General features: G+C 46.0%; 5 long non-coding RNA genes across 5 annotated transcripts; 2 read left to right on the top strand and 3 right to left on the bottom strand.

Annotated features, from left to right (window-relative positions):
* Positions 1-23,935: 23,935 nt before the first annotated feature.
* On the top strand, positions 23,936-24,839 carry LOC131901401 (uncharacterized). Its single transcript, XR_009376519.1, has 2 exons — positions 23,936-24,134; positions 24,562-24,839. It is a non-coding gene; the product is annotated as an uncharacterized LOC131901401 (long non-coding RNA).
* Positions 24,067-37,112, bottom strand: LOC131901400 (uncharacterized). The gene is made up of 3 exons (XR_009376518.1): positions 37,032-37,112; positions 36,444-36,710; positions 24,067-24,146 (listed from the first exon to the last, which is right to left on the bottom strand). It is a non-coding gene; the product is annotated as an uncharacterized LOC131901400 (long non-coding RNA).
* Positions 29,343-69,919, top strand: LOC131901399 (uncharacterized). The gene is made up of 3 exons (XR_009376517.1): positions 29,343-29,685; positions 69,236-69,314; positions 69,636-69,919. It is a non-coding gene; the product is annotated as an uncharacterized LOC131901399 (long non-coding RNA).
* LOC131901397 (uncharacterized) lies at positions 40,164-43,810 on the bottom strand. Its single transcript, XR_009376516.1, has 3 exons — positions 43,740-43,810; positions 40,678-40,756; positions 40,164-40,356 (listed from the first exon to the last, which is right to left on the bottom strand). It is a non-coding gene; the product is annotated as an uncharacterized LOC131901397 (long non-coding RNA).
* LOC131901396 (uncharacterized) lies at positions 43,815-47,721 on the bottom strand. The gene is made up of 3 exons (XR_009376515.1): positions 47,381-47,721; positions 44,328-44,406; positions 43,815-44,006 (listed from the first exon to the last, which is right to left on the bottom strand). It is a non-coding gene; the product is annotated as an uncharacterized LOC131901396 (long non-coding RNA).
* Positions 69,920-72,089: the final 2,170 nt, after the last annotated feature.

Below are 72,089 nucleotides of genomic sequence, written 5' to 3'. Positions count from 1 at the left end.
CTTGAGCTCCACATCTCTGGGTTTCATCATCAGGCTTGGTTGAGTCCTTGTTCAGCTAGATCCAGGTCTGCTGTTTCCAGGGAGCAGTTCCAGGGCTGCAAAAGATCAGGCCAGGTGACACTCCATGAACACCTCCTTCAGTTCCACAGATATTTGAGATAGGCAAGAAAAGAGCAGTGTCGGTGCACAAGGCCTGTGAGCTTTTGCAGCCCTGCATTCCTACTTCCCTGGGCCAAGTCCACAAATCACCTACTAAACACACCATCTCCCTGAGACAAACTCTAACAGAAATTCCTCCGGTTCTCTCCTCGCAAGCACTGCAATCTCCAGATGCATCCCCCAGGCAAGTCCCTCACAGACATACCCACAGAACATGCTCACAGGCATTCCTCCTCCCCGGAAATAACCTTCTAGACACTTTCTATTTTTAGCCGGACTCAGAGGATATGGGAATCCTGTAGTGACCTCAGTTTTTGGGAAAGTAGCAGAATGGGGAGTACTTGGCAGCTAAAGTGGAGAGCTTCCCTAAGATCAATGCCAGAGGAGACAGCAGAGCAGCCCATCCACTACAACCACAGGGCTCTGGAAGAGGATACCTACTCTAGACCTGCATTCATACAGGAGCTGGGAACCCAAAGCCACAGCTGACAAAGTACACAGATGCTGAGCCCTGCAAGAAGATCTCATGTGGAAGAGAAAACAAGGCCAGTAGACATAGTAACATAGAAGGTTTAAAGGGATCTAATGAACTCTCTCCCTAGACCAAGTACTAGGGGAAACTAATGACTATTGAGAGGGAGAATTGTGTTTGCCATGGATGAGACTCCTAGTTGGTTATCCAAAACAAAGTGGTTGTACTGAAATCATATAAATAGAAAAAATGAAAAATAGCCTCAGCAGCTCATATTTATTTATGTTCATAGACATATAAATACATATGCAATAGTAATATCTAAAGAGAAAACCAGTTTGAGAAAGAATGAGTGGGAGAATGGAGCATGCTTTCATTTAGCACACCAACCAGCTCCCAAATCATGACACAAAGACTTCTTATTAGTTATGGATGCTTTCTGGTCAAATGGATTATGGCACAAGATGTACATTCTGCCTTATCCACCCTAAAAACACCATGCACACCTGAGAATTTTCTGCAGATCAGAAACTGCCTTTATCCCCAGAAATAAACTTCACAAAATCATACCAATTGTAGCTGGTTGTAGCAAAGTTAGAAGCATTCTAATCATGTATTGCTGAAAGACAATCCATATCACCATCTTTCTATCAGTTTCTAAAATATTTGTAATATTTATAAGACCAACCTGAAAGTGGAGTGCAATGTTCAGAACTTATAGACACTAGACTTTCAGTTTTGCAATCTGTCTTTCCACTACACACAAAAACTGGGCCGTGTGCACACTGGACAGTCATATTACCAGCATCATATCTTCCCATGCCAGATCCTCAGAGTCTCCACATATCCAGGGAATCCATACACAAGAAGGCACAGAGGACAATGACTAGTGCCCATGTCACCACATGGACCAACAAAACCACAGTCTGGATCATGGTTCATCCAAGTCCCAGCAGAAAAGACTCCTCAACAGACCTGCTCTGAACATGCTACACTCACCATGGCATGGCTTGTGGACTTCCTTACAGCAGAACAAGAGGATAATCCTGGAAAGAAACTGGAAGCTACCTCCTGCTGCTGTTCCTGATTGCTAACACTTCCAGAGTCCCTCATCAGCTAGTACCACCAAGCTGGGCTTCAGGACATTAGCAGTTTCCCTACTGGGTGAGCAGAGTTCAAAGGACTCAGAGAGAAAAAACCCTCCCAGGTGGGTCCTTCCACACTATGATTGGATAGGACACTAACCAGGGGATTTGGTAGTTTATTAAAATTCTCTAATATCCTAGAGCACTTCCTGTTTTTCTTACAAGGCACATGGTTCTATAGGTGCACAGTTCATTACATACTCATTGTCCATTGCAACCAACCTGTTGCTTCATAGCTAGGAAATCCTGCAACCAAACACAGGACACTTTCAAACAGTAACCGTTCTGAAACAAAAGGAAGTCATGAATTAGAACACAATGAAGGGTCTGTGGGAGGGTATGAATGTAGGGAAGACATAGTGATAATATTGTAAATATAATCCCAAATAATTTAGTTAAAATGTTGAAACATGCTTTATGGCTATGTGTTCCAGAGACCAGGGATTTGTATTAGAGGACACCAAGTACTGCTCACACCATTTCTCCTGGGGTATACATCTTAAACCTGGAAAACACAGTTAGGCAGTGACACACCATTCTATCCAGTTCTATTTCTTTGGTTTAAATGGTGTAACTACTCTAATTTGGTTTCACCAAATTTCAGTTTTTTTAATCCAGATTCTTGATTGCCTGGTCTGAGGACCCAAGAAATGGCCAGTCAGAACATTTATTGATCTTGTAACATTGATTATCTCACTACTCATTGCTAAGGTCAACTACTATCACAGCAGGAAAGTTTTCACTCTCTTTCTTGCTCATCCTTCACTCTGCTGTGACTACACCTGCTTTATAGTTGGTCAGTGAACTCAATTCTTACACAAGTTCCACATCATTTGTAAATTCATGATAAAATCTAGAGAAGTTGGAGAATACTCCTTCACTGGTCTATTTTTCCTTCCCACAGATCAGTCAAGGCCCAACCTGGAATTAGTTGCAGGATTCTCTTTCCAGCACTGGAAGGCAGAGGAAGGATTAGGTGTTCAAAGTAATTCTCAATTATATAGTGTGAGGCAAGCCTTGGTTACAAGAGACATTGACCTGAACCAATGGTTCACAACCTTCCTAATGCTGTGACTCTTTAATACAGTTTCTCATGATGTGGTCATACCCCAACTATAAAATTATTATCACTGCAACTTCATAACTGTAACTTTGTTCCTGCTATGAATTATACTATAAAATCTGCACTTTCTGACAGTCTTAGGCCAGTCCTGTGATAGGGTCATTTGATCCCCCAAAGGGAGCCATGATTTCTAAGGTAGAGTAGCGCTGCTATAAAATGACTTAAATGAATACACAAGCAAACACCAGTTAAGAAAAAAAAATGCAGTAAAATTCTTAAACTGGGAAACATAGAAAAAATTATCAGTAGTGCATTAAAAGAAAATGAATATTAAAAAGGAAACCAATAATTGATGTTTTAAAGTGACAAAATAATTGAAAGCATATGTAGCTATACTGACTTTGAATCAGATCAGGCACCTCCATGGTAGAGTGAATACCATTAATAAGAGACTGTATGACTTTGTCCCACATAAAATGATAGTCACTGAGTGTTGTAAGCAAACACATGGAGTTACAGCCAGTGGCCTGTATCTCAAACCTCTCATCTGACTTCACTGTATCAATAAGGATTGCAAATATCTCCATAGGAGAATTCACTATTTGGAAACTGAATACTTAGAAGTTCAAGCTATCCTCCATAAACTGTACATCACACAATAGTGTCAGTCTTCATTCACATGGGAGGAATTAATACATGCAGAGAAATTACAGAGAAAGTCTCTCACCATGCCCCATCAGCCCTTCTTTGTAATGGAGACCCCTGCAGCTTACTGCACTCAACTTCAGTCTGTGATCAAGCTATTGCCTAGTCTAGTGCCCCCTGCAGTGTACACAGTGGCCTGTGCCCCTGTCTGCAGGTCCCAGCCCTGTCTGCATGTCAATTCCACTCTTCCTCCCCTTCTGGTCTGAAAGAAGAAGCCATTTTCCACACACATTTCCTTTCCCTGTTGTGCAATGGACAGTCCACTATGTGACTCAAAGTGGTAATTTTAGAACTCTGTGGTGGTGCAGACATTTAATACAGAAATTAGGGTGATTAGTTGGAAATAATAAAGGCAAAGTTTTGTGGGAATACAGACAGAGTTCAAGTCCACCTCAACCAGTGTAGGAGACCTTGACTTAAAACTGCTTTTCAAAAAGACTGGAGACTCCCTGTTCAAGAATTAATAAACCTCCATGGCATACCAGGACTTAATGTTAGTTGTGACCCTGTAACGGTCTCTTGAGCAGCATGTTATAGAGGCCAGGATTTTAGTGAAAGATTGGGCATTTCCACTGGTTGTAAATTAAGGTTGTCTCAATTGTTACAGAATGTAGCTGGTTAATCCTGGGGAAAAAACTTTTACATCTTATCATAGTAATTTCTAACCAGAATGGTTATCATACTACTTATCTTTTGGGAATTTGGGATGCAGCCCTCTCTTACCTAAATTCTACTTTGTGAACTAATTTCTCCTAGAACTGGAAAGACCATGGACCATTAATTCTATTACCATGAATTCTACTCTTCTAAATCACAGTTTAGCATTAGAGTGCAACTTTACAGAGGAAACACTCTTTACAAGCTCCTAAAATTAATTCCAGTTAGATTTTAAATCTTAATGTTAAATGTTCAAAGTGTAGGACTTCTGCAAGATAAGGGAGGGACCAGGCCTTTTTAAGTTTGGAACTCTGTGTTTCATAGAAACAACACAAACATAGTGCTGGCATTTCACAGTGATGTCAACAAGGACATTTCAAAGCACAGTCGTGCTCCCTAAGAGGGACACATAGATAGCCCAACAAAGGAAAAATAGATGAGCTCTACATGAGCAAACTGGGAGTAAGGGTCATGGGTACAGTGCTGATTGGCCAGTAGCCAGGCAGGAAGTATACACAGGACAAAAAGAGACAAGAATTCTGGGAACAGGAAGGGTGAGTCAGGAGACACCACCAGCTGCCGCCATGAAAAGCAAAATGTAAAGATACCGATAAGCTACAAGCCACGTGACAAGGTATAGCTTTAAAGAAATGGGTTAATTTAAGATGTAAGATCTAGGTAGCAAGAAGCCTGAGCCATTAGGCCATACAGTTTTAATTAATATAAGCCTCTGTGTTTATTTGGTTCTGAGCAACTGTGGGCCTGGAGAAAAATCCAGTTACAAGCTTCTACTCCTCTTACAATGCCTTCTGCTGCCAAGCACACACCTAGAGTCTCATGAGGTATTCCTTATGATTGGCTGAATTAAGAGAAGACTAGGGTCAGTTGATGGTCCTGTACATCATGCAGGCACCACCCAGAAGTAGACAGCTGCAGCATTTCAATCCCATTTGGGCACAAGCCTGAAAGATATTGGTGAAATGTGTAAGAGCCCAAAACAGCTTGACCACAAAGCTGTCATGACAGGCTTTGGGACCCAGGTACATCTGTCATAATAGGCTTACTGGTAGGCAACATCTGGATCCTTATGCTGACACCACCCAGGGATTCATCCAAGGATGGGCCAGCATCTAAGGGAAAGTACCTGACATTCCAAACATTCCAACTCTTACATAAGAATAGATAAGATCAAGATTGACAGATGTCTGTGTGAAGGTGTCAGATCCCCTAGATCTGGAGCTACAAACTCCTGATCCTGGAATTACAGATAGTAGTGAGCTTCTGTATGTACTAGGAATGGAAGCTGGATGTGCTGAAAGAATCATCAGTTTTCTTATCTGGTAACATATTTTCTACCTGAAGTTTTCAGTGAATCAGTGCACTCCAGGTCTTCCACTCTTTCCTGTTTTTGACAAACACATGTAGGTGTAAGAGACAAATTCCTGCAGGCCCACACTCTGTGATTCACACTTGGGGTTTAAAGCGCCTCAGTCCCCACCCTCTCAATCCTACACTCCTGGTAGGAATAAGGATGTTCTAAAGAGACACTTGTATCTCTCCTTTTGTCAACAAGTGAAACAGTGAAATTTTACTACATGAAATTTTAATTTCACTGAGTGTGTCTTTCAGGGAAAAGACTTGAATTCTCCAAATGAGCATATGGGAGGGTTTTATAGATGGGAAAAATTCATTATATGGCTTTATTTACATATCTATTGCCATCTAAGAACTCAAGGGTAGGTTAGTTATCTTGTATTTTCTTTATTGTTCAAAATTAGTCAATTTTTAATAAATATCATGTTTTTAATTTTCATTAATAATTTGCTTTATTCCATTTTCTATTTCTGTTTTCTTTTTTTGTACAGAATATTATTACTTTGACTCTTTGGCTGGTCTGGAACTCACACTATAGACTAGCCTGTCCTAGGACATCAGAGAGATCTCATCACCTTGTCACCACAGTGCTTGCATTGTAGCTGGGCATGTCACTCACTGGATAATGTGGTTCATTTGATTGGCTTACTGGGGATGAATGACTGAGCCTGCTTAGATAGAGTAACCAGGACACAGGTTCTGATCCTATCTCCAGTAACAGAAAAAGGTTCCCATCAAATGTAGCCTTCCTGCCTTAATGTCTACTGTCTTCAAACTATGAGAAATTTTATTTTTCTTTATTATTGAGTCTGTTATAATTGAAGAATGACCTGGTAAGAGTTCTGTCCTTATTCTGCAGATGGTGAAAGCCAGGCTCACAGAGATAAGTATTTTTTGAATATAGTTAAGTATAAATGTTCATGTAACTCATCCCATCATTCTAATGCCTCACTAAATGCATTTGAAGGAAACTAAGCCAGACATGGTGGCTCAGGCCGGTAATCATGGTACTTAGAATGTGGAGGTAGGAATTTCAAGTTTACAAAGTCATCCAAAATGAGAATGGTCAATGGGATCTGGTGGGAAGACCAGAGAACTTAAGAAGACTGTAATTGGCTTAGGAGGGTGTCCATAGTCTTCCCTGCAGCTCCAAAACTTCAGGGTCATGGCATCAGCAATTGTTAGCTGAGGTATTTACTGTTGGTTAGACTGGTGCTGCTCCTCGTGGTTGGCTGTTGTCCGCAGTGGCCATGCATGGAGGAGAATCACAAGCCATAGTTACCTTTTTAGAGCCTTATTAGCATAGGAGGGGAAAGGGAGGGTGATGGAAGGGAGGAGCAGAGAGGAAAGAGATGGAAGAGGAAGGGTGCACAGAGGGCCCAAGCACTTTTTAGCCTGGGATGCCTTTGAAAGCTGATGACATAATTAAGAACCAATACCTTATATTTACCAACTCAAGTTTACTATTCTGGATAATATTTTTTATTCTTTATAATGTTTTCTGTCCAAAGAACCTAGATCACTTGGGGATAAGACTCTTGTTGTTCATTAAATAGTGGAATAATCCTTCAGGTGGGAGAATTAGCCTCAGGCAAGGATGAGATCCCCAACTGCATACCTAATACAATGTATTCATCCTTGATTGTCTATAAACCAACCGAACAACCAACAGAAATGGACTCAGAAGGGTTTATTCATATATTTGTGCATAAATATTCTCACATGCTTCACATGGAACAAATTCTGTAAGGGAAGAATTTGGGAAGGGATGGTGAGAGGACAAGGAAGGGGAAATTGATTTAATACATATTGTAGTGAGCACATATTCCAGTTATGGGGGAGGAATAATCACTCTTGATTCAGACTTGGAATAACACTCATTTATTCACACAGTAAGATTACAAGCAATATTCATCCTGTCTTCCAAATGGAAGCAGGAGTACCTCTCTAAGTGTACAGGTCAGGACTCGCCATGTCTGTTCCTCTAGATCTTGGGTCAGCCTTCCTCAGGTCAGCAACATCTGCACTGGGGACAGGATCTCACATCTCTGGCGGGGGAGAGTCGTCTCATGTGAGGGACTGACGAGCCCTGTTGGTCGGGTTTGAGGCCTCATCTTTTATATTCTTTTCTGGCTAGGTTTCTAGTCTTATCCTTACTTCCACACATAGCTTACAGCTTATCACTACTCCATTTGTGGTTTACTTACATCACTCTATTGCTTATCACTCCTGACCAGGGTTGCTCACCCTAGGCCTTACATGTTCCTTATACATATTAATTAAAATATGTGAAAATAAATTTTAAATAAAGAAGTGTCCCTGGGAGATAGCTTAAAAGTTAAAAGCAGCACCAGGACGTTACATAGGACAAAGGTTCCATTATATTTAAACATCTCCTGTAACTCTCTTCTGGCCCTGCAATTCCTCTGCACAGACTCCTGGAGGCAAATACCCTCATACATAAAATAAAATAAAGCTTAAAAATGGAATTCTCTGCAATGATGTTCCAGCCCTGAGACAGACAGCAGGCAGGGCTAGTTAAAAGGATCTCCTTCCCATCCTGAATGCTTGTAAAACAGTCCATGAAATCAATTTTGTACATACATGGAGAGATTTATTCTAGCAATCCTGATCATGTAGAGAAGCTTGAATAATACAGTTTTCTTTTTTTTTTCACCTGCCCAGGAAGGAAGATGTGCTGGCTAACAATGGTGCTCATAAATGCATTCTTCCTAGGTCCATTATTCTCTAAGTATTCAACTTTCCATGAAGACTACTCTTTATGTTACTTAATTTGCCAACAGTTTGCTCTGAATTTCAGGAATAAAACTTCTTAAGCAATGGAACTGTGAGACCAAAATGAGCCATCTTAGAAATAAGACCAAAATGCCTTTACCCAAAAACTAAGGCCTAAGATTTCTCCTTTTGGGAATAGGCCATTAGTTACTGAAACCTGTCAGTCCAGATTCCAGAAACCAGGAAGTGTAAAAGTACAGAGTCACAAGATAGTTAGGAGGGAATGCCTGCCAGACTATGGAATGTCCTCTCCCTGGTTTCCAGGGTAACTGACCATAAAAATGTCCCCACCTGAGGGCAGCCAATGAGAAATGGTACCCTGCAACCACTCCCTTAGAAGTAATTTCTAGAAGCCCCTAGAAGCAAGCCAATCAGAATTGTAACCATACTAGCACCCCTAAATGATGTAACCTTGTGATTTTTCCCTTTCAAAACTGAGCTTTCGGACAGGCGGGCACTTCTTCCAGCCTCCACTGTGTTGGAAGTATTGGACGAAGTACCTGCCTCGGCATGTATTGCTTTTGGATATCCCAGAATTAAACCTTGCTTTTGCATTCCGGCATGCTCATCTTTGGTGATCTCTCTGGGGGTCGTGATCTGGGCTCAACAGAACCATCATCCAGCTTTCTGATGGGAGAAAGACCTAATATCTTGTTTCTGATCTAGGGACCTTGTCCAGCCATCCCACACCATAGAGGCTGGAGGAGGTACCTGACCATCTGCAAGCTCAGGTTTTAAAGGCAAAAGGATAAGGTTACATCATTTATGGGTACAATTTTGATTGGCTCAAGTTTGAGGGGCTTTTCAGATTTTCTGTGTTATCTTACTTTGTAGATTTAACCAGTTGTTTGTCTTTCATTATAGACTACCTCTGGCATTGGAGCATTCTGTGGTTAACCAGTTGCTCCCAGATAGTCCTTCAAACATTCTGACTTTGAACTTTTGACCATCTCCGGTATTGGGGCATTCTATGGTTAATTATTTGTTACCAGATGGCTCTTCAAACATCCTGAATTTGTCCTGGGACCTATGTAAGCAGCTCTGAGAACTTTGATACTCAGGCCTGTTTCAAGCTGGGGTAAGGGACTTGCTTGAAATGGTGGTGGTTTGTTTTTCTAGTATTTACAAGCTAGCTAGCCATATTGTGTCCTGGAGGAAGAAGGGGAAGTGCCTAAGGAGAGCAGGGTTTACTTTTGCAGCCAGGGGCAACTGCTATTGATATGCATATCTCTCCTGATCTAGAACAAGTCTTTGTCTGGGGTGGAAGGGAGGGACTGGAACTATTGTGCTGTGTTTTTAAGCACATTGTAACCCTATGGGATATGCTCTTGTCACTCAGATCTCATTAGGCAATCAGGTCCTCCAGGTGGCCTGCCAGTCAAAAGTGGTGCAGAGTTCTTCCTGCCACCACTGGCTTCAGACTTTTCTTTGAAGAGGAGCTGGCACCATCAGTTTTGTGTGGTGTGGTGTGCTGTGAGTGCTGCTGCAGAGAGCTGAGCAGACAGCATGGCTGAGCTAGGAAACTATGACATGGTGAGTGAGGGGCTGCTGTCTCTAGATGGTGTGGAGCAGATGGTGAGGTAGAGGATCCAGTATGGTGGGTCCTTCTCCGGTCTGGGTGGGAACCTGTCTGCAGAATCCCTGTCCTCTGAGGTCCCATGTGGTACTTGACACTCCCTGGATCAAGGGACAGGCCTCTGAGTACCTCTTCTGTTGGCTGAATCTGCTCACAGAATTGAAAGTACGAAGCTGTGCTTAAAGCCATCTTTGAACTCAAATATGCTTTGATGAACCCATGGAAACCATGATGCCAAACTTGGAGAGTACCTTCTAGTACCTTGTTGAGTGAGGATGAGTATTTTGCATTTTATTTTTATGTGTAAGATCCATTTACAGTTAATTTTGTGGGTGGTTGTAAAAGGCACCTCATGTATTGGGTAGCATGCCACTACTAACGTATGATGTAGATTAGTAGAATTGTTGATTTAAATGATTTACTAATGCTTAGGAGATAGTAAGTCTCACAAAATAGAATTTAGTGGAGAGAGGACTGTCTCAAAAAAAAAAAAAACCAAACAAACAAAGATAAGTATATTCTAGCCAGGCTTGTTAGAGATTAGAACAGTAGGATACACTATTGTTCACCAGGATTGTCCAGACATTTTTTCCAAACCATTACTATGAAGCCACTGCTGATTTACTACCAAAAACTAGGCCCAATACTATATAAAATAATGAGATTCTAACAAGCATCTTATTGAGACATTATAGTGTCACAACCAACTTTAAGGCTTGGTGTGCCATAAAGTTCCAGTTTTCTTCTTGAGAAAAGCTTATTTCTTCCAAAAGGTCAATATGACACCAGGTGACAAGAATTTGAAAAGTAAAACAATGTTGTATTAAGGACTAGATTGATCAAGCAAGGCTTTCATTTAGACCCTCAGACAAGGAAAAGGATCATTCTTGGAATAGCTATTAACAGCCTGTGGCCTAGGCATTGGGAGCTTTCCCTAAGTGCCTGATTGATTGACAATAAAACAGAGCTCCTTCCATAGAATCAGGAATATGTTTGGGTGAACTGGTAATGGTCTAGAACCAGGACTTTTATTGTGGGGTTGCTTCAGATCCCACATAGAGCTATGGTTATCAGTCCCAAGAACACTGATGGGCTTACTCAGTAATGATCTTGAAATGTCCTGTGTTTTTTTGCAGCATTGTTTGATTAGCCTCCTCTTGAGTCTGTCCCATTGTATGATAGTTTCTGCTTACTTCCCAGAACTTTTCCATTTCATCACTGGAAGTAGTATCCAAGGTACTATTCTTTTTAAGAAGCTTACATGTCTTACAATGTAGCTTGTACAAGGCTATCCCATGCCAGCTTTTTTTTTCTACCTTCCACTTTTTTCATGATTGTCATCCATAGTCAGCTTCAACCCAACACAATATCACTAAAGAATGACCTACTGTCTCAGGTGTCTGTAATATTTAAGAAAGAATCCTGGGAGAAATTTTGCTGTCTAACTCACCCATCTGCCCAAATGGCTAGACCTACAGTTGCCTGTCTGTATTTATATTGTTCAAAGTGAAACCTGGAGCATATAGCTAAAAGACACAAGGATGGCAGCATATGGTGAATGTACAATATGTCTAGGTTGTCTCCTCTTTGAGCATTTGCCAGAGATGGATGCATACTATAATTAAAGGTATTTTTCTTTATTAATAGCCTATGTGTGATTTCTCCCTGGGAAGTCATATTAATTCCAGGACAGCTGCATTTTCATCCTGTTTGAAAAATCTAACAAATAATGCTGCTATGAACATAGTTGAGCATGTGTCCTTGTGGTATAAATGAGCACTCCTTGGGAATATGCCCAAGAGTGGTATAGCTAGGTCTTTAGGGAGATTGATTTCCAGTTTTCTGAGAAAGCACCATACTGGTTTCCAGAGTGTCCGTACAAGTATGCACTCCCACCAACAGTGTAGGAGTGTTCCCCATGCTCCACATACTCTCCAACATAAGCTGTCTTCAGTGTTTTTGATCTGAGCCACATTTAGTTTTGAAAATGATTCTATGGGCACCAGTGGCAGACACTTGAAATGACTTTAAGTGGTATTGTATTGTTCTAATGCTCCCTTTCTTGTATGTAATTCAGTTTTCTTATTTGTGTGTGTGTGTGTGTGTGTGTGTGTGTGTGTGTGTGTGTGTGTGTGTTTGTATGTGTGTGTATGTGTGTGTTTGTGTGTGTATGGGCATGTGTTTGTGTAGACTGTGGCATAGGCTTTAAAACTCTCAATGATCTTCCTTCCTTTGTGTCCAGTTTGCTGGCACTATAAGAATGCACTGCCACTTCCAGCTTGAAAAATAATTTTTATGATCTAAGTTTCCTTTTCTTATGGTGGACAGGGAGGCAAGGAGATGGTGTCAGGACCCCTGGTACTGGAGTTACAGGTATTAGTGACCCTTTAAATGTATTGAGAATGAAAGCTGGATGTTCCAAAAGCATCTTCAGTGCTCTTAACCGGTGATGAATTTTCCTACCTATGTTTTCTATTCTTGATTATGTTTCCCATCCAAGGTAACCCAGTCATGGTTAGACACCAGATGCTGATTAAAATGTGGAATTCTCCAGAGAGAATTAACCTCAGGCAAAGATGAGATCCCTAATTATTTATCTAATACAACATGGTCAACCCATTCTCTGTCTCTCTCTCTCTATATATATATCTATAGATATAGATATATAGATATAAATATAGATATAGATATATAGATATAAACATAGATATAGATTTAGATATAGATATCCAACAAAAGTAGATGCAGCAGTTTGTATTAATGTATATCATCATTCTTATTCACCAACATCTAATAAGTAATAAGTTGGAAAGTATGTGGGAAGGGGTAGAATGAAAAGATAAAAGGGGAAAGTAATGTAATATCTCTTGCTTATCAATTTATGGAAAGAAATTTTAAATGAAAAGGGGGCTAGATTGACAGCTCAGCAATTAAAAGAACTGGGTGTTTTCATAGAGGACCCATGTTCCATTCCCAAGACCCACCAGGAGCTAACCATTTGTTGTAACTTTAGTTTCAGGCATCTTCTGCCTTCTTCTGGCCTTGTTAGGCACTACACAGAGACACATACAGGCAAAACATTGTATACATAATTTTTTAAAAAGTTAGAAAAGGAAACAATAAGAGTTTTTACTATGATGTCATAGCCCTTAGCCATGAAACAAGCCAGGGCTTATTCAAATGAACTCCTGCTGGTGTTGCATGGAAGCAGCTGTGCCCCCATGCTAGGCTAGCCTCCTCAGAGGGAAAAGCAGTTTTGTTCTGAGGTTGATATAAATCATTATAACCATCTGTCTAGGAGCAAAGTAAACAGTGCTGTTAGGTGACTTTTCCTTGAAGGTTTCTGTATTTATGTTCTCTATCTTTTGTATCTGTGAGAATTGTGGCAATGGTACAGATATATTTTAGATCAAACATCAAGATTGACAGGTCACTTGGGCCCCAAAACAATCTACATTTTACAAGGTTATTTCCTTGATTTTCAGCTAAGATCTTGTGGTACAAGATGAACATGTCAAAGACATTTCTTTCCATCATTTTTATAATTAATATATGTTTCTGCATAACTTTGAGGTAAGAATATCCATAAATGTCTCTGCTTTTACATTGTGATCCTGATCAGAAGTTGATTTGTTAACTGAGCATGCTTAAGAATATGAAGAGTGTTACAGGAATGTGTCCAGGCTCCCTACTCAAAAACCACATGCTTCCTTTGTTTAGGAAAAGCATTGTTTTGGAAATGACTCCCATGTTCTCCTTGCATTCTGCAGTTAGGAAATCTTTCTCATTTTATCTGTCTTGTCTGTGGTAATGGCTAATCTTTTTTTGTTTTTTGTTTTGGTTTTTTTTTTATTTTTTGAGACAGAGTTTCTCTGTGTAGCTTTGTGACTTTCCTGGCACTCACTTTGGAGACCAGGATGGCCTTGAACTCTGAAGAGATCTGCCTGCCTCTGCCTCATGAGTACTGGGATTAAAGTCCTGTGCCAACATCACCTGGCCGTGATGGCTATTCTTAATAGTCAAGCTGACTACCTATTTTTTTTTTTTTTGGTTTTTCGAAACAGGGTTTCTCTGTGTAGATTTATGCCTTTCCTGGAACACGCTTTGGAGACCAGGCTGGCCGCAAACTCACAGAGATCCTCATCACTCTGCCTCCCGTGTGATGGGATTAAAGGCGTGCACCACCACCGCCTGGCTTGCTGACTACCTTTTTAATTAATTAAAACCCAAAAATTTGTGTACACCTGTGAGGGATTTTTCTTAAAGGTTTTGAAGTTAAAGACACATCTTTAATCTGGATCATTTTAGGTGATAAGATCCACTTTTAGCTGCTTGGTGGCAGTGCATTCCTTTAACCCCAGTAAGCAGAAGCATTTGGATTTTCTGAGTTTGAGGGCAGCTTGCTCAACAGAATGAGTTTCAGGGCAACAACAATAAAACCTTTCTTGAAATCACCAAAAAAACCAATCAACAAAGAATAAGATCCAACTTTAATCTGGGTAGCAACTCTTGGTGTCAGCCTACATATATAAAGGATATTGAAAAAGGAAGTTCTCTTTTTGCCTGCTTGCCCTAGCACTGATTATCAAGTTTTTTAGTTCACTAGCATTAGAGCCTACTTCCTTAAAATTGTGGTGTATACTGAAGCCCAGTTGAGATGTCCAGCCTCGTGTAATGAATAACTACTGGACTTTTCAAATTTCCATTGGTGGACAGCCATTGTTAGACTAGCTCTACCACAGCTTGTGAGACATTCTAATAAATCCACTTTGTACACACATGGAGAGATTCATTCTACTAGTCCTGTTTATTAATATTCTGATCCTGGCCCTTGGTAGCACTCAATGTCCTGACATAAAAGCTTGTTCTTAAGGGAAATTTACACCCACTACCCTCTCTCTCTGTCCTGTTTTTCTCCCAGGAAGTGTGAGCACATTTGGATTCCTCACTCTCCCCCACCCACTTTTTCCTTCTTTCTCTTCCCCTTCTCTCTTCCTCCACTAAATAGACCTCTTCACTGAGTGCTGTCTGAATGTCATTTTTGTCTGTAACCAGCAGCAGGGAACCTTGGCTCTCTACCTGCCAGAGACTTCTTTACAAAATTCATAACATGGTTCATGTACAGAAGCTTGAATAATGCAGTGGTTTTGTTGTTTTGTTTTTTCACCTGCCCTAGGAGTATGATATGCTGACTATTAACAGTGCTTGCAAGTATATTCTTCCTAGCTTCATTATACTTTAAATATTCAACTTTCCTTGAAGCCTATGCTTCATTATTATTCATTTGCCAACAGTGTGCTCTGATTTTCAGGAATAAAAATCCTAAAGCAATGAAGCCATTTCTGATGGGAGAAAGACCTATTATCTTGTTTGTGATCCACTTCCTCCATTTCTTTCCTGGTTGTATGAAGTCCCTGTAACAACTAGGTAAAAAGTGGGTTCAGTTCACCTGACCTCAACTTGAAGTCACAAAACAAACATCTCCTTTTTTGTCTTTTAATTTCTCTTTAGTTGTTAATATTCTGGTCACCCTTCCACCTGTGGGACGTGCAATCACTCCACCCCACATAGTATAGTGGGCTGTATATGCTAGCCTCACTGTGTCCAGGATGAAGAAGGAGAAGTACCTACCAAGAGCAGAAAGACAGCAGGGTCTGCTATTGGATCCAGGGACAAGTGCTATTGAAATGCAAATGTTTAGAAAAGGTCTGGGTCTGTGGTGGAAGGCAGGATCAGGAACCATTGTGCTGTGACTTTAAGCACAGTGTAACCCTATGGGAGGTGCTCTGGTCACTCAGGCCTCACTAGCCAATTAGGCCCTCCAGGTGATCTGTCAGTCAGAGTGGTACAGGGTTCTTCCAGCTGCTAGCTTCAAGCTTGACTTTGAAGAGAAACTGGAAGCAGCAGTTTTGTGTTGTGTGCTGTGCTGTGTGTGCTGGTGCAGAGAGCTGAACAGACAACCTAGGTGAGCGTGAAAACCACAGCATTGTGAGTAAGGTTCAGGAGCCAGAGTGGTGGGTCCTTCTCAGATCTGGGTGGGAAACTTCAGCCAGAATCCCTGTCCTGTGAGGTCCCATATGGTCCTTGAAACTTCCTATTCCCAGGGCAGGACTCTGGATAACTTTTCTCTGTGGGCCGAATCTGTTCACATAATTGGGAGTAGGGAGGTGTGTACAGAAACATCTTTGTAGTGAACTTTAATATGCTTTTGGTGCACTCATTGAAAGCAGACCTACTTTGTCCAGTACCTTCTAGATGTTCAGCACTTTGTACTTAACTTTCATGTGTAAGATCCATTTATAGTTAATTTTGTGGAGGTTGTAAAAGGCATCTCATGTGTTGCATTGCACTCTACAACTAAGGTGAGAGAGAAGAGTTGAAATGGTGATATAAAGGATTTATTAATTCTTAGGAGATAGTAAGTCTCACAAAATAGAATTTAACTGAGGGAGTACTGCCTGGAAAAAAAAAAACCCTGCCAGGCAGTGGTTACGCACACCTTAAATGCCAGGACTCAGAAGGCAGAGCCAGACAGATCTATGTGAGTTTTAGACCAGCCTGGTATGCATAACAAGATCCAGGATAGGCACCAAAACTACACGGAGAAACCCTGTGTTAAAGAAAAGAAGGAAAATAAAACCACTCAAAGTAAAGAGTATTGTAGCCAAGCTTGTTAGAGTTTAGGACAATAGGATACACATTTGTTTACCAAGATTGTCCAGAATTTTGGCTGCAACCAAACAATTACAAAGGAGCCACCCCTGATTTACAACAAGCCACCAGGCCTAACACTGTATCAAAGAATGGGACTCTAACAAACTGCTCATTGAGGAATTACAGGGTCATAACCAACCTTAAATCCTCATATGCCAAAAAATTCTACTTTTCTTCTTAAGAAAAAACAAGGTCTGCCATATGGGCAATATGACACCAGGTGAAAACTATTTGAAAAGTAAAACACTAGCAGTTCAGTGGTGGTGCATGACTTTGCCCAGCACTCACTCAAGAGACAGAGTCAGGTTCATCTCTGTGAGTTTGGGGCCAGCCTGGTCTGAAGAGTTATGTCCAGGACAGGCTCCAAAGCGACACAGTGAAAACCTGTCTCAATGAAAAAAAAAAGAAAGAAAGAAAGAAAGAAAGAAAAGTAGAACACTCTTACGTTTTTTAGGCCTTCAGGCAGGGATTAGGAAAATTCTTGGGAGAGCTAGTAACAGCCTGGGGCCTAGGCCTTGGGAGCTTTCCCTAAAGGCATAACATATTGACAATAAAACAGAGCTCCTTCACTAAAACCAGAAATATGCTTTGAAGAGCAGGCAATGGTCTTGAATCAGGGCCTTTGTGGTGGGGTTGCTTCAGATCCCATTAATCCAACTCTTTCACCAAATATGGCTATGGTTATCCGTCCACAGATCACTGTGGGCTTAGTCAGTAATATGCTTGAGATACCCTTTTCCCCCCTGTGCAGCATGGTTTGATTAGCCTCCTCTCTGAGTCTATCCTGTTGTATGATACTTTCTGCTGACTTACCAGAAGTTCCCCATTTCCTTCCATTTTGCCCCTAGAAGTAGTATAAAGGTGCTATTCTTCTTAAGAAGCATAGTTGACATGAGGCATACCTTGTGCAAGAACACCCCACCCCAGCTTTTATCTTTTCTACCTTATATTTGCTTTCTTTCTCATCCCTTGTGATCTTCACCTCAGGACCCTATCACTGAAGAAGGTCCTGATGTTTCACATCACTGGATACTTAAGTAATAAATTTGGAAATGTCTTTACTGTGTAAGTTTTCCATGTGTACAAGGGGGTAGACTTGCAGTCTTCTGTCCCTATTTAACTTGTTCAATGTGCAACCTGGAGCCTGAACCTCTATGTCACAAGCTTGATAGAATATGTGGAATGCAAAATTTAATCACAGCAGGATAAGAGCAAGTTAAAACAAAAAATGGAACACCAAAGGTGATTTTGTTGGTATGTAGAACCTGAGAATGTTGTCTTTTGAAAGAATGTGGAGATATCAGGACTTTAGGGGGCAAAAATCATAGAAAGTTTCACAGAAAACGTTACTGGCCTGTCTGGATGACCAGGAAGATACAAATGTTAAGAATAATAGCAGAAAGTGGAGATTGAGAGTATAGAATTTCAGTAGGAAATAGACTCAATAAAAATTAAGCAACCAGGCAGTGAGGGCCCATGCCTTTAATCACAATGCTTGGGAGGCAGAAGCAGGTGTATCTGTGTGAATCTGAGGCCAGCCTGGGCTCCAGAGTGAGTTCCAGGATAGGCTCAGAAGCTACAAAGAGAAACCCTGTCTAAAAAAAACGAAAAAAACCCTTAAATTATTAAGCCTGGCTGTGGTTTTGCACACCTTTAATCCAAGCACTTATGAGGCAGAACCAGGTGGATCTCTGTGAGTTTGAGGTCATCCTGGGCTATCTGGTGAGCTCCAAAAAAAACAAAAAAAAAGGATCAATGAATGAATAAATAAATAAATAAATAAATAAATAAATAAATAAAGTAAGTAAGTAAGTAAGTAAGTAAGCTAGAGGCCATTTGTATGATATTTTGACTACAAAATTTTATTTGGCTTTAAGTCATGGAACGATTAAACAAGGTAATTCCTACTCCTAGAAAGCAACTTCATACAAAACCTGCTGCACCTGTGGTCCAAGCATGTCAGTGTCCATCTGAATTAAGAAGTCAAGCTTTGCAGGATCACCCATCATCTACTGGCCCTGGAAACAATAAAGAATCAATATTTAACATCATGGATTCTTAGTCTGGGGTTCAGTTCAGCATTGTTGCAGAATTCTATGTTTAAGAGTCAGAAACCTAGTGAGGAGACTGTGAGAGTCCATTGCATGGAGTTGTGAGGATGAAGCCTGGTGTTGCTGGTTTTTGTTATTTAACTCTTTACTCTTTTGGGGGACTGCCACTCAGCTCTCAAATAAATCACACACAGGGAGGCTTATTCTTTTTTATAAATGTCTGGCCTTAGTATGGGTTATATCTAGGCAGCTTTTCCTAACTTAAGTTCTCTCATGTACCTTACACGTCTGGGTTTTTGTCTTTCTCTATTCTGTATATCTTTGTTTACTTTTTACTCAATGGTTTGTTGTGTAGCAGGGTGGCTACCCCCTGGTGTCCTCTCTTTTTCTTGCTCCTTCCTTTTTTCTTTTCAGTTGTCTTTTCCAATTTGTTCTCTCTGCCAGACAGCCCTGCCTAACTTTTTCTGCCAAGCTACTGGCTGTTAGACCAGTTGGTATTTTAGACAGACAAAGTATCACAGCCTCACAGAGTTAAACATATGCAACATACAAGGATACAAGTTACTTTTGTATCTTAAAATAATTGTTCCACAGCATAGACAAATATAACACATCTTAAAATAATATTTTGCAACAGCCTGGATTACATTTTGTGATCACATGATGTTGGGATACCTAAGTTATGGGACATCACCCATGGAGCACTAGCTGCATATATGGAGATGATGTAAAGAGAGAATTATATGAGAAGTTGCATGAATAGGGCCATCTGAGCCTGTTGATAATGAATCCTCATGCATCTGAAATGGAGATAGAGAATTTGATGTCTGTCCTGCTCTATTTCAGTATTGTCTTTGCCTAATCTTCCCTTGATATGTCTCCATTTCGCTATGTTATATTTTAAATGGTTTTCTGTGCCATTGTATTTTGGAAAGCTATAATCTATTTTCTGATTTCACAAATGTCACCATGAAGAGAGCATCTTGTATGTCAGAAGAGGCTTTGAACATTTGAAATAGTGTAGGGGATGTTGCAAACTATGAGGATCATTGAAGTGACTAAATGCATTTTATTCCTAGATGATCATGAGCCTATAGGTACCTGGTTTAGAACATCTTTGATTGAATGGAAAACCTCTCAGACACAAGGATATATGTGAACATGTGTCTGTCCTTGGTGACTTTCTTTTGATTGCATCTTTAGGAGGAGGAGCCTTTTGGAAGAAAATTCCTCACTAGTTGTGTGATATGCATCCCTATAGCCTCAACTGATTTCCTGTTCTTCGTGTGTACTGAGTTGTGGTTGAAACTAATCAGCCAGCTTCCTTTTATTGTCATGCCTTCACCACCATTAGAGATTCTATCTCTGTATCACATAAAGTTGAGTAGAAGCAGTTGCTATTCAGTGCTAAGGCAGTTTGTTAACCTGGTCTTTTAATTATGTTGGTTATTTTGAATACAAGGTTTGTCTGTGTAGCCCTGAGTGTCCTGAAAGGATTTCTGTAACCCATGCTGGCCTGGAACTCACAAATACCCCTGATTCTGGCTCCCAAGTCCACAGACTAATGTGGGTAATTAACATTCCTGGCTGTTTTGTTTTTATATTATTGGACAATGGGCCTGGGATGTAGTCTTTGCAAATGTCAAGCATATGCTGTTGTACTGAGCTCCACACATATTATAACATTATACATAGTGAAGAAGTGATAATTATATTTTTAAAGCTTTTTAATAAACAAATAGTGAATAGTAATGGTAATCTAGTTTGTATACTTGTTGTGATTGTGCTGCTATGAGAGGGGGCAGTTAGAGTCAAGAGTCTACTGTCAGTTATTGTGAAGAAACCTTAATGCCTATACCACAGTATAGGAAAATTTATTAATGCAATGCAGATGTTGAAGCTCTGTCACTTTCCAGTTTTCTTCAAATATATGAATAACCTCATATATAAAAATATTCTGTATATGTGAATCATGTAATAAAGGATCTTACCAACACAAGTGTCTTCACAGATACAAACCAACTCTTAATAAAGTGGAATAAGATGAGTGTGAACAATGATAAAACTTAATATCTCGTTCTTCTTTACAACTGATCCAAATTGTAAAATTAATTCATACAGATGTAAAGATTAAACAGTGTATTAGATGTGATAATATTTCTACATGTCCCATAATTTTTGCAGTCATGAACAAAACCAAACTGGAAAGAAACATACTATATACACTCAATGTGTTAAAGATCTTTCACATCCCAGTACTCTTCAAATGTATGAAAAAGAACATACTGGAGAGAAACCCTATGAATACAATCAATGTGGTAAAGCTTTTGAATTTCATAGCCACCTTCAAGAACATAAAAGAAAGGATACTGGAGAGAAACCCTATAAAAAAAATCATGGTGATAAAGCCTTTTCATGTCAAAGTAGTCTTCAAATGCATAAAAAAAACTCATATTGGAGAGAAACCCTGTGAATGTAATCCGTGTAGTAAAGCCTATACACAATTCAGTAGTCTTCAAAAGCATACAAGAACCCATTCTGGAGAGAAACCCTATGAATGTAATTTGTGTGGTAAAGCCTTCACACAATTCAGTTATCTTCAAAGGCATACAAGAACCCATTCTGGAGAGAAACCCTGTCAATGCAATTTATGTGGTAAAGCCTTTGCACAATTCAGTTATCTTCAAAGGCATACAAGAACACATACTGGAGAGAAACCCTATGAATGTAATCAGTGTGGTAAAGCCTTTACAAGTCATAACCATCTTAATAGTCATAAAAGAACACATACTGGAGAGGAACCATACGTTTGCAATCAGTGTGGTAAGGCCTTTGCCCTTCACAGTCATTTCAAAGGTATAAAAGGACACCTCCTGGAGATAAACCATATGAGTGTAATCAATGTGGTAAAACCTTTGCATGTACAAAGTTTTTCAAACACATAAAAGAAAACATACTGGAGAGAACTACTATGAATGTGATCAGTGTGGTAAAGCCTTTGTACAGCAAAGTCATCTTAAAGAACATAAAAGAAAGCATACTGGAGAGAAACCCTATGAATGTAATCAATGTGGTAAAGTCTTTTCATGGCACAGTACTTTTCAAATGCATAAAAGAACACATCATGGACAGAAGCCCTATGAATATAAAGAATGTGGTAAAGCCTTTACATATCACAGTCATCTTCAAATGCATAAAAGAACCCATACTGGAGAGAAACCCAATGAATGTAATCAGTGTGGTAAAACCTTTGCACATCACAGATATCTTCAAAGGCATAAAAGAACACACACTAGAGGCAAGCCAGAGAGAAGTCCAGGCAGCCAGAGAGGAGAGGGGATGGCAGGAGGAGATAAATGGATGACAGACATTTGGCCAAGGTGGCTAGCAACCAGGCCTGAGACCCTGAGCACCTCCCAGAGATGCAGGGCAGAGCTTGTGTGGTCTCCGGAAGTGAGCTGTGGATTCTGCTAGGGAGGCTCAGACAAAAGCTAGGGGGTCCCGTGGTGGCCTTGTGCACCACCGTAAGGGCAGGCGGGCTGGCACGGAGGCAGGAAAAGTTCCACACAACCACCCCCATGCAGCCCAGGCTGCACAATGCCCTGTGGAGAGGTCCTCTCCTGCTCCCAGACATGGCGGCCACAGGACCCGGGAGGCTGTGCTTCCGTGAACCCCAAGCCAGCCACGTGTCGCCCGCCCGGAGCCGGTCATCTGGACCCTGCTTCCTCCTCCAGCATTCCTGGGTCACGGAGCGGGCCAGAGAACCGCTTTGGTCCTGGAGGACCAAGGCGGGAGCCCTTCCCTAGGCGGCACGCCTCCATTTCCAGGGTAGCACAGGGACCTGCTGGCAGAAGTGGCAAACTGAATCCGCGGGATGTCAATAGGGCACCGAGAATGCCAAGGACCAAGGGCCAAGGGTGCTCTCTCTCCGCCCTTCACAAAGCAAAAAAAAAAAAAAAAAAGCCAAAGCTCCAAGATGGAGGACAACCATCTAGGCTAGGACTGGACAGACATGCCACTCTAGGGCTGCTGCTAGGGATTCAGTGGTGTGCAGAAGGTGAGGGTGTGGTGTGTAGATGGGGGTAACAGACTTTAACTGGTTCCTCCATTGTAACCTCCATGCACTGCACTTCCCTGACACACTCGGCTTTGTGCCAGCCCCTGAAGGCCCTGCCTGAGGGTATGGTGGGGTGCAGGGAGAGAGGGCAGGTGGTGGAGGGTGTCATGGAGGGGGCCAAGTGGGGAGTGTGTGGATGTGGGGGCAGGCTCACTTGAGAGTCTGAGCCACACCCTAAGGAAGTCCTCCACAAACCACATCTGGACTATAGGGGAGGAGCCAAAGAAACATAATAATGGGGTTGGGGTTCAGGGGCAGAGCATCGCCCCCTAGCTGCCAAACCAGGGTATTCTAACAGCTGCATCCCTGCCCTAGCCCAGCCTTCACCCCAGACACACACACAGACACACACAGACACACACACAGACACACACACAAACACACACACACACACACACACACACACACACACACACAGCAGCTTTCAGAGATCCAGTGGCTGTCTACATGACTCCACCCACCAAGGTGACCAGTACAGCTTCCAGCATGGCCTTGGGTCTGCTGACCCAAGCTTCCAGGTCAAGGTGGCCCGGCAAGAGGGGCCTCCAAGACTGTACCCGGTTCTTCTAAGGCAGTGGGATGGAAGGTGTTACACCAAGGGAGACGACCACCCAACTCAATGGGTCCCTAGACCGAGCTCGGGCTTCCCACCTTGCAGAAGGCCACTCCAGGATGGACACAAGGCAAAAGGGCAGGCAGCTGTGTATGCTTGTAAGGGATGCAGAGTCAGCGGCCTTAGTCCCGTGTCCCAAATCCAATGGTCTAATACTAAGATGGGAGAAGAAGGACTTCCTTCCAAAACCTTGGCCTTGGTAGTGATGAGCGTTCAGATGGATGCTGCCCCACCTCATGCGAAGCAGGGACCATAAGGCCTGGGATATCCACAACCTTGCCTCAACAGGCAGGGCGTCCAGGTCCCTGAGGTGAAGACAAGAACACATCAAAAGAAGAAAGATTGCACCCACCTTCCCTCTTGCCCTACCAAACCCTGGGCCCAGGCCCCCACCTTAACCGTCTCCTAGGCAGCACCAGGCAACCATTCTGACCTACGTCCACCTCTGTCACAATCTCTCTCCTCTGCACAGCCCTCCACCTCCCACCCCTAACCTCCCACCTCCCGACCCTACCTTACACCAAATACCAGGCACCACTCAGGAAACTTCTCTTTCCGTTCTCTAACTTCCCCAAGACCCTGTCAGGCATGGAACTCTCTGTATCCTCTGTGGACACCCACCTACCTGTGGCAGGGCCTAGGAACATACAGGACTCGGCTCTCTCAAGAGATTCCAAGTGGACCGAGGACAGGTAACATAGAATCTGAGGGACAAGAAGCAATTCTCACTCTTAACACCAGGATGCCTGCAGCACACACCCACCCTGTGTGTCCTTATGGATTTCCCTAAACATTCCAGGTGTCCTCACACAAATTTCTCTCCACGGGCCCAGACCCATGGAACAGAAAAAAGTGTCCACAGACAGAGTGGGTCTGCCCACCAGCCTGCATGAAAAAAAAAAAAAACACCAACAAACTGGAGAACACCCAACACCCCACAGGCAGATTCTCATTTGCTCTCGCCTTACTTTTTCTCTCTCTCATTTATCTATCCTCCTCTACCTCCACCTCCACCTCTATCTCTGTCTTTCTCTGTCCCTCGCTCCTATGTACAGTCCCATCCCTGGTATCCAGGGTAGCTAGGCCATGTTCAGTAGGGAAATGCTTTTCCCTCCTCAGCAGGAAGCCTTCCTTCAATGAGCACTGAAAGTCTCCAGAGGCTCTCCTCCACACTGCTGACATCTTCCATGATGAAGCCTAGAAGAAAATCACTCTCCCTGCCACCTGGAGACAAGCCTGTCTATGCTCTTCCAAATCTCCCTCTCTACAAAGCTTCCTGGAGACTTTTGCTGTGGCTAAAAAGGGAGCTTCCTGGTGATGGGGGTGGGTGTGGAGGACCTGACTTCATGGACCTGCCTGTCAGGCCACTTTAAAGGACGGTACTGCCACCTTCCCAATGGTTCCTACACAATGCTCTTACCAACCACGCTCTGGCATGCCCCTGAGTCCTAATCCACACACACTGTTGGGGACCGATTCCGGACAGCGGTGTCCTTACTTTATCAAGCCTTACAAAGGCAGGAATTTTCTGGCCTAACCGCGGGCTGTACTACTTCCTGGAATACCTGCTAATCAGCCAGCTGCAGGGGCCTGGGACCAAAGCGACCTCACCCTCCCTTAGGAATTTTCCATCCTTCTGTCCGTGCTTCCCCTGTTCTCCCTCCCTGCCTGAAGCCCTGTTTATAAGCCTCAACACCCAGTCAATAAAGGAGACCTCGACGCAACTCAGAATGTCTCTGTCTTCCTTTATGCGCCTGGTCTCCTTTCTGTCTCGCCCCCCATTGATCTTTCAGGAGGTGCCTCCTCGGGTCTCATCAAATAACCTGGCCCGTGGGACCGGGCAAGTGGCGCCCTAACGTGGGGCTCGAGGCATGGTGACCTGCGGGACGACGGAAAACAGAATGGGCCCCGGAGAGGATCAGGGTAGAGACGCCCGGACCGCGGGAGAGTCTTGAGGTAAGTATGTCGTCCCATCGATCATGGGCAAAAATTTATCTAAAGAGGCTGTTTTTCTAAAGGAGATGAAAAGGTAATCTTAGGGAGAGAGGAATAAGAGTTAAGAAAAAGGATTTGATAAAATTTTTCCAATATGCAGAGGAGAAATGTCCCTGTTTAGTAATTAATGGACCAGGAATTCACCCTTTGACTTGGAACAAGGTTGGAAAAGATATTAACAAACTACTCAGAGACAGGGAAAATGTCCCCGACGCCTTTTTTAGTTTTTATGGTGTGATTAGAGATGTTCTAAAGGAAGCAGAGGGAGATGGGCGTGTTTCACATTTACTAGCCCTTGCAGAGGATTTTCTCTCAAACTCCCCCTGCCTGACACCCAAGGGTCCAGAGGGTTATTGACATCTACCAGTAAGAGCGCTCTCTGTCCTGTCTGTGTCTCTGTCATGTTACTTTTGTTTTGTACTGGTCGATCGATTTGTACTTTGCAGGCTCTCACTTGGGCAGACGTGTCCGGACAGTGAACCTGGCGGCGAAGGGAGATGTCCCAGAGCCCTAAGGCCACCTCAGAGGTGACCATTTGGTTTAGGAGCATCTTTGGGTATCTTCTTCCATGGTGGGAGGAAGTGCCACTTTGTATTTTGTCCCGGGAATTTGTCAGAGCCATTTTGTGCGTTTTTTTGTATGTTTTGTTGTGATCATTGTTACTTTACTCTCTCCTTCTCTTCAAAGAAAAAAAATTTTTTTAACTAAACGAAAAAAGGGGAACTGCTGCAGGCCGCAGAAATATATCATAAAAACTCAGCTGGTTATGGCAAAGTCACTACCTGGAGGAATCAGGGAATTCCTCCAGAGGAAGCCAAATCCCAAGGAGTTTTTGGTGTTACTTGGCTTGTTATATATCAGCTGTATTCTGTTATAAAAATCATGTGTGCCTTCATAGTTTTCCCAATTGATTTTTCCCTAAGAAGGGCTAACAATGTGCACTGATCACTCTCTATACATACACATTCCAGGCATTTGGAGAAAAGCCCCAGGAAAGGCTTTCTCTGGAATCAGATATCTCTCCTAGCCATTTTCAAGGACTAAAGGAGACACCATCCAGGTGGTCACCCAACTTCCGAGGACTAACAGTGATAACCACGCACATACAAGTCTCCTGACTTAAGGTAAATTCCACAAGGAGACACCGCCTAGGAGAGGTGGATGTTAAGTAATAGCTTTACACACTTTAGCTCGGACCCTCCCTTTTATATACCAGGACTTCCAGGGCACAGAAAGGAAAAGAAAAAAGAGAATGGAAGAACTAGATGGGTAAGAACTTGAGAGGAACAAACTGAGATGGGAAAGAACTAGATCGAAGGGCTAAAAGAGAGGACTAGAGGAATGAGATGGAAGATGAGGAAGAGCCAGATGGGGAAGAACAAGATGAGAAAGAGCCAGATGAGAGAGAAGGAGATGGGAGAGGAGCTGATAGGGGAAAGAACTAGATAGATGAGAACCTAGAAGGGTCAGAACTATATGAAGGAATTAAGATAGAACCTAGAGGTAGATAAATATAGAGAAATCAGTCAAGAAAGGAGCTAGACATGAGAGCAGAATAGAAGCTATGTAGAGAGAGAACTGTCACAGAATAATAAAGTGTATGAACAAAACAAAACAAAACAAAACAAAAGGTGCATGTCTGACTGACAGGGATGTGGAAGCCCCTGATGTCTGTTTGATCAAGGACAGAGATCCTCGAGTCTGGATTGTTTTTGATGTGATTGAGCCTGGAGGGTTACCCCCCCCCAGAGCACGCCAGGCTGTCATTGTTCTTGGAGCTTTGTTGGTTGTCTTGTTGGGGCAAAGTTTTTTCGTGTGCCCTTGGTCTTGTGTGTAATGTATTAATTGTTCTCATTGTTGACTTGATTGTGACGGACGCTATGGGACAGTTCCCTTCTTCTCTACTAGACCTTAGCCTAGCCCACTGAAAGGATGTGTGAGCCACAATAGAGGGAACTGAGTTCCCCACCCCCACTCCCCGATTGAACTGAGATAAACAGGTAGCTTCTGCCAGATGGGGCTTGCATACTGCAAGAGGGGCTTGCTGGCTGTGAATGAGGCCGTCATCTCAGTGCTGATGTTCCGGTTCTTGGATTGTCTGTATAAATGTTATTTGTTTCTGTCTGCTAACCTCCCTTATTTTCCTAGAGGAAGAGGAGGAGAGAGAGGCATAACAAAGGCCACCTCCATCCCTCCCTAGCTCTCTTTCTATCAGGACTGCAGGGGGTGTGTGCTCTCAGTACAGGCGGGCAAAGACGGGAGCTCTGGACAGGGCAATGGGGACTGCCTGCAATTGACAAAAACTGTGTGAACACTAAAGAGAGAATCTGACCCTCCCTTCCTTTACTGTGATAACTTCAAGGTCTCTTCTGCTGGCCAGCAGCTTCTCTTGTTAACCCTTCTCTGTCCTAATATTGCTTAAAAAGAAATGTTAAATTACCAATTCAAGATACTGGGAAAATTATGCTTTTGTTTCCACAGGAAAAATAAAAATTTACATGGTGTGAAACCTCAATAACCCCCCTTCCTCTATCCCCTACAGACAAAGAAGAGCCTAAACCAGGATTCCTAAGTGTAGATAAGAAGTTAGACCCCTTTTTCCCAGATGGCTTTATCAGCTACAGAAACTTAGAAAAACACAGAGTCAGGATATATGACCATCTGGCAGAGGCTAAGTGGTCATAAAACATCCCAAACTTCTCGAACCCCGGAGACAGCTCGTAAAACTCCTAGACAAGGTTGTTTAACAAACAAGAAATACAGATAATATAAAAAATTACTGATGTGAACCAGAAAGAAGGAAAGCAGGCTGTGAGAGATGAATTATGTGGTCTGTGCCTTTAAGAACTAGCCTCACAAAGAAAGGGGCGCACCTTCCAATCTCCCTGCTGTGCCTGAGAGATTTGGAACGAGCCCCCTGCCGTGGCTTGTAAACTTTGACTTCATCTGAATAAACCTTGCTTTTTGCATTCTGTAACAATGGGTTTTGGTCATTTGAGTTCAGTGGGTTACAAATACTTGCCATCATTTAAGAGAATTGGTTTCAAATTATTGTTGGTTAAGATAAAATATAATGTTTTTATAAAAAATGACTTGAGATATATATATATAAAAAAAGAATGAAACATGTTTCAGATTTCTTTGTCTTGCTATTCTGCTGTTACATTGAGACTCCAAAGGGTCATAGTTGTAAAAATGTCTGTCTACTCTACAGGTATGAATGAAAAATGTGGCCATATGTATGTTTGGTTTTGAATGTCTGAGTTTGTATGTCCTTTGTGTTAAGAAATACAAGTTAATACTAGTCATCTGGCTATTCAGATACTAGTTTAAAGCATAAACTGTTCTATTTAAATAAAAAAAATCTGAGAGGTATATTTGACTAATATATCTATAGGAGAACAAATTGGCCTGGTTATTGTTACCAAACTTAGAGATATTTTCAAGATTAGGCCTAGATTTGTTTGGCTCAGATACATTTAATAGATAATGGTCCTCAAACCTGTCAAGGATCTGATAAATATGGCATTTACATTATTTGATAAAAAGCTTACTATAGCAAACAGAGACTCCGAGCTCCCCAGCTCCTAGCAATGACTCCCAAGGTCTCCAAAGAAGATATGAAACAACAACAAGAAGATGCCACCTGAATTGTGGACAATGCTGTCCTGACACCTGTCCTGCCAACACTATGAAGACTATAGGAGCCTGGGATGATGACAGTCTGGGTAATGGATAGTCTATGTTATTTTTTAAATAGATTTAAAAGTCTGCACTCAGGTAAATTTTATCTTTCTCAGATCTTTGATGACATTGATTACTGGACTAGCTATAGCTTTCTCAGCTTAGTAATTGATTGATCAATGGATTAATTAATTAAAGCTAATAAATCTCTTTAAAAAAAATAAACAGGTTCTAAATATAGACTTACAGATGTTTTTCATTGGGCCAAGGAAATTTCAGTCCAATCTATATTTGGTTCTCTAGATAAAAAAGACACTATGGATTTCAGGGCAAATTGATAATACTATAATTACTAAGACTATGGGTCTAAAAGTTCCAAATAAGTTCATAAGTTTTAACTCCTGTTCCTAGTTTATATCTATCTCAACAGGTTTCCACTTGGCTGACAGATACATCCAAGCATCATTTGCTGGTGACAACCTACTGCAAATGACTATGAGCCCTGAACTTGCTGAAAGCTGATATGGACCAATTCAGCCGATATGCATACCATCTCTTCAGCTGGTCAATAAAACATTCCCTCTTGTCTTTGACTAACATTCTGGCTTTCCAGGGCCTTGACAACAATGTCCCAATGTCAGCAGGAAGTAATTACAGAAGAGAGAAAACATCACCCCTGTTTCCCCCCCACCCCAGAATGTTAGATTGAAAGGGAATTTCTTGTCATAGGGAACCTGAGATAAAGTTCCAAGTTCCTTGAGGATAAGGAACTCTGTCAGCCATCATAAGGCTTTTGGCCCTGTGCTTCTGCTAATTACTGTTGGCTCTTATATCACTGATGTCTTAACTAAATCATGTCTGGGTACCACTAAACTGAGGATGCTAGAATTCCAATATCCACCTCTGAACCCATGACACATTTGCAGATGGCAAAAACTAAACAAGGGGAAGCTCACTTTGCTATTGATAATGGGAAAACTCTTATGTTCTGGTCCAATTAGTCTCTGATATGGAATTCTTTGAGCAGAGAGGCAGATACACTCGAGAACCTGTGTCTATGACTAGTGCCCTCTTGTTAGGTATTGGGGGGCATCACTGCAGGAATTGGTACAGGAACTACTGCTCTCGTGCAGAGCAACCACCTTATGCAGTTACAAATGGCTATGACTACTGACCTAGAGGTCATAGAAAGATCCATTTCTGCTCTGGAGAAATCTTTAACCTCGCTCTCTGAGGTTGTGTTACAAAACATAAGAGGTCTGGATTTACTATTTTTAAAGGAGGGGGGATTATGTGCTGTGGGATGGTCTGTATGTCAAGTGTGTTGCTGATTGGTCAGTAAATAAATCACTGATTGGCCATTGGCTAGGCAGGAAGTATAGGCGGGACTAACAGAGAGGAGAATTGAGAGAACAGGAAGCTGGGGGAGGGAGACACTGCCAGCCGCCATCAGGACAAGAAAGATGTAAGGTACCAATAAGCCATGAGCCATGTGGCAAAGTAAAGATTAATAGAAATGGGCTAAATATAAGAGTAAGAGCTAGACAATGACAGGCCTGAGCTAATGGCCAAGCAGTTTAAATAATGTAAGAGTCTGTGTGTTTATTTTATAAGTGGGCTCTGGAACTGGCGGGACTTGGTGGCGGGAGCTGGAGAGAAATTCTCCAGCAACAAATGGCGCCCAACGTGTTGGCAAGAGTTTCCACCTAACACCTGAATAAAAAGATTCTAAAACGGAGCTAAAAACAGCTTCCTAATTATCTCTCTCAAATGAGCGGCAGCTGCTGGTTTGAGCTACTGGCGGGTTCCTAGCGTGCGTGCTCGACCTGCCGCCGTATGGCGGGAATGAGGCCTCTGCGAATGGCACATTAAGCTATGTGGTGAATTTAGCCTTTGCTAGCACAAAACAAAACAAAACAAAACAAAACAAAAAAGAGGCTTCTGCGCTACACGCTGCTTTGATAGAAGCATAGACCCACTATTTCTGAGAGTTGATGGCTCCCAGAGCTGGCGGAAAACGGACTACCGCCATGTTGGGAAGCTGAAGTGGGCGGAACCAGCAGCCACAGCACCAGTGCCGTTTCAGGCTTAGAAGGCTACAGTTTAAAGCAATAGGCTCAAGCTAATATAAAAAAATAAGCCACGTAAAGATGGCTACCACACAGAGAATCTGGATTATGTTCTCTTTGATATTCGTAACTGCAGAAAAACATTTGATTGTAAAAGCTGTTGAGTTATGCCAAAATGTATATTTTAAAGGTACCTTGACTTCAAAATTTGGATATAAGGATATGTTGCTTTGGAAAAGAGTCTCTGCTTTTGTTTCCACAGAAAGCCAGAGACTATGGATTTGTTCCAGATTAAGATACATCAGGTTTGACCAGCCAAGACCCCCTGAAAGGTCTCCAATGACACCATGGCCCAGATGACTCAACATCCAGAATGGTTTCAAGGCAACTGGCTCAGACGATACAGCCTCATGGACTACTCCATGATCCTAAAATTTTCTTTGTGTCCCCATAAGATACAGCGCCCCCCTCCAGCAGGAAGTAGTAAGAGAAGCTACGCCCAAATTCCCAAATATACCAAGCTGGCTTTAGAGATGGAATTGGCTCACTCCCCCTCTAAACCCAGACATATTGCTCAAAAAAAAATGGTTAAGAGATTCTTGTGTCCCAAATCAGAAGAGCCCTCTGGTGTGAGACAGAGAAAAACCAATATTTTTATTTAAAGCAGGTTGATTATAAATACAATCTCTTTCTAAAGAAAAAAAGGAGATAGTTTAGATATGATAGGATGAAAGGGTAGATTAATGAACCTACTTTTAAAGAGTAACAACTTGTTTAAAATGTTTTACATCGCTATAGATTTTAGTTTATTGATACAAGTTTAAACTTAATTTTGTTATACTGTATATATATTTCTATTCTTGTTTGAGGTATTATGTTTATGTAACTCATTTAAAATTATAATGGATAATTAAAAAATAGATTAATAATTAGTCATCTATGATAATCATATTTGTAGCCATGTTAGTTAAGTCTTCTAGGTATACATAGTTATATTTCAGATAGATAGGTAGTCTTCAAACACTTCAAAGACCTACAGAATATGGCATTTAAAATGTTTTAAAAATTTAGACTTTCTGGACAGTGAGACATGTCTGCTCCTGACAGCACCGATTTACTTCAGAGAGGAGGATGGGCATCGAAGACACTCCATACGGAGTTTATCTTCACCTTGACAAAAATAGCCATTTGGGCAAGAAACTGTTCTTGCCTGGACTGCCTGATCAACTGGACATGCAGGACCCATACAAAGGTGACCACTGAACTTTGCTTGACAAAATGGTCCTTCAGGTTCCTGCTTTGCAGAGAAAACTGCCAGACACTCTACAGGACACAGAGAAAAGTGAATAAGAGACTCTAGGCCTGTGGGCTGAAGACAGATGCCCCAACTTTACAAGAGAACTTTGAATGACTGTCCAGGCTGCCAGCTGTCTCTGTCTACCCTACAAGACTCCTAAAAGTTGCTTATATCCTTCTCCATTTCTCAGGTAGTAGTATATCCTTCTGAGGTCTTTGATGTGGTTAAAGACTAGATACTTACAATTTTCCTTAGTTATAATAAAAGATAAGTTAGATATAAAACCTTAAACTTACAAATATAAGATAAATAGGATCTCTTCTTTAATATTGTAACTGTAATTCTTGCTTGATAATTGTTTTGTTATATGTAATTTTACTATGTTAAAGTTAAAACCTTCCTTTTTAAGAAAAGAAAAGGGGAAGTGCTGTGGGATGGTCTGTATGTCAAGTGTGTTGCTGATTGGTCAGTAAATAAATCACTGATTGGCCATTGGCTAGGCAGGAAGTATAGGCGGGACTAACAGAGAGGAGAATTGAGAGAACAGGAAGCTGGGGGAGGGAGACACTGCCAGCCGCCATCAGGACAAGAAGAAGCTGGGGGAGGGAGACACTGCCAGCCGCCATCAGGACAAGAAAGATGTAAGGTACCAATAAGCCATGAGCCATGTGGCAAAGTAAAGATTAATAGAAATGGGCTAAATATAAGAGTAAGAGCTAGACAATGACAGGCCTGAGCTAATGGCCAAGCAGTTTAAATAATGTAAGAGTCTGTGTGTTTATTTTATAAGTGGGCTCTGGAACTGGCGGGACTTGGTGGCGGGAGCTGGAGAGAAATTCTCCAGCAACAATTATGTGCAGCCTTGAAGGAAGAATGCTGCTTTTATGCCGACCATACTGGTATTGTCAGGGAATCGATGGAAAAATTAAGGGAAAGGCTGGTTCAAAGAAAAAGAGAGTTTAAAAATCAGCACGGGTGGTTTGACATTTGGTCCCTGGGCCTTTCAGCGGTTGACTCAGTTTATCAAAAATCAGATTGATTCGGCCTTACCAGGACACGTCTGGATTCATTATCACAGAGTAGATTCCGAGGAGGCCGGCCAGGAGCCCCATCAAGGACTCAGATTCAGTGTCCTAAGGCCCTAACGTCCCCACGGTCCTGGTAGAGGGTACTCAATGACGGGAATAGTACAGGGCCCACGCCGGAGACAACAGCGTACAGAGGTCGCCTGAGACCGGCTCAACACGGCACGATGTCCACGACGTGGAAAGCCCCCTGTGTAGCCTAAGACAGGGACTCTCTCGGACCACCCCATCACATGGACTTGGTCCATTTTTGAGAAAAGAGGGGGAACTGTTGGGGACCGATTCCGGACAGCGGTGTCCTTACTTTATCAAGCCTTACAAAGGCAGGAAGTTCCTGGCCTAATCGCGGGCTGTACAAATTAATGGAATAACTGCTAATCAGCCAGCTGCAGAGGCCTGGGACCAAAGCGACCTCACCCTCCTTCACCTTAGGAATTTTCCATCATTCTCTCCGTGCTTCCCCTTTTCCCCCTCCCTGCCTGAAGCCCTGTTTATAAGCCTCAACACCCAGTCAATAAAGGAGACCTCAATGCAACTCAGAATGTCTCTGTCTTCCTTTATGCGCCTGGTCTCCTTTCTCTCTCGCCCCCCATTGATCTTTCAGGAGGTGCCTCCTCGGGTCTCATCAAATAACCTGGCCCGCGGGACTGGGCAACACACAAAGCACCACTCCAAACCTTGTACTCACCTGAGCTGGATCTGAAGGATGGAGCCCTAAAAGGCTTCCCTAAGTGCAAACCTGTCCTTCCTCTACATCCCAGAGCTGACGACCATAACTCGTACATACTGTGCCTCTCAGTCACTGCTATGACTTCTCACAGTACTGGGCCACAATAATCCCAGCTATACACACACACACACACACACACACACACACACACACACACATACACAAAAGCGCTCCTGCATGCTTAGCAGTTGTAGGACTCCAGATAGTGCCCTCTGTTAATTTCAGAGCCTTCTCTAAGTATTCTTCCTGCTGAGATGATGTCTGGACATGAGAATGCAGGACAAGGGGCTTTTGGACCTTTGATGGTGGGAGTTCTTCCTGGGTTTAATGCAAATGAAGCTAGGCAGGAGAAGACAGGACTATGTGTGTCCTGAATGACACAGAGGAGGCTTGTCAGGGGAAGCACGGGCTGTGAAACCTGGCCACTATGGTACCTAAGTGCTGCCTGGCCTCTTTGTGAGCACCCCGAGTCCAAACCCTGTTCTGGATGCTTCTACTGGAATTCACCTTGAGCCACCACACTGCCATACTGGGTACGAACAATCAGGTTGGATAGGATGATGATTGGGGAGTTGAGGGTTCCAGATCCCTTACAGGGATCTGGGGATGTGGCTCTGGAGCTGGAACCTTTTCTAACAGGTCCCAGTGCCTAAATTCAACCTGTAGCACAACTCAAGAGAAAATCCAGTTGTAAAAGAAACAAAAGGCAAGCCAGAGAGAAGTCCAGGCAGCCAGAGAGGAGAGGGGATGGCAGGAGGAGATAAATGGATGACAGACATTTGGCCAAGGTGGCTAGCAACCAGGCCTGAGACCCTGAGCACCTCCCAGAGATGCAGGGCAGAGTTTGTGTGGTCTCCAGAAGTGAGCTGTTGATACTGCTAGGGAGGCTCAGACAAAAGCTAGAGGGTCCCAGGGTGGCCTTGTGCACCACCTTAAGGGCAGGCAGGCTGGCACAGAGGCAGGAAAGTTCCACACAACCACCCCCATGCAGCCCAGGCTGCACAATCCCCTGCGGAGAGGTCCTCTCCTGCTCCCAGACATGGTGGCCACAGGACCCAGGAGGCTGTGCTTCCATGAACCCCAAGCCAGCCACGTGTCGCCCGCCCGGAGCCGGTCATCTGGACCCTGCTTCTTCCTCCAGCTCTCCTGGGTCATGGAGCTGGCCAGAGAACCTCTTTGGTCCTGGGGGACCCAGGCGGGAGCCCTTCCCTAGGCGGCACGCCTCCATTTCCAGGGTAGCACAGGAACCTGCTGGCGGAATTGGAAAACTGAATCCACGGGATGGCAGCAGGGCACCAAGAATGCCAACGGCCAAGGGCGAAAGGTGCTCTCTCTCCGCCCTTCACAAAGCAAAAAAAAAAAAAAAGAAAAAAAAAGCCAAAGCTCCAAGATGAAGGACAACCATCTAGGCTAGGACTGGACAGACATGCCACTCTAGGGCTGCTGCTAGGGATTCAGTGGTGTGCAGAAGGTGAGGGTGTGGTGTGTAGATGGGGGTAACAGACTTTAACTGGTTCCTCCATTGTAACCTCTATGCACTGCACTTCCCTGACACACTCGGCTTTGTGCCAGCCCCTGAAGGCCCCGCCTGAGGGTATGGTGGGGTGAAGGGAGAGAGGGCAGGTGGTGGAGGGTGTCATGGAGGGGGCCAAGTGGGGAGTGTGTGGATGTGGGGGCAGGCTCACTTGAGAGTCTGAGCCCCACCCTAAGGAAGTCCTCCACAAACCACATCTGGACTATAGGGGAGGAGGTAAAGAAACATAATGGGGTTGGGGTTCAGGGGCAGAGCATCGCCCCCTAGCTGTCAAACCAGGGTATTCTAACAGCTGCATCCCTGCCCTAGCCCAGCCTTCAACCCAGACACACACACACACACACACACACACACACACACACACACACACACAGCAGCTTTCAGAGATCCAGTGGCTGTCTACATGACTCCACCCACCAGGGTGACCAGTACAGCTTCCAGCATGGCCTTGGGTCTGCTGACCCAAGCTTCCAGGTCAAGGTGGCCCGGCAAGAGGGGCCTCCAAGGCTGTACCCGGTTCTTCTAAGGCAGTGGGATGGAAGGTGTTACACCAAGGGAGACGACCACCCAACTCAATGGGACCCTAGACCCAGCTCGGGCTTCCCACCTTGCAGAAGGCCGCTCCAGGATGGACACAAGGCAAAAGGGCAGGCAGCTGTGTATGCTTGTAAGGGATGCAGAGTCAGCGGCCTTAGTCCCGTGTCCCAAATCCGATGGTCTAATACTAAGATGGGAGAAGAAGGACTTCCTTCCAAAACCTTGGCCTTGGTAGTGATGAGCGTTCAGATGGATGCTGCCCCACATCATGCGAAGCAGGGACCATAAGGCCCGGGACATCCACAACCTTGCCTCAGCAGGCAGGGCGTCCAGGTCCCTGAGGTGAAGACAAGAACACATCAAAAGAAGAGACATTGCACCCACCTGCCCTCTTGCCCTACCAAACCCTGGGCCCAGGCCCCCACCTTAACCGTCTCCTAGGCAGCACCAGGCAACCATTCTGACCTACGTCCACCTCTGTCACAATCTCTCTCCTCTGCACAGCCCTCCACCTCCCACCCCTAACCTCCCACCTCCCGACCCTACCCTACACCAAATACCAGGCACCACTCAGGAAACTTCTCTTTCCGTTCTCTAACTTCCCCCAAGACCCTGTCAGGCATGGAACTCTCTGTATCCTCTGTGGACACCCACCTACCTGTGGCAGGGCCTAGGAACACACAGGACTCGGCTCTCTCAAGAGATTCCAAGTGGACCGAGGACAGGTAACATAGAATCTGAGGGACAAGTAGCAATTCTCACTCTTTACACCAGGATGCCTACAGCACACACCCACCCTGTGTGTCCTTATGGCTTTCCCTAAACATTCCAGGTGTCCTCACACAAATTTCTCTCCACGGGCCCAGACCCATGGAACAGAAAAAAGTGTCCACAGACAGAGTGGGTCTGCCCACCAGCCTGCATGAAAAAAAAAAAAAAACACCAACAAACTAGAGAACACCCAACACCCCACATGCAGATTCTCATTTGCTCTCGCCTTACTTTCTCTCTCTCTCATTTATCTATCCTCCTCTACCTCCACCTCCACCTCTATCTCTGTCTTTCTCTGTCCCTCGCTCCTATGTACTGTCGCATCCCTGGTATCCAGGTTAGCTAGGCCATGTTCAGTAGGGAAATGCTTTTCACTCCTCAATAGGAAGCCTTCCTTCAATGAGCACTGAAAGTCTCCAGAGGCTCTCCTCCACACTGCTGACATCTTCCATGATGAAGCCTAGAAGAAAATCACTCTCCCTGCCACCTGGAGACAAGCCTGTCTATGCTCTTCCAAATCTCCCTCTCTACAAAGCTTCCTGGAGACTTTTGCTGTGGCTAAAATGGGAGCTTCCTGGTGATGGGGGTGGGTGTGGAGGACCTGACTTCATGGACCTGCCTGTCAGGCCACTTTAAAGGACGGTACTGCCACCTTCCCAATGGTTCCTACACAATGCTCTTACCAACCACGCTCTGGCATGCCCCTGAGCCCTAATCCACACACACGAAGCACCACTCCAAACCTTGTACTCACCTGAGCTGGATCTGAAGGATGGAGCCCTAAAAGGCTTCCCTACATGCAAACCTGTCCTTCCTCTACATCCCAGAGCTGACGACCATAACTCGTACATACTGTGCCTCTCAGGCACTGCTATGACTTCTCACAGTACTGGGCCATAATAATCCCAGGTATACACACACACACACACACACACACACACACACACACACACACACATACACAAAAGCGCTCCTGCATGCTTATCAGTTGTAGGACTCCAGATAGTGCCCTCTGTTAATTTCAGAGCCTTCTCTAAGTATTCTTCCTGCTGAGATGATATCTGGACATTAGAATACAGGACAAGGGGCTTTTGGACCTATGATGGTGGGAGTTCTTCCTGGGTTTAATGCAAATGAAGCTAGGCAGGAGAAGACAGGACTATGTGTGTCCTGAATGACACAGAGGAGGCTTGTCAGGGGAAGCACGGGCTGTGAAACCTGGCCACTATGGTACCTAAGTCCTGCCTGGCGTCTTTGTGAGCACCCCTGAGTCCAAACCCTGTTCTGGATGCTTCTACTGGAATTCACCTTGAGTCACCACACTGCCATACTGGGTACGAACAATCAGGTTGGATAGGATGATGATTGGGGAGTTGAGGGTTCCAGATCCCTTACAGGGATCTGGGGATGTGGCTCTGGAGCTGGAACCTTTTCTAACAGGTCCCAGTGCCTAAATTCAACCTGTAGCACAACTCAAGAGAAAATCCAGTTGTAAAAGAAACAAAAGGCAAGCCAGAGAGAAGTCCAGGCAGCCAGAGAGGAGAGGGGATGGCAGGAGGAGATAAATGGATGACAGACATTTGGCCAAGGTGGCTAGCAACCAGGCCTGAGACCCTGAGCACCTCCCAGAGATGCAGGGCAGAGTTTGTGTGGTCTCCGGAAGTGAGCTGTGGATACTGCTAGGGAGGCTCAGACAAAAGCTAGGGGGTCCCGGGGTAGCCATGTACACCACCATAAGGGCAGGCGGGCTGGCACGGAGGCAGGAAAAGTTCCACACAACCACCCCCATGCAGCCCAGGCTGCACAATGCCCTGCGGAGAGGTCCTCTCCTGCTCCCAGACATGGCGGCCACAGGACCCGGGAGGCTGTGCTTCCGTGAACCCCAAGCCAGCCATGTGTCGCCTGCCTGGAGCCGGTCACCTGGACCCTGCTTCCTCCTCCAGCTCTCCTGGGTCATGGAGCTGGCCAGAGAACCGCTTCGGTCCTGGGGGACCCAGGCGGGAGCCCTTCCCTAGGCGGCATGCCTCCATTTCCAGGGTAGTACAGGGACCTGCTGGCGGAATTGGCAAACTGAATCCGCGGGATGGCAGCAGGGCCCCGAGAATGCCAAGGGAGAAAGGCGAAGGATGCTCTCTCTCTGCCCTTCACAAAGCAAAAAAAAAAAAAAAAAAAAAAAAAGGCCAAAGCTCCAAGATGGAGAACAACCATCTAGGCTAGGACTGGACAGACATGCCACTCTAGGGCTGCTGCTAGGGATTCAGTGGTGTGCAGAAGGTGAGGGTGTGGTGTGTAGATGGGGGTAACAGACTTTAACTGGTTCCTCCATTGTAACCTCCATGCACTGCACTTCCCTGACACACTCGGCTTTGTGCCAGCCCCTGAAGGCCCTGCCTGAGGGTATGGTGGGGTGCAGGGAGAGAGGGCAGGTGGTGGAGGGTGTCATGGAGGGGGCCAAGTGGGGAGTGTGTGGATGTGGGGGCAGGCTCACTTGAGAGTCTGAGCCCCACCCTAAGGAAGTCCTCCACAAACCACATCTGGACTATAGGGGAGGAGGCAAAGAAACATAATAATAGGGTTGGGGTTCAGGGGCAGAGCATCGCCCCCTAGCTGCCAAAACAGGGTATTCTAACAGCTGCATCCCTGCCCTAGCCCAGCCTTCAACCCAGACACACACACACACACACACACACACACACACACACACACACACAGCAGCTTTCAGAGATCCAGTGGCTGTCTACATGACTCCACCCACCAGGGTGACCAGTACAGCTTCCAGCATGGCCTTGGGTCTGCTGACCCAAGCTTCCAGGTCAAGGTAGCCCGGCAAGAGGGGCCTCCAAGGCTGTACCCGGTTCTTCTAAGGCAGTGGGATGGAAGGTGTTACACCAAGGGAGACGACCACCCAACTCAATGGGACCCTAGACCCAGCTCGGGCTTCCCACCTTGCAGAAGGCTGCTCCAGGATGGACACAAGGCAAAAGGGCAGGCAGCTGTGTATGCTTGTAAGGGATGCAGAGTCAGCGCCCTTAGTCGTGTGTCCCAAATCCGATGGTCTAATACTAAGATGGGAGAAGAAGGACTTCCTTCCAAAACCTTGGCCTTGGTAGTGATGAGCGTTCAGATGGATTCTGCCCCACATCATGCGAAGCAGGGACCATAAGGCCCGGGACATCCACAACCTTGCCTCAACAGGCAGGGCGTCCAGGTCCCTGAGGTGAAGACAAGAACACATCAAAAGTAGAAACATTGCACCCACCTGCCCTCTTGCCCTACCAAACCCTGGACCCAGGCCCCCACCTTAACCGTCTCCTAGGCAGCACCAGGCAACCATTCTGACCTACGTCCACCTCTGTCACAATCTCTCTCCTCTGCACAGCTTTCCACCTCCCACCCCTAACCTCCCACCTCCCGACCCTACCCTACACCAAATACCAGGCACCACTCAGGAAACTTCTCTTTCCGTTCTCTAACTTCCCCCAAGACCCTGTCAGGCATGGAACTCTCTGTATCCTCTGTGGACACCCACCTACCTGTGGCAGGGCCTAGGAACACACAGGACTCGGCTCTCTCAAGAGATTCCAAGTGGACCGAGGACAGGTAACATAGAATCTGAGGGACAAGTAGCAATTCTCACTCTTTACACCAGGATGCCTACAGCACACACCCACCCTGTGTGTCCTTATGGCTTTCCCTAAACATTCCAGGTGTCCTCACACAAATTTCTCTCCACGGGCCCAGACCCATGGAACAGAAAAAAGTGTCCACAGACAGAGTGGGTCTGCCCACCAGCCTGCATGAAAAAAAAAAAAACACCAACAAACTAGAGAACACCCAACACCCCACATGCAGATTCTCATTTGCTCTCGCCTTACTTTCTCTCTCTCTCATTTATCTATCCTCCTCTACCTCCACCTCCACCTCTATCTCTGTCTTTCTCTGTCCCTCGCTCCTATGTACTGTCGCATCCCTGGTATCCAGGTTAGCTAGGCCATGTTCAGTAGGGAAATGCTTTTCACTCCTCAATAGGAAGCCTTCCTTCAATGAGCACTGAAAGTCTCCAGAGGCTCTCCTCCACACTGCTGACATCTTCCATGATGAAGCCTAGAAGAAAATCACTCTCCCTGCCACCTGGAGACAAGCCTGTCTATGCTCTTCCAAATCTCCCTCTCTACAAAGCTTCCTGGAGACTTTTGCTGTGGCTAAAATGGGAGCTTCCTGGTGATGGGGGTGGGTGTGGAGGACCTGACTTCATGGACCTGCCTGTCAGGCCACTTTAAAGGACGGTACTGCCACCTTCCCAATGGTTCCTACACAATGCTCTTACCAACCACGCTCTGGCATGCCCCTGAGCCCTAATCCACACACACGAAGCACCACTCCAAACCTTGTACTCACCTGAGCTGGATCTGAAGGATGGAGCCCTAAAAGGCTTCCCTACATGCAAACCTGTCCTTCCTCTACATCCCAGAGCTGACGACCATAACTCGTACATACTGTGCCTCTCAGGCACTGCTATGACTTCTCACAGTACTGGGCCATAATAATCCCAGGTATACACACACACACACACACACACACACACACACACACACACACACACACATACACAAAAGCGCTCCTGCATGCTTATCAGTTGTAGGACTCCAGATAGTGCCCTCTGTTAATTTCAGAGCCTTCTCTAAGTATTCTTCCTGCTGAGATGATATCTGGACATTAGAATACAGGACAAGGGGCTTTTGGACCTATGATGGTGGGAGTTCTTCCTGGGTTTAATGCAAATGAAGCTAGGCAGGAGAAGACAGGACTATGTGTGTCCTGAATGACACAGAGGAGGCTTGTCAGGGGAAGCACGGGCTGTGAAACCTGGCCACTATGGTACCTAAGTCCTGCCTGGCGTCTTTGTGAGCACCCCTGAGTCCAAACCCTGTTCTGGATGCTTCTACTGGAATTCACCTTGAGTCACCACACTGCCATACTGGGTACGAACAATCAGGTTGGATAGGATGATGATTGGGGAGTTGAGGGTTCCAGATCCCTTACAGGGATCTGGGGATGTGGCTCTGGAGCTGGAACCTTTTCTAACAGGTCCCAGTGCCTAAATTCAACCTGTAGCACAACTCAAGAGAAAATCCAGTTGTAAAAGAAACAAAAGGCAAGCCAGAGAGAAGTCCAGGCAGCCAGAGAGGAGAGGGGATGGCAGGAGGAGATAAATGGATGACAGACATTTGGCCAAGGTGGCTAGCAACCAGGCCTGAGACCCTGAGCACCTCCCAGAGATGCAGGGCAGAGTTTGTGTGGTCTCCGGAAGTGAGCTGTGGATACTGCTAGGGAGGCTCAGACAAAAGCTAGGGGGTCCCGGGGTAGCCATGTACACCACCATAAGGGCAGGCGGGCTGGCACGGAGGCAGGAAAAGTTCCACACAACCACCCCCATGCAGCCCAGGCTGCACAATGCCCTGCGGAGAGGTCCTCTCCTGCTCCCAGACATGGCGGCCACAGGACCCGGGAGGCTGTGCTTCCGTGAACCCCAAGCCAGCCATGTGTCGCCTGCCTGGAGCCGGTCACCTGGACCCTGCTTCCTCCTCCAGCTCTCCTGGGTCATGGAGCTGGCCAGAGAACCGCTTCGGTCCTGGGGGACCCAGGCGGGAGCCCTTCCCTAGGCGGCATGCCTCCATTTCCAGGGTAGTACAGGGACCTGCTGGCGGAATTGGCAAACTGAATCCGCGGGATGGCAGCAGGGCCCCGAGAATGCCAAGGGAGAAAGGCGAAGGATGCTCTCTCTCTGCCCTTCACAAAGCAAAAAAAAAAAAAAAAAAAAAAAAAGGCCAAAGCTCCAAGATGGAGAACAACCATCTAGGCTAGGACTGGACAGACATGCCACTCTAGGGCTGCTGCTAGGGATTCAGTGGTGTGCAGAAGGTGAGGGTGTGGTGTGTAGATGGGGGTAACAGACTTTAACTGGTTCCTCCATTGTAACCTCCATGCACTGCACTTCCCTGACACACTCGGCTTTGTGCCAGCCCCTGAAGGCCCTGCCTGAGGGTATGGTGGGGTGCAGGGAGAGAGGGCAGGTGGTGGAGGGTGTCATGGAGGGGGCCAAGTGGGGAGTGTGTGGATGTGGGGGCAGGCTCACTTGAGAGTCTGAGCCCCACCCTAAGGAAGTCCTCCACAAACCACATCTGGACTATAGGGGAGGAGGCAAAGAAACATAATAATAGGGTTGGGGTTCAGGGGCAGAGCATCGCCCCCTAGCTGCCAAAACAGGGTATTCTAACAGCTGCATCCCTGCCCTAGCCCAGCCTTCAACCCAGACACACACACACACACACACACACACACACACACACACACACACACAGCAGCTTTCAGAGATCCAGTGGCTGTCTACATGACTCCACCCACCAGGGTGACCAGTACAGCTTCCAGCATGGCCTTGGGTCTGCTGACCCAAGCTTCCAGGTCAAGGTAGCCCGGCAAGAGGGGCCTCCAAGGCTGTACCCGGTTCTTCTAAGGCAGTGGGATGGAAGGTGTTACACCAAGGGAGACGACCACCCAACTCAATGGGACCCTAGACCCAGCTCGGGCTTCCCACCTTGCAGAAGGCTGCTCCAGGATGGACACAAGGCAAAAGGGCAAGCAGCTGTGTATGCTTGTAAGGGATGCAGAGTCAGCGCCCTTAGTCGTGTGTCCCAAATCCGATGGTCTAATACTAAGATGGGAGAAGAAGGACTTCCTTCCAAAACCTTGGCCTTGGTAGTGATGAGCGTTCAGATGGATTCTGCCCCACATCATGCGAAGCAGGGACCATAAGGCCCGGGACATCCACAACCTTGCCTCAACAGGCAGGGCGTCCAGGTCCCTGAGGTGAAGACAAGAACACATCAAAAGTAGAAACATTGCACCCACCTGCCCTCTTGCCCTACCAAACCCTGGACCCAGGCCCCCACCTTAACCGTCTCCTAGGCAGCACCAGGCAACCATTCTGACCTACGTCCACCTCTGTCACAATCTCTCTCCTCTGCACAGCTTTCCACCTCCCACCCCTAACCTCCCACCTCCCGACCCTACCCTACACCAAATACCAGGCACCACTCAGGAAACTTCTCTTTCCGTTCTCTAACTTCCCCCAAGACCCTGTCAGGCATGGAACTCTCTGTATCCTCTGTGGACACCCACCTACCTGTGGCAGGGCCTAGGAACACACAGGACTCGGCTCTCTCAAGAGATTCCAAGTGGACCGAGGACAGGTAACATAGAATCTGAGGGACAAGTAGCAATTCTCACTCTTTACACCAGGATGCCTACAGCACACACCCACCCTGTGTGTCCTTATGGCTTTCCCTAAACATTCCAGGTGTCCTCACACAAATTTCTCTCCACGGGCCCAGACCCATGGAACAGAAAAAAGTGTCCACAGACAGAGTGGGTCTGCCCACCAGCCTGCATGAAAAAAAAAAAAAACACCAACAAACTAGAGAACACCCAACACCCCACATGCAGATTCTCATTTGCTCTCGCCTTACTTTCTCTCTCTCTCATTTATCTATCCTCCTCTACCTCCACCTCCACCTCTATCTCTGTCTTTCTCTGTCCCTCGCTCCTATGTACTGTCGCATCCCTGGTATCCAGGTTAGCTAGGCCATGTTCAGTAGGGAAATGCTTTTCACTCCTCAATAGGAAGCCTTCCTTCAATGAGCACTGAAAGTCTCCAGAGGCTCTCCTCCACACTGCTGACATCTTCCATGATGAAGCCTAGAAGAAAATCACTCTCCCTGCCACCTGGAGACAAGCCTGTCTATGCTCTTCCAAATCTCCCTCTCTACAAAGCTTCCTGGAGACTTTTGCTGTGGCTAAAATGGGAGCTTCCTGGTGATGGGGGTGGGTGTGGAGGACCTGACTTCATGGACCTGCCTGTCAGGCCACTTTAAAGGACGGTACTGCCACCTTCCCAATGGTTCCTACACAATGCTCTTACCAACCACGCTCTGGCATGCCCCTGAGCCCTAATCCACACACACAAAGCACCACTCCAAACCTTGTACTCACCTGAGCTAGATCTGAAGGATGGAGCACTAAAAGGCTTCCCTACATGCAAACCTGTCCTTCCTCTACATCCCAGAGCTGACGACCATAACTCGTACATACTGTGCCTCTCAGGCACTGCTATGACTTCTCACAGTACTGGGCAATAATAATCCCAGGTATACACACACACACACACACACACACACACACACACACACACACACACATACACAAAAGCGCTCCTGCATGCTTATCATTTGTAGGACTCCAGATAGTGCCCTCTGTTAATTTCAGAGCCTTTTCTAAGTATTCTTCCTGCTGAGATGATGTCTGGACATTAGAATGCAGGACAAGGGGCTTTTGGACCCTTGATGGTGGGAGTTCTTCCTGGGTTTAATGCAAATGAAGCTAGGCAGGAGAAGACAGGACTATGTGTTTCCTGAATGACACAGAGGAGGCTTGTCAGGGGAAGCACGGGCTGTGAAACCTGGCCACTATGGTACCTAAGTCCTGCCTGGCCTCTTTGTGAGCACCCCTGAGTCCAAACCCTGTTCTGGATGCTTCTACTGGAATTCACCTTGAGTCACCACACTGCCATACTGGGTACGAACAATCAGGTTGGATAGGATGATGATTGGGGAGTTGAGGGTTCCAGATCCCTTACAGGGATCTGGGGATGTGGCTCTGGAGCTGGTACCTTTTCTAACAGGTCCCAGTGCCTAAATTCAACCTGTAGCACAACTCAAGAGAAAATCCAGTTGTAAAAGAAACAAAAGGCACACCAGAGAGAAGTCCAGGCAGCCAGAGAGGAGAGGGGATGGCAGGAGGAGATAAATGGATGACAGACATTTGGCCAAGGTGGCTAGCAACCAGGCCTGAGACCCTGAGCACCTCCCAGAGATGCAGGGCAGAGTTTGTGTGGTCTCCGGAAGTGAGCTGTGGATACTGCTAGGGAGGCTCAGACAAAAGCTACGGGGTCCCGGGGTGGCCTTGTACACCACCATAAGGGCAGGCGGGCTGGCACGGAGGCAGGAAAAGTTCCACACAACCACCCCCATGCAGCCCAGGCTGCACAATGCCCTGCGGAGAGGTCCTCTCCTGCTCCCAGACATGGCGGCCACAGGACCCGGGAGGCTGTGCTTCCGTGAACCCCAAGCCAGCCACGTGTTGCCTGCCCGGAGCCTGTCACCTGGACCCTGCTTCCTCCTCCAGCTCTCCTTGGTCATGGAGAGGGCCAGAGAACCGCTTTGGTCCTGGGGGACCCAGGCGGGAGCCCTTCCCTAGGCGGTATGCCTCCATTTCCAGGGTAGCACAGGGACCTGCTGGTGGAATTGGGAAACTGAATCCGCGGGATGGCAGCAGGGCCCCGAGAATGCCAAGGGCCAAAGGCGAAGGGTCTCTCTCTCTGCCCTTCACAAAGCAAAAAAAAAAAAAAAAAGCCAAAGTTCCAAGATGGAGGACAACCATCTAGGCTAGGACTGGACAGACATGCCACACTCTAGGGCTCCTGCTAGGCATTCAGTGGTGTGCAGAAGGTGAGGGTGTGGTGTGTAGATGGGGGTAACAGACTTTAACTGGTTCCTCCATTGTAACCTCCATGCACTGCACTTCCCTGACACACTCGGCTTTGTGCCAGCCCCTGAAGGCCCCGCCTGAGGGTATGGTGGGGTGCAGGGAGAGAGGGCAGGGGGTGGAGGGTGTCATGGAGGGGGCCAAGTGGGGAGTGTGTGGATGTGGGGGCAGGCTCACTTGAGAGTCTGAGCCCCACCCTAAGGAAGTCCTCCACAAACCACATCTGGACTATAGGGGAGGAGCCAAAGAAACATAATAATGGGGTTGGGGTTCAGGGGCAGAGCATCACCCCCTAGCTGCCAAACCAGGGTATTCTAACAGCTGCATCCCTGCCCTAGCCCAGCCTTCACCACAGACACACACACACACACACACACACACACACACACACACACACACACAGCAGCTTTCAGAGATCCAGTGGCTGTCTACATGACTCCACCCACCAGGGTGACCAGTACAGCTTCCAGCATGGCCTTGGGTCTACTGACCCAAGCTTCCAGGTCAAGGTGGCCCGGCAAGAGGGGCCTCCAAGGCTGTACTCGGTTCTTCTAAGGCAGTGGGATGGAAGGTGTTACACCAAGGGAGTCGACCAACCAACTCAATGGGACCCTAGACCCAGCTCGGGCTTCCCACCTTGCAGAAGGCCGCTCCAGGATGGACACAAGGCAAAAGGGCAGGCAGCTGTGTATGCTTGTAAGGGATGCAGAGTCAGCGGCCTTAGTCCCGTGTCCCAAATCCGATGGTCTAATACTAAGATGGGAGAAGAAGGACTTCCTTCCAAAACCTTGGCCTTGGTAGTGATGAGCGTTCAGATGGATGCTGCCCCACATCATGCGAAGCAGTGACCATAAGGCCCGGGACATCCACAACCTTGCCTCAACAGGCAGGGCGTCCAGGTCCCTGAGGTGAAGACAAGAACACATCAAAAGAAGAAACATTGCACCCACCTGCCCTCTTGCCCTACCAAACCCTGGGCCAAGGCCCCCACCTTAACCATCTCCTAGGCAGCGCCAGGCAACCATTCTGACCTACGTCCACCTCTGTCACAATCTCTCTCCTCTGCACAGCCCTCCACCTCCCACCCCTAACCTCCCACCTCCCGACCCTACCCTACACCAAATACCAGGCACCACTCAGGAAACTTCTCTTTTCGTTCTCTCACAACCACCCCCTTGCAGCCCAGGCTGCACAATGCCCTGCGGAGAGGTCCTCTCCTGCTCTCAGACATGGCTGGTCACCTGGACCCTGCTTCCTCCTCCAGCTGTCCTGGGTCACGGAGCAGGCAAGAGAACCTCTTTGGTCCTAGGGGACCCAGGCGGGAGCCCTTCCATAGCCAGACCGCCTCCATTTCCAGGGAAGCTCAGGGACTTGCTGGCAGAATTGGCAAACTGAAAATTCGTGATGGCAGCAGTGCACCGAGAATGCCAAGGGCCAAGAGCGAAGGGTGCTCTCCCTCCGCCCTACGGAAAGCAAAAAAAAAAAGCCAAAGCTCCAAGATGGAAGCCATTTATCTAGGCTAGGACTGTCCAGACATTGTGCTCTAGGGCTGCTGCTAGGGATCCGAGGGTGTTCAGAATGTGAGGGTGTGGTGTGTAAATGGGGGTCACAGACCTTAACTGGTTCCTCCATTTTAACCTTTAAGCACTGCACTTTCCCTGACATACTTGGCTTTGTGCGAGCCCCTAAAGACCCTGCCTGTGGGTATGATGGGGTGCGGGGAGAAGGGACTGTTGGTGCAGGTTTTCATGGCGGGGGCCAAGGGTAGAGTGTGTGGATGTGGGAGCAGGCGCATTTGAGAGCCTGAGCCAGACCATAAGGGAGTCCTCCACAAACCACATCTGGATTCTAGGGGAGGAGCCTCACAAACATACTCATGGGGTTGGGGTTCAGGATCGTACCCCCCTAGCAGCCAAACCAAGGTATTCTCACAGCTGCATCTCTGCCCTTTTCCAGCCATCACCCAAGAAACACACACACACACACACACACACACAAACACACACACACATACACACACAGCTGCTTTTAGAGATTCCGCAGCTGTCTACATGACTCCACCTACCAGAGTGACCCTTACAACTCCTTGGGTCTACTGACCCAAGCTTCCAGGTCAAGGGTCCAGCAAAGAAGGGGCATCCCAGGCTGACCCCGGACTTGCTAGAGCAGTGGGGTGGTGGTGTCCCAGAACCAAGAGCACACGGGAAATTGTGTCACCAGGGGAGACTACCGCCCAACTCAATGGGACCCTAGGTCCAGCACGGAAGTCCCACCTGGCAGAAAGCCGCTCCCGGATGGACACAAGGGAAAAGGGCAGGCAGCTGTGTACACTGGTCACGACTCCAGGGTGGGGGCCTGAGCTTTGTGTCCCATGGTCCGATGGTCTAATATTGAGATAGGAGAGGAGAAGGGCTTCCTTCCAAAACCTTGGCCTCCAAGTTGAAGTGCATGCAGGTGGTTGCTGCCCCACATCACCAGGAGCAGGGACCACTGGAGGTCGGGGACATCCACAACCTCGCTTCAACAGGCAGGCCAGCCAGGGCCCTGAGGTGGAGACAAGGACACATCAAAAGAAGAAACATTGCACCCACCTGCCCTCTTGCCTACCAAACCCTGGGCTCAGGCCCCCACCTTAACCGTCTCCTAGGCAGCACCAGGCAACCATTCTGACCTACCTCCAGCTCTGTCACAATCCCTCTCCTCTGCACAGCCCTCCACCTCCCACCCCTAACCTCCCACCTCCTGACCCTACCCTACGCCAAATACCAGGCACCACTCAGGAAACTTCTCTTTCCATTCTCAAACTTCCCCAAGACCCTGTCAGGCATGGAACTCTCTGTATCCTCTATGGACACCCACCTACCTGTGGCAGGGCCTAGACACACACAGGACTCAGCTCTCTCAACAGATTCAAGTGGACCGAGGACAGGTAACATCAAAGCTGAGGGACAAGAAGCAATTCTCACTCTTAACTCCAGGATGCCTGCAGCACCCACCCACCCTGTCTGTCCTTATGGATGTCCCACAACATTCTAGGTGTCCTACACAAAATTCCCTCCAGGGGCACAGATCCATGGAACAGAAAAAAGTGTCCATAGACAGAGTGGGTCTGCCCACCAGCCTGCATGAAAAACAGCCCCAAACTAGAGAACACCCAACACCCCACAAGCAGATTCTCATTTGCTCTCCCACACTCTCTCATCCTGTCCCTCCCCCCTCTCTCTCCCTGTCACCCCCCAACCCCTCTCATTTATCTATCCTCCTCTACCTCCACCTCCACCTCTATCTCTGTCTCCCTCTGTCCCTGTCTCCCATGTACAGTCCCATCCCTGGTATCCAAGGTAGCTAGGCCATGTTCATTTGGGAAATGCTTTGTATTCCCCAACGGGAAGCCTTCCTTCCATGAGCACTGAAAGTCTCCAGAAGCCATCCTCCACACTGCTGACATCTTCTTGATGGAGCCTAGAAGGAAATCACTCTCCCTGCCACCTGGAGACAAGCTTGTCTATGGTCTTCCAACTCTCCATCTCTACAAAGCCTCCTGGAGACATTTGGTGAGGCTAAAAGGGGAGCTTCTTGGTGCAGGGGGTGAGGTTGGAGGCCCTGACTTCCTAGACCTGCCTGGTAGGCCACTCCAAAGGACAGTCCTGCCACCTACCCGATGGTTCTGACACAATGCTCTCAGCCACCATGCCCCGGCACACCCCTGAGCCCCAAACCACACACAGGATGCACCACTGAAAACCTTGTGCTCACCAGAACTGGAGCTGAAGGATGGAGCCTTAGAAGGCTCCACTACATGCCAACCTGTCCTTCCCTAAACCCTGGCCTGACCACCATAACTCTTACATACTGTGCCTCTCAGGCACTGCTTATGGACACTCACAGGATTAGGCCACAACAAAACCAGGAACACACAAACACCCAATACACACACACACACACACACACACACACACACAGAGAGAGAGAGAGAGAGAGAGAGAGAGAGAGAGAGAGAGAGAGAGAGAGAGAGGAGAGCAGTTCTAGGTCTACAGATAGTGTCCTCTGTTAATATCAGAGCCTTCTTTAAGTGTTCCTCCTGCTGAAATGATGTCTGGACAGGGCAGTGCAGGACAACGGGCTTTTTGAACTTGACCCTGGGAGTTCTCCCTGGGTTTAAGGCAAAGGGAGCTAGGCAGGAGAACACAAGAAGAAATATGCGGCCTGCATGTATCCTGCATGACACAGAGGAGGCTTGTCAGGGGAGGCAGGGACCATGAAACCTGGCCACCATGGTACCTAAGTTCTTCCTGGCCTCTTTGTGAGCACCCCTGAGTCCAAACCCTGGTCTGGATGCTTCTACTGGGATTCCCCTTGATCCACCACACTGCCTTGAGCTCCTGGATCACTGGGTACACACAACCAGGTTGCATAGGATGATGATGGGGCGGGGGAGGGACCTCGCAGACCACTTGTAGGATTCTGGGGTTTTGCTTTGGAGCAGGAACCTTTTCTGACAGTTTCCAGTCCCTGAATTCCACCTGTAGCACAGCTCAAGGGCAAACCCTGTCAAAAGAACATGAGGCAATCCAGAGAGAAGGCCTGGCAGCCAGAAAGGAGAGGGGCTTTCAGGAGAAGTTAAATGGATGACAGACATTTGGCCACAGTGGCTAGCACCAGACCTGAGACCCTGAGCACCTCCCAGAGATGCTGGGCAGAGTTTGTGTGGTTTCTCAAAGTGAGCTGTGGATACTGCTAGGGAGGCTCATACAAAAGATGGGCGGTCCTGCGTGGCCTGGTGCACCACGGTAAGGGCAGGCAGGCAGGCACACAGGATGTTTCCCCAAAACGACCATGATGCAGCCCAGGCTGCACATTCCCCTGCGGAGATGTCCTCTGCTGCTGCCAGACATGGTGGCCCCAGGACCTGGGAGGCTGTGCTCTTGCCAGCGGCAAGCCAAGTCTCGTGGCCCCTGCCCGGAGCTGGTCACCTGGACCCTGCATCCTCCTCCAGCTCTCCTGGGTCAAGGAGCGGGCAAGAGAACCTCTTTGGTGCTGGGAGACCCAGGCGGGAGCACTTCCCTAGCCAGCCCGCCCCCATTTCCAGGGAAGCACAGGGACTTGGTGGCGGAATCGGCAAACTGAATCCGCGTGATGGCAGTAGTGCACCAAAAATGCCAAGGACCAAGGCAGAAGGGTGCTCTCCCTCCGCCCTTCGCAAAGCAAAAAAAATAGGAAAAAAAAAGTCAGCTTTCTCCTGCCAGGCTCCAAGATGGAGGCCAACCATGTAGACCAGGACTGGACAGACAGGAGGCTCTAGGGCTGCTGCTAGGGATCCCAGCGTGTTCAGTGTGTGGGGGTGTGGTGGGCAGATGGAGGTTACCGCCCTTAACAGGTTCCTCCACTGCCCTGAGACACTGGGCTATGGACGCATGCCAGCCCATGAAGGCCCCGCCTGAGGGTATCATATGGTACTTGGAGAGGGTGTGGGTGGTAGAGGGTGTGATGGAGGGGGCCAAGTGGGGAGTGTGTGGATGTGGGTTCAGAGGCACTTGAGAGCCTGCACCAGACCCTAAGGGAATCCTCCACAAACCACATCTGGATTCTAGGGGAAGGAGCCTCAGAAACTTACTCATGGATTTGGGGACCGGGGCTGAGTGTTGCCCCCTAGCTGCCAAACCAGGGTATTCTCACAGCTGCATCCCTGCCCTTGCTGGCCCTCACCCCTAACACACACACACACACACACACACACACACACACACACACACACACACACACACAGACGGACAGACAGACAGACACACACACACACACACACACACACACACACACACACAGAGCAGCTTTCAGAGATCTAGTGTTGTCTACGTGACTCCACCCACCAGGGTGACCAGTACAGCTGCCAGGATGGCCTTGGGTCTGCTGACCCAAGCTTTCAAGTCAAGGTGCCAGCCAAGAGGGGCCTCCCAGCCTGACGCCAGTCCTGCTAGGGCAGTGGGCTTTTGGTGTCCCAGAACCCAGAGCACAGGGGAAGGTGTGACTACAAAGGAGACGACCACCCAACTCAATAAGACCCTAGGCCCAGCACGGGCTTCCCAACTGGCAGAAGGACAGGCAGCTGTGGGAACTGGTCAGGACTTTAGGGTCGTGGCCTGAGCCCAATGTCCCGTGGTTCTATGGTCTAATATTGAGATGGGAGAGGAGAAGGGCTTCCTTCCAAAACCTTGGCCTCCATAATGAAGTGCATTCAGGTGGATGCTGCCCCACATCATCCGAAGCAGGGACCACTAGGGGCCAGGGACATCCACAACCTCAACTCAACAGGCAGGCCGTCCAGGTACCTGAGGTGGAGACAAGGACACATCAAAAGAAGAAACATTGCACCCACCTGCCCTCTTGCCTACAAAACCCTGGGCCCAGGCCCCCACCTTAACCGTCTCCTAGGCAGCACCAGGCAACCATTCTGACCTACTTCCACCTTGTCACAATCTCTCTCCTCTGCACAGCCCTACACCTCTCACCCCTAACCTCCCACCTCCCTACCCTACTCTACACATACTACCAGGCACCACTCAGGAAACTTCTCTTTCTGTTCTCTAACTTCCCCAAGACCCTGTCAGGCATGGAACTCTCTGTATCCTCTGTGGACACCCACCTTCCTGTGGCAGGGCCTAGGCACACACAGGACTCAGCTCTCTCAACAGATTCAAGTGGACCGAGGACAGGCAACATAGAAGCTGAGGGACAATAAGCAATTCTCACTCTTAACACCAGGATGCCTGCAGCACACACACACCCTGTCTGTCCTTATGGATTTCCCCAACATTCCAGGTGTCCTACACAAAATTCCCTGCAGGGGCACAGATTCATGGAACAGAAAAAGGGTCCACAGAAAGAGGGTCTGCCCACCAGCCTGCATGAAAAAAAAACACCAACAAACTAGAGAACACCCAACACCCCACATGCAGATTCTCATTGGCTCTCCCACCCTCTCTCTCCCTTTTGCCCCCCGCTTCTCATTTATCTATCCTCCTCTACCTCCACCTCCACCTCTATCTCTGTCTTCCTCTGTCCTTTGCTCCTATGTACAGTCCCATCCCTGGTGTCCACGGAAGATAGGCCATGTTCAGTTGGGAAATGGTTTGCACACCTCAACAGGAAGCCTTCCTTCCATGAGCACTGAAAGACTCCAGAGGCCCTCCTGCACAATACTGACATCTTCCATGATGGAGCCTAGAAGAAAATCACTCTCCCTGCCACCTGAAGACAAGCCTGTCTATGTTCTTCCAAATCTCCGTCTCTACAAAACCTCCTGGAGACATTTGCTTAGGCTAAAAAGGGATCTTCCTTGTGCCTGGGTGAGGGTGGAGGTCCTGACTTCCTAGACCTGCCTGGCAGGCCACTCCAAAAGAGGGTCTCACCACCTTTCCAATGGTTCCTACACAATGCTCTCATCCATCATGCTCCGGCAAGCCCTGACCCCAAACCACACACATGAGGCACCAAACCTTGTGCTCATCTGAGCTGGTGCTGAAGGATGGAGCCCTAAAAGGCTTCCCTACATGCCAACCTGTCCTTCCCTTACATCCCAGAGCTGACCACCATAACTGTTACATACTGTGCTTCTCCGCCACTGCTTATGCCTTCTCACAGGACTAGGCCACAAAAATCCCAGGTATACACAAACACCCAACACACACACACACACACACACACACACACACACACACACACACAAGCACTCTTCCATGCTTAGCAGTTCTAGGACTCAAGATAGAGCTTTCTGTTAATTTCAGAGCCTTCTAGAAGTATTCTTCCATTTGAGATGATGCTTGGACAGGGGAGTGCAAGACAAGGGGCTTTTGGATCTTTGACCCTGGGTGTTCTTCCTGGGTTTAATGCAAAGGGAGCTAGGCAGATGAACACAGGAAGGAGTATGCAGCCTGCATATGTATCCTGCATGACACAGAGGAGTCTTGTCAGTGGAGGCAGGGGCTGTGAAACCTGGCCACCATGGTACCTAAGTCCTGCCTGGCCACATTGTGAGCAATCTTGAGTTCAAACCCTGCTCTGGATGCTTCTACTGGGTTTCACTTAGAGCCTCTACACTGCCTTATTGGGTACCCAGAACCAGCTTGCATAGGATGATGATGGGGGGGGGAGGTTCAGACTTTTTTTAGTGTTGTGGGAATGTGGCTGTGGAGCAGGAAATTTTTCGGACAGCTCCAAATTCCTGAATTCCTCTTGTAGCACAGTTCAAGGGGAAAGCCTTGTAAAAGAAACAAAAGGCAAACCAGAGAGAAGGTCTGGCAGACAGAGATTAGAGAGTGTCGCATCTAACTCGACCAGCAAGAAAAACATGACGCAGAGCTCTTCTCCAAGCTGTTTATTCAGGACCCTTAATCTATTTCTTTGTTCTTCTTCCTCTGGGGAGAGCCCGCCCCAGCCTTATATAGGTCTCAGTCCACCAGCCCCCATGCGCCACATGGGATTCCTGGATAGGTACACGTATGCCTTAGCAAGCCAAAATTTGAAACCAAGCCAAATAAGGAACTTATTGAAAGAAAGAGCGCTCGCCACCGGGGGGGGGGGGGGAGCCAGCTCCATCTTTAGAGTGCAGCTTCCCGCAGCTCTCTACAGTTCCCCCTTTTTGTTTTTGACAACAGGCAAGAGTAGAGGTTTGATCTCTGAGAAAACAAGAACCTGTACTAATGCTATCCAGGTGTCATCCACCTAGAGAGTACCAGACCAGTTCAGCATCCTTTTATCAGAGGCGGGAGATAGATGCCAACCCGCACGCAATCAAACATGCTCTTCTTGAGGTCAGTGTTAGATAGCCCAGCAAAGGAGAAATAGATGAGCTCTACATGAGCAAACTGGGAGTAAGGGGCGTGGGTGGAGGGCAAAGAATGGGAGATGAGCATAGAGTGGAACAGGAGGTTTGAGCTGGAAAGGGACAGAGTGGGAGAGCAGGGAAAGAGATACCATGATAAATAAAGACATCATGGGAATAGGAAAAAACAGGGTGCTAGGAAAGTTCTCAGGTACCCACAAGGATGATCCCACCTTAGACTACTAGCAATAATGAAGTGGGTGCCTGAACTGTCCTATTCCAGTGATCAGATGACTCAGTACCCAAACTGTAATCATAGAGCCCTCATGAAGTGACTGATGGAAGCAGATACAGAGATCCATGGCAAAGTGCCAGGATGATCACTAGGAATCCAATCGATGAGAGAGAGGAAGGATTTTTGGGCAGGGGACATTAAGATTATGATGAGAAAACACATAGAGATGACCAACAACGCTATTGGAAACCCACAAACTTAGTACCAATAACTGTGGAGCCCCCATAGGACTGGACTAGACCCTCTGGATATGTGAGACAATTGTTTAGCTTAAACCATTTGTGGGGCCCACAGGCAGGGGGATTGCAATCCATCCCTGGTACATGGGTGGGCTTTTTGGAGCCCAGTGGCTAGGGTGTGACACCTTTGCAGTCTTGGTGCAGTGGGGAGGGCCTTGGACCTGCCTCAGCTGAGTGGGCCAGGATCTACTGACTCCCCATGGGAGACGTTCACTTGGAGGTGGTGGGAATGCAGGGTACGATGGGGAGGAATGCTAGGGAGCAGGAATAGGGAGGGTCTGTAGCTGGTATGTGAAATGAAAAGAAATTTTCTTAGTAATAAAAAAAGAAGAAAATTGTTAATTAAGTGACATTACATTCTGTAGTAGTATTGTGTTCCCCAAAATATTGTGTACCTTAATAAACTTATCTGGGGTCAGAGAACAGACAGCCACTAGATACAGAGGCTAGAAAATGGTGGCACTCATGCCTTTAATCAGCATTCCAGAGACAGAAATCTCTCTGGATCTCTGTGAGTTTAAGGCCACATTGGAAACAGTCAGGCATGGTGACTCAAGCCTTTAATCCCAGAAAGCAGTCTTTAATCCCAGGGAGTGGTGGTAGAAAGCAGAAAAGTTTATAAGGCGTGAGGACCAGAAACTAGAGGCATTTGCCTGGTTAAGCATTTGGCTGGTTAAGCATTCAGGCTTCTAGCAGCAGTTTAGCTGAGAGCCATTGGGATGTGAACACAAAAGCTTCCAGTCTGAGGAAAAAGGACCAGCTGAGAAGTTGGCCAGGTGAGGTTAGATGTGGCTTGTTCTGATACTCTGACCTTCCTGCAATTACCCCAATAACTGGACTCAGGTTTGATCTTATTAATAAGAACTGTTAAGATTCATGCTACAACATTCCTTTTCCCTTTTATCTTTTCATTCACTCCCTTCCAAAATCCCTTCTAAATTCTTCCTTTTTAAGTGTGAGTGAACAAGTATGATGAAATACATGAATACAATCTGCTGCATCCATTTTTGTTAGTTGTACATATATGGATGTTTGGCTGACCATGTTGTATTGGCCAAATAATTAGACATCTCATCCCTGCTCTATTCTCACAAATATAGGATAATTCTATGTTTTAATCCACATCAGGTATTTAACCCTGACTAGGCTGCCTTGTACCAGAAATATAAAGAAGAATATAAAACTTATGGTAGAAAATGCCTTATAATTTAAGAGCACCAAAGTTTCCTTCATAGCACTCAGCTTCCATTCCCAGTACATATAGAAGCTTACTACTATCTGTAACTCCAGCATCAGAGGCTCCCACACCATCTCATGGTCTTGCTGGCCACCATAAGAAGAGGAGACTTAGACCATTAAAACCATTTTTCAAGCCGTGTGTGATAGTGCATTTTTTTTAGTACCAGCCATCTGCACACAGAGGCAGGAAGATGACTCTGAGATTCACAGCCTGTGCTACATAGTCTACAAATGCACACATGGCACACACACACTCACACACATATACACAGTAAAAGAACAAAACTTAAAAAAAAAACCAAGAACAGGAGAATTGGAAAATTGGAACAATACAATACCTATTAAAATCAATTCAAGTGTCTGCCACTGGTATCCATAGAACCATTTTCAAAAATAATTATGACCATGCATACAATCACAGGCCATCAATCCCAGCCACTGAGAGAAACTGAATACTTGTGGGTAGGCCACCACCATACCATGTTACCTGAACTGCCCATGATGAGCTGGGTGTTATTAGACCAAACAAGTCATGAAGTAAGACACACTGCAGCAATCTCTTATCAAATGAAAGTTGTATATGAGTGGTTGGGCCCAAGCAGATCCTGAAGGAACAAGCAAGCTCCATGAAGAAATTGCCAAAATGCCTATGGTTTCTTTTGTGGATATTGCTCTGTATGTTGTGACTATGTTGCTCTGATTGGTTAATAAATAAAGTGATGATTGTCTAGTAGCCAGGCAGGAAGTATACACAGGACAAAAAGAGATAAGATTTCTGGGAACAGAAAGGCTGAGTCAGGAGTTGCCAAAAGCTGTTGCCATGAAAAGCAAGATGTAAAAATACCGATAAGCTATGAGCTGTGTGGCAAGGTATATATTTAAAGAAATGGGTTAATTTAAGATGTAAGATCTAGGTAGCAAGAAGCCTGAGCCATTAGGCCATACAGTTCTAATTAATATAAGCCTCTGTGTGTTTATTTGGTTCTGAGCAGCTGTGATACCAGTTACAGGTTTCTACTCCTGTTCCCATGCCTTCTGCTGCCAAGCACACACCTCTACAGTCTCATGGGGTATTCCCTATGACTGGCTGAAGTAAGAGAAGACTAGGGTCAGTTGATTGTCCTGTACATCATGCAGGCACCACCCAGAAGTAGACAGCTGCAGGATTTCAATATCATTTGGGGATAACCCTGAAATATATTGGTGAAATGTGTAAGAGCCCAAAAAAGCTTGACCACACAGCTGCCATGACAGGCTTAGGGACCCAGGTACATCTGTCATAATAGGCTTACTGGTAGGCAATATCTGGATCCTTATGCTGACAGCACTCAGGGATTTACCCAAGGATGGGCCAGCATCTAAGGGAAAGTGTCTGACATTCCAAACATTGCAACTATTACATATGAATAGAAAAGATCAAGATTGACAGATGTCTGTGTGAAGGTGTCAGATCCCCTAGATCTGGAGCTACAGACTCTTGATCCTGGAGTTACAGATAGTACTGAGCTTCTGTATGTACTAGGAATGGAAGGTGGATGTATGCTCTGAAAGAATCTTCAGTTTTCTTAACAGATAAGGCATTTTCTACCCTAAGTTTTCAGTGAATCAGTGCATTCCAGTTCTTCCACTCTTTCCTCTTTTTGACAACTACATGTAGCTGTCAGTGACAAGTTCCTGCATGCCCACACTCTGTGATTTACATTTGGGCCTTAAAGCTTCTCAATCCCTACCCTCTCAATCCCTGTAACCTACATTCCTGGATGGAATAAGGATGTTCTAAAGAGACACTTATATCTCTCCCTTTGTCTAACAACTAGTGAAACAGTGAACCACATGTAATTTTAATTTCACTGAGCATGTCATTGTGCGAAAAGACTTGAATCCTCCAGATGAGAATATGGGAGGGTTTTATAGATGGGAAAAATTCATTATATGTCTTTTATATTGCTCAGTTTTGCTTAACTTTTACCATCTATCGAAACCTCTTAAGACCCCACAAATAGGTTAGTTATCTAATATTTTCTTTATTGTTCCAAATTAGTCAATTTGAATAAATATCATGTTTTAAATTTTCATTAATAATTTGCTTTATTCCCTTTTCTATTTCTGTTTTTTTTGTAGAGAATAATATTAATATGACTCTTCGGCTGGCCTGGAACTCACATTATAGACTAGGCTGTCCTTGGACATCAGAGAGATCTGTTCACCTTGCCACCAGATTTCCTGCATTATAGATGGGCATGCCACTCACTGGATAACTTGAGCAATTTAATTGGCTTAGTGAGGATGAATGGCTGAGCCTGCCTAGGTAGAGTAGCCAGGACACAGGTTCTGGTGCTATCTCCAGTAACAGAAGAAGATTCCCATCAAATGTAGCCTTCCTACCTTAATGTCCACTGTCTTACAACTATGAGAAATTTTATTTTTCTTTAGTATTGAGTCTGTTGTTTCTGATCAATGACCAGGGAAGAGTTATGTCCTTATTCTGCAGATGGTGAAACCCAGGCTCAGAGAGATGAATATTTTTTGAATATAGTTAATTACAAATGTTCATGTAACTCATCCTATTATTCTAATACCTCACTAAATGCATTTGAAGGAACCTAAGCCTGACATGGTGGTTCAGCCCTGTAATCATATTACTTAGAATGTGGAGGTAGGAATTTTAAGTTTTCAAAGTTATACAAAATGAGAATGGTCAATGGGGTCTGGTGGGAGGACCATAGAACTAAAGAAGACTGTAATTGGCTTAGGAGGGTGTCCATAGTCTTCCCTTCAGCTCCAAACTTCAGGGTCATGGCATCAGCAATTGTTAGCTGAGGTATTTACCACCTCAACCTTACTATTCTGGATAATATTTTCTATTCTTTATAATGTTTCCAGTCCAAGGCACCTAAATGATAAGACTCTTGTTGCTCATTAAATAGTGGAATTCTTCTGCACATGGGAGAATTAGCCTCAGGCAGGGATGAGCTCCCCAAGTGCATGTCCAATAAAAAGTGTTCATCCTAGGATCCCTATAAACACAACCAACAGAAATGGACTTAGCAGTGTTTATTCATATATTTGTGCATACATATTCTCACAGGCATAACAAGGAAGAAACTGGAAGGGAAGAATTTGGGAAGGGATGGCGAGAGGAGAAGGAATGGGGAAATTGATTTAATACATATTAATTAAAATGTATAAAAATAAATTTTAATTAAAGAAGTGTCTTAGGGAGATAGTTTAACAGTTAAAAGCAGCACAAGGTATTGTTACATAGGACAGAGGTTCCATTATACCTAACCATCTCCTGTAACTCTCTTCTGGCCTCTGCAAGAACTCTGCACAGACTCCTGGAGGCAAACAACCTCATACATAAAATAAAATAAAGCTTAAAAATGGAATTCTCTGCAATGATGTCCCAGCCCTGAGACAGACAGCAGGCAGGGCTAGTTAAAATGATCTCCTTCCCATCCTGCATGCTTGTAAGACATTCTATAAAATCAATTTTCTGCATTCATGGAGAGATTCATTCTACCAGTCCTGATTATGTAGAAAAGTTTGAATATTACAGTTGTCATTTTTCTTCACCTACCCAGGAAGGAACATGTGCTGACTAACAATGATACTCATAAATGCTTTCTTCCTAGCTCCATTATTCTCTAAGTATTCAACTTTCCATGAAGAGTACTCTTCATTATTATTTAGTTTTCCAACTGTTTACTCCAAGTTTCAGGAATAAAAACTCCTTAAGCAACGGAGCCATCATCCAGCTTTCTGATGGGAGAAAGACTTATTATCTTGAGTATGATCTAATTCCTGCTTTTCTTTGCTGGTTGTCTGAAGTCCCAGTGACAAACAGGGAAAAAATACCTTCAGTTCACCTGATGTCAGTGTTAAGTGACACAACAAACACTCCTTGTTTGTCTTTACGTATCTTTTGTTGTTGTTAATATTCTGGGCACCCTTCTACCTGTGTGACAGGGAATCTCCACCCCACATAGTATAGTGGTCTGTACAAGCTAGCTAGTTACATTGTGTCCAGGAGGAAGAAGGGGAAGTGCCTAAGGAGAGCAGGAAGAGAGCAGGTTTACTTTTGCAGCCAAGGGCAAGTGCTATTGATGTGCATATCTCTGCTGATCTAGAAAAAGTCTTTGTCTGGGTGGAAGGGAGGGACAGGAGCCATTGTGCTGGGTTTTTGAACACATTTTAACCCTATGAGATGTGGTATTGTCACTCAGGTCTCATTAGCCAATCAGGTCCTCCAGGTGGGCTGCCCGTCAGAAGTTGTGCAGGGTGCTTCCTGCCACCCCAGGCTTCAGACTTTTCTTTGAAGAGAAGCTGGCACCAGCAGTTTTGTGTGGTGTGGTGTGCTGTGAGTGCTGCTGCAGGGAGCTGAGCAGACAGCATGGCTGAGCTGGGAAACCATGACATGGTGAGTGAGAGGCTGCTGTCTTCAGATGGGGTGGAGCAGATGGTGAGGTGGAGGATCCAGTGTGGTGGGTCCTCCTCGGGTCTGAGTGGGAACCTGCCTGCAATATCCCTGTCCTCTGATGTCCCATGTGGTACTTGAAATGAAAGGACCAAGCATATGCCATAACTGGCTGCTCAGTCTTCTCTCAGAGATCAGGCCTCAATTTCAGTTTCCTGAGACTTGAGCAAGCAGTTCCTGGGAGGGCCATGAACAAAAGACATAGTCCATGCAGTAGCTCCCTTTCTGCATGTACTCTGACTGCTCAAAGTTCAGCCAGATGTTTACTTTCTGGGGCCCCTCACCAACTTAGAGTTATGTGCAGTACGTGCTTGGCCAGCCAGCCCCCATGGTGGCTCAAGGACAAAGCCTGGGACTTGTGCTGGCCTGCCCCCAAAGTAATAAATTGTAACCACCAACCAGTAAATCCAAAGGTTACATACCCTCACCCAATTAAAAGAGAACAGAGATAGAAATAAACCAATCCGAGTTGCACCCGTGCAAAACTCCCCCAACCCCCTTGAAGGGCTTGTGGATTTCGCCTTTAAAAAGCTAGCCACACAAAGAAAAAGCAAGTTCCTCTTGGCCTCACGACTACGAGTGAGTGCTTTGGATTGAGCTTCCCTGCCCACGGCTTGTAAACAAACAGAAATAAACCATGCTGTTGCATTCTGAACCTAAGGTCTGTGGTAAAGTCTTTGGAGTCCCAATCTGGGCATAACAGAAACTCCCTGGATCCAGAGGCAGGCCTCTGAATACCTATTCTATGGGCTGAATCTGCTCACAGAATTGAAAGTACAAAGCTGTGCTTAAAAATATCTTTGAACTTAAACATTTTTTTTTGCACCCATAGAACGCAGGTTGCCTAACTTGGAGAGTACCTTCTAGTACCTTGTTGAGTGAGAATCAGTATTTTGCATTTAATTTTTATGTATAAGATCCATTTATAATTAATTTTGTGGGTGGGTGAAAAAGGCATCTCATGCATTGGGTAGCACTCCACTACTAGCATATGATGTAGATGAGTATAATGGTTGATTTAAAGGATTTACTAATGCTTAGGAGATAGTAACTCTCACAAAACAGAATTTAGAGGAGGGAGGTCTGTCTCAAAAAAATATTCCCCAAAGATAAATGTATTCTAGCCAGGCTTTTTAGAGATTAGGACAGTAGGATACAAATTTTTTCACCAGGATTGTCCAGACATTTGTTTCCAAACCATTACAAAGGAATAACTGCTGATTTACAAAAAGCAACTAGGCCCAAACTTATATCAAAGAATGAGATTCTAACAAGCTGCTTATTGAGACATTATATGTCACAGCCAACCCTAAGGCTTGTTGTGCCATAAAGTTCCATTTTTTTTGGTTGTTTTTTTTAGTTTTTCAAGACAGGGTTTCTCTGTAGCTTTGGAGCCTGTCCTGGACCAGCTCTGTAGACCCGGCTGGCCTCAAACTCACAGAGATCCACCAGCCTCTGCCTCCTGAGTGCTGGTATTACAGGTGTGAACCACCAGTGCCCAGGCCCAGTTTTCTTTTGAGAAAAGCATGGTTCAGCCAGAAGGTCAATATGACACCAGGTGACAAGTATTTGAAAAGTTAAACAATGTTGTATTAAGGACTAGACTGATCAAGCAAGGCTTTCATTTTGGCACTCAGACAAGGAAAAGTATCATTCTTGGGAGAGCAATTAACAGCCTGGGGCCTAGGCCTTGGGAGCTTTCCCTAAGGGCCTGATTTATTGACAATAAAACAGAGCTACTTCCATAAAATCAGGAACATGTTTGGGGGAACTGGTAATGGTGTGGAACCAGGGCTTTTATGGTGGGGTTGCTTCAGATCCCACATGGAGCTATGGATATCAGTCCCAAGACCACTGATGGGTTTATTCAATAATGATCTTGAGATATCCTGTGCTCCCTTTTGCAGCATTGTTTGATAAGCCTCCTCCTGATTCTGTCCCACTGTATTGCAGTTTCTGTAGACTTCCTGGAAGTTCCTCATTTCCTTCCATTTCCTCCCTGGAAGTAGGTGCTATTCTTTTTAAGAAGCTTACATGGCATGCAATACAGATTGTGCAATGTCTCCTCCTACCACCTTTTATTTTTTCTACCTTCCACTTTTCTCACCATTCTTACCCACTGTCAGCTTCACCCCAGCACAATGTCACTAAAGAATGACCTACTGTTTCAGGTGTCTGGTCTACTTAAGAAACAATTCTGGGAATATTTTTTCTGTCTAATTCACCCATCGGCCCAAATGGCTAGACCTACAAGTTGTCTATCTTTGTTTAAATTGTTCAAAGTGCAACCTGGAGCATGAAGCTAAAAAACAAAAGGATTCCATTCTGTTGCTCTCCAGGCCAATGATCTCACTGTTCTCTCTACTATACCTTCAAAATTCTTAAATTAAATGAGTTTTAAAATTATCCATTTGAGTCATGTAGTTGACAATCCATGGTTGTCACCAGGAAAAGGTTTTGAATGTGAAACATTGCTTCTGACTTCAAACCAAATAGCAGAAATAGTTTATTGTGCACACTGCAGGGGGAAGCAGGATAGGTAATTAGCAGCTGGAGTCTCTGTTATAGAAAAGGACTTGATTATGGTAGCAGGAGTTATTTTATAATTTCCCATCATGATTTAATTTATGTTACATGAATGATCACAGACCAGATCGTGTGAGTGTGGAGTTTGGGAAGGTTATCTTGAGCCAATAAATATTGAATTTGGTATTAGGAAACTCTCCTATGCAGATATGTCCAGTCCTGCTTGACATAGTTATGTCAGCTTATGGTTTGAGAAATAGACCATTAACAGTAACTGGTTGTGTCAAATTATACATCTCAGCAGCCAACACATGCATATGAGCAAGATCAATCTATCTCATATTAATAACATTCCCTCTACTAGGGAAGGACCTACTCTTTTTCAAAATCAATATTGCCAATTTTTTTATCTTAAAAATACATTATTTATAACATTTAAAGACGACTTATTGGTATCATTTTTAATACTTTCTTTTAGTGCATTTCTGCTCTTATCTCTGTTTCTGTTCTCTAATGTCTCTAGGTAATCAAGAGCTTTATTTCTTTTCTCTCAAGTAATGTTGATTATTGATTTCTGTGTAGAGCAATGTCTCCTTTAGTTGAGACTTGCCTCATTCTATGTAATTGAGAATTGCATTGAACACCTAATCCTTCCTCTGCTGTCCAGTGCTGGGAAAATAGTCCTGCAACTCCTTCCATTCTGGGCCTTGACTGGTCAGTCAGAAGAAAAAGTAAACCAGTAAGTGAGTGACCCCCAACCTCTCTGTCTTTTATGGGAGACTTTTAAATGAAGAGGAACCTCTGAAAGAATTGAGTTCACTGACCAACTTTGAAGCTAGTGGAGTCACAGCACAAGAAGGGAGAGGTAGGGTGGGGGTTGAGAGATTTCCTACTTCAACAGTACCTTAGATTAGCAATGAGGAATTAGGTAATCAATTTAGATGTTCTATAAATATCCTGATTGTCCCTTTCTTGGAGTCCACAGACAAGGGCAGTCAAGAATCTGGATAAAAGACTGATCTTATCATGGAACCAAATTGCTATAGTTATAGTACTTCACTCATAATAGAATTGGTTAAAATGTTGTGGCCATGCCTAATGGAACTGTTATTTAATTGTTTGTGATAGTTGTGAAGTCTGTACTTGTTTAGTTTCTATACACATAGAATTATAGTTGTCTGGATAACAGTGATCAAGGTCACACTTTTCTGGTTAAGTTTCCTTTGCTCTCTGATTAATAGTTGACTGCACTTTCCTGCCTTTATTCTTGGTTTTTGTCTCTATCTCCTTTATTCTTTCATAAATATTGTACACATTCTTGATTGTTATAGCTTTGTACTAAGTATAGAAGTCATATTAAGTCAATCTGTGTACTATTTTTTCATACTACCGTTGATCATCCTGAGTGTTTTCACAGTTAAAGTAGCAATGTAATTAGCTTTCCTGTTATAAATTGTTGGGCATTGTTGATGGATTGTATTCATTTTATGCTCTAGATTTACCATAAACAACATCTTAGTTTTGGTGCATCGTGTTCTAAAAAATATTTTCTTTTTTAATTATTTAGGTTTTGTTGTTCTTGCTGTTAATCTGTATAAGCCTTTTAGTTTATTGGATAACGCATATTATGGGTTTTAGAAGGTGGCTCAGCACGTATTCATTTTGGAGATGGCCTGAGTTCAGATATCAACATTCAATTAAGAGACTCATACTATCCACTCTTGCAGATACTGTATACAGAAGGAAAACATACTCTCTCAAGCAAAATCATGCTAAAATAGCAATAAACTTGTTTTGAAAATTGTTTGTGACTTATAATGTAATTACAGCATACCAATGTGCTTTAAGTGTACACTCATTCTTTAAAAATCTCTTACCTTGAATTTTGTTTTAAAAAGTTTTCATTTCCTCACTCTGGTGCAGACTTACAGGGAATTATCAGTCATAGGAAAGAAGATATTGTCTGTTAGTGATCCTAACAGATATCCTTTTCTTGATCATAAGAGAATGAGATCCTTTTAGTAGTCAAAAGTGTTTTCTACAAAGTTAAAATATCAGAGGGCTTCAAGTGAATCTCTCCAATTTCAGTAAAAGATGCTCCTCACATAACACATTTTCTATTATTGGCAAAGGAGAGAATGAGTATACAGGATGAGTGATGGCCAGTGATTTCTTGTGGTTGATTTTGATTAGAACCTAGTCATTCTTGTTTAATGTATCATGATATATATTTGTTGGTATGTCTTTATGTCTCATTTCTTTTTCAGTGGTCCCATCTATGATTTTAGTTTTATTATCATCTAACTATATTGCTGTTTCTCTGGAAAGTGTTTGACCTTCACCAATTTTGCATAACATGACACTATGTTCTGAAAATTCTGACCTCATAGAACTAGTCTTTTTTGGTAGGCATAAAATAAATATTTGGAAAGTAAGATACATGGGATAATTTGGATTCTATGAGGAGAAGATGCATAAAACATTTTTGCATTTAATATTTGTGTTTCAGAAAAATTTTAAATCTTTTACAGTATCATATAAGGCTACAACTATTGAAGATACTGAAATTTTAAAGACTTTGTAGGCTTATAATAAGCAACTTTAATGTTTTTCTGTAATAAAAACAGTCCTTGTTTTGATTTTTTTGACACATTCTTTCTATGTAGGCCTGGCTGTCCTGGAACTTACATGTAGATCAGGCTGACCTTAAACTCAGACAGATCCTCCTGTCTCTGATTCTCAAGTGCTGGGAAGGAAAGCTTACGCCAACATGTCTGGTCTTTATTTAGGTTCTATGAAACAGTCTCAATATGTATCCTTGGTGGGCCTGCATTACTGAGTAGAGCAGGCTGACTTCAAGCACAGAGATTTGTTTGCTTCTGAATCCAGAGCCCTGGAATTCAAATATATGTTGCCATACCTGGCTGAGATATTTTTATATGGCTACTAAATGTCAGTGTTGGTTTTGCTTTGAGAAAGCTTGGGGTTCACGGAAGCACAGCCTCCCGGGTCCTGTGGCCGCCATGTCTGGGAGCAGGAGAGGACCTCTCCGCAGAGGATTGTGCAGCCTGGGCTGCATGGGGGTGGTTGTGTGGAACTTTTCCTGCCTCCGTGCCAGCCCGCCTGCCCTTACGGTGGTGCACAAGGCCACCCCGGGACCCCCTAGCTTTTGTCTGAGCCTCCCTAGCAGTATCCACAGCTCACTTCTGGAGACCACACAAACTCTGCCCTGCATCTCTGGGAGGTGCTCAGGGTCTCAGGCCTGGTTGCTAGCCACCTTGGCCAAATGTCTGTCATCCATTTATCTCCTCCTGCCATCCCCTCTCCTCTCTGGCTGCCTGGACTTCTCTCTGGCTTGCCTTTTGTTTCTTTTACAACTGGATTTTCTCTTGAGTTGTGCTACAGGTTGAATTTAGGCACTGGGACCTGTTAGAAAAGGTTCCAGCTCCAGAGCCACATCCCCAGATCCCTGTAAGGGATCTGGAACCCTCAACCCCCCAATCATCATCCTATCCAACCTGATTGTTCGTACCCAGTATGGCAGTGTGGTGGCTCAAGGTGAATTCCAGTAGATGCATCCAGAACAGTGTTTGGACTCAGGGGTGCTCACAAAGAGGCCAGGCAGCACTTAGGTACCATAGTGGCCAGGTTTCACAGCCCGTGCTTCCCCTGACAAGCCTCCTCTGTGTCATTCAGGACACACATAGTCCTGTCTTCTCCTGCCTAGCTTCATTTGCATTAAACCCAGGAAGAACTCCCACCATCAAAGGTCCAAAAGTCCCTTGTCCTGCATTCTCATGTCCAGACATCATCTCAGCAGAAAGAATACTTAGAGAAGGCTCTGAAATTAACAGGGCACTATCTGGAGTCCTAAACTGCTAAGCATGCAGGAGCGCTTTTGTGTATGTGTGTGTGTGTGTGTGTGTGTGTGTGTGTGTGTGTGTGTGTGTGTATACCTGGGATTATTGTGGCCCAGTACTGTGAGAAGTCATAGCAGTGCCTGAGAGGCACAGTATGTACGAGTTATGGTCGTCAGCTCTGGGATGTAGAGGAAGGACAGGTTTGCATGTAGGAAGCCTTTTAGGGCTCCATCCTTCAGATCCAGCTCAGGTGAGTACAAGGTTTGGAGTGGTGCTTCGTGTGTGTGGATTAGGGCTCAGGGGCATGCCAGAGCGTGGTTGGTAAGAGCATTGTGTAGGAACCATTGGGAAGGTGGCAGTACCGTCCTTTAAAGTGGCCTGACAGGCAGGTCCATGAAGTCAGGTCCTCCACACCCACCCCCATCACCAGGAAGCTCCCATTTTAGCCACAGCAAAAGTCTCCAGGAAGCTTTGTAGAGAGGGAGATTTGGAAGAGCATAGACAGGCTTGTCTCCAGGTGGCAGGGAGAGTGATTTTCTTCTAGGCTTCATCATGGAAGATGTCAGCAGTGTGGAGGAGAGCCTCTGGAGACTTTCAGTGCTCATTGAAGGAAGGCTTCCTATTGAGGAGTGAAAAGCATTTCCCTACTGAACATGGCCTAGCTAACCTGGATACCAGGGATGCGACAGTACATAGGAGCGAGGGACAGAGAAAGACAGAGATAGAGGTGGAGGTGGAGGTAGAGGAGGATAGATAAATGAGAGAGAGAGAAAGTAAGGCGAGAGCAAATGAGAATCTGCATGTGGGGTGTTGGGTGTTCTCTAGTTTGTTGGTGTTTTTTTTTTTTTTCATGCAGGCTGGTGGGCAGACCCACTCTGTCTGTGGACACTTTTTTCTGTTCCATGGGTCTGGGCCCGTGGAGAGAAATTTGTGTGAGGACACCTGGAATGTTTAGGGAAAGCCATAAGGACACACAGGGTGGGTGTGTGCTGTAGGCATCCTGGTGTAAAGAGTGAGAATTGCTACTTGTCCCTCAGATTCTATGTTACCTGTCCTCGGTCCACTTGGAATCTCTTGAGAGAGCCGAGTCCTGTGTGTTCCTAGGCCCTGCCACAGGTAGGTGGGTGTCCACAGAGGATACAGAGAGTTCCATGCCTGACAGGGTCTTGGGGGAAGTTAGAGAACGGAAAGAGAAGTTTCCTGAGTGGTGCCTGGTATTTGGTGTAGGGTAGGGTCGGGAGGTGGGAGGTTAGGGGTGGGAGGTGGAGGGCTGTGCAGAGGAGAGAGATTGTGACAGAGGTGGACGTAGGTCAGAATGGTTGCCTGGTGCTGCCTAGGAGACGGTTAAGGTGGGGGCCTGGGCCCAGGGTTTGGTAGGGCAAGAGGGCAGGTGGGTGCAATGTCTCTTCTTTTGATGTGTTCTTGTCTTCACCTCAGGGACCTGGACGCCCTGCCTGTTGAGGCAAGGTTGTGGATGTCCCGGGCCTTATGGTCCCTGCTTCGCATGATGTGGGGCAGCATCCATCTGAACGCTCATCACTACCAAGGCCAAGGTTTTGGAAGGAAGTCCTTCTTCTCCCATCTTAGTATTAGACCATCGGATTTGGGACACGGGACTAAGGCCGCTGACTCTGCATCCCTTACAAGCATACACAGCTGCCTGCCCTTTTGCCTTGTGTCCATCCTGGAGCGGCCTTCTGCAAGGTGGGAAGCCCGAGCTGGGTCTAGGGTCCCATTGAGTTGGGTGGTCGTCTCCCTTGGTGTAACACCTTCCATCCCACTGCCTTAGAAGAACCGGGTACAGCCTTGGAGGCCCCTCTTGCCGGGCCACCTTGACCTGGAAGCTTGGGTCAGCAGACCCAAGGCCATGCTGGAAGCTGTACTGGTCACCCTGGTGGGTGGAGTCATGTAGACAGCCACTGGATCTCTGAAAGCTGCTGTGTGTGTGTGTGTGTGTGTGTGTGTGTGTGTGTGTGTGTGTCTGGGTTGAAGGCTGGGCTAGGGCAGGGATGCAGCTGTTAGAATACCCTGGTTTGGCAGCTAGGGGGCGATGCTCTGCCCCTGAACCCCAACCCCATTATTATGTTTCTTTACCTCCTCCCCTATAGTCCAGATGTGGTTTGTGGAGGACTTCCTTAGGGTGGGGCTCAGACTCTCAAGTGAGCCTGCCCCCACATCCACACACTCCCCACTTGGCCCCCTCCATGACACCCTCCACCACCTGCCCTCTCTCCCTGCACCCCACCATACCCTCAGGCGGGGCCTTCAGGGGCTGGCACAAAGCCGAGTGTGTCAGGGAAGTGCAGTGCATAGAGGTTACAATGGAGGAACCAGTTAAAGTCTGTTACCCCCATCTACACACCACACCCTCACCTTCTGCACACCACTGAATCCCTAGCAGCAGCCCTAGAGTGGCATGTCTGTCCAGTCCTAGCCTAGATGGTTGTCCTTCATCTTGGAGCTTTGGCTTTTTTTTTCTTTTTTTTTTTTTTTGCTTTGTGAAGGGCGGAGAGAGAGCACCTTTCGCCCTTGGCCGTTGGCATTCTTGGTGCCCTGCTGCCATCCCGTGGATTCAGTTTTCCAATTCCGCCAGCAGGTTCCTGTGCTACCCTGGAAATGGAGGCGTGCCGCCTAGGGAAGGGCTCCCGCCTGGGTCCCCCAGGACCAAAGAGGTTCTCTGGCCCGCTCCATGACCCAGGAGAGCTGGAGGAAGAAGCAGGGTCCAGATGACCGGCTCCGGGCGGGCGACACGTGGCTGGCTTGGGGTTCATGGAAGCACAGCCTCCTGGGTCCTGTGGCCACCATGTCTGGGAGCAGGAGAGGACCTCTCCGCAGGGGATTGTGCAGCCTGGGCTGCATGGGGGTGGTTGTGTGGAACTTTTCCTGCCTCTGTGCCAGCCTGCCTGCCCTTAAGGTGGTGCACAAGGCCACCCTGGGACCCTCTAGCTTTTGTCTGAGCCTCCCTAGCAGTATCAACAGCTCACTTCTGGAGACCACACAAACTCTGCCCTGCATCTCTGGGAGGTGCTCAGGGTCTCAGGCCTGGTTGCTAGCCACCTTGGCCAAATGTCTGTCATCCATTTATCTCCTCCTGCCATCCCCTCTCCTCTCTGGCTGCCTGGACTTCTCTCTGGCTTGCCTTTTGTTTCTTTTACAACTGGATTTTCTCTTGAGTTGTGCTACAGGTTGAATTTAGGCACTGGGACCTGTTAGAAAAGGTTCCAGCTCCAGAGCCACATCCCCAGATCCCTGTAAGGGATCTGGAACCCTCAACTCCCCAATCATCATCCTATCCAACCTGATTGTTCGTACCCAGTATGGCAGTGTGGTGGCTCAAGGTGAATTCCAGTAGAAGCATCCAGAACAGGGTTTGGACTCGGGGTGCTCACAAAGAGGCCAGGCAGCACTTAGGTACCATAGTGGCCAGGTTTCACAGCCCGTGCTTCCCCTGACAAGCCTCCTCTGTGTCATTCAGGACACACATAGTCCTGTCTTCTCCTGCCTAGCTTCATTTGCATTAAACCCAGGAAGAACTCCCACCATCAAAGGTCCAAAAGCCCCTTGTCCTGCATTCTCATGTCCAGACATCATCTCAGCAGGAAGAATACTTAGAGAAGGCTCTGAAATTAACAGAGGGCACTATCTGGAGTCCTACAACTGCTAAGCATGCAGGAGCGCTTTTGTGTATGTGTGTGTGTGTGTGTGTGTGTGTGTGTGTGTGTGTGTGTGTATAGCTGGGATTATTGTGGCCCAGTACTGTGAGAAGTCATAGCAGTGACTGAGAGGCACAGTATGTACGAGTTATGGTCGTCAGCTCTGGGATGTAGAGGAAGGACAGGTTTGCACTTAGGGAAGCCTTTTAGGGCTCCATCCTTCAGATCCAGCTCAGGT

The sequence above is a fragment of the Peromyscus eremicus genome, unplaced genomic scaffold (genome assembly GCF_949786415.1).
Source record: "Peromyscus eremicus unplaced genomic scaffold, PerEre_H2_v1 PerEre#2#unplaced_75, whole genome shotgun sequence".
In the NCBI taxonomy this organism is placed as follows: Eukaryota; Metazoa; Chordata; class Mammalia; order Rodentia; family Cricetidae; genus Peromyscus; species Peromyscus eremicus.
This window is presented reverse-complemented; position numbering and strand designations above follow the sequence as displayed.